Genomic DNA, 72,089 nt, shown 5'->3' with positions numbered 1-72,089 from the left:
GCCGATGATGTGCTGGCCGTGGTTGTGCGCATGTGCAGGGGGGAGGACGTGCGGGCCGCAGAAATGCGCATGTGCAAGGCGGCCTGCCGGCGGATGAGGAGCGAGTGGAGCCCGGCGGCCCGGACACAGATAGCAGGGCGAGATGGAGAGTGAGAGATAGAGAGGGGGGCGGTAGGTGTCCTGCCTTGGCCGGAGGCCCCCCATAAACCTTGAGGCCCTAAGCTTAAGCTTGTCTAGTTTATAGGTAAATCCGGCCCTGGTTGAGTGCCATGTTGGAAGCATTGTGCTAATCGTAAAAATGGTTTCCATTTCTGGACATCACCTGATGCTGGGATCGAGCCGTGATCAGTGCTCGAGGAGTGGGCAGAAACTGGGGTCAGAATGTGCTCAAATATGAAGTGTAGACATTCAAACCAAACCCCGAGGCATGTGTAAACTGTCCCATGTTAAACTCTCCCCTGAAGAAGGGTTCCGAACCAAAATTCAATTCAATTCAATTCAACTTTATTGTCATTGCACAAATACGAGTACAGGTACAACTAAATGCAGTTTAGCATTTGGTCATAGTGCAAGATAGTAGAAATAAAAATACAAAATAAAAATACTGGTTAACAATGTGTGGACTGTGGATGAATGAAACTGGTACATAGGCAAATAAATGTATACAAATGGGAGAGTCTAAAGATACCTAGCGACGGGACTCTGAGTTCAGCAGTGTAATGGTGTTATTGAAAAAGCTGTTCCTTTCATCCCTCCATTCCTCCAGTCATCCCTCCATTCCCTCCACACATGCTGCCTGACCCGCTGTGTTCCTCCAGCACTTCGTGTTTTTTTAAAAACTCAACGTTCCACCATCTGTGGTTTCTGGTGTTCAACGTTTCATTCAAGAGAGGGAACATGCGGTGTCCATGGGGACTCTGGTGACCTTCTGTGAGCGCTGGCCACCACAAGAAGGGTAAGGTGACGTGCCTCAATGACTATCGACCAGTGGCACTAATGCCTGTGGCGATGAAGTGCTTTGAGAGGTTGATCATGGCGCAAATCAACTCCTACCTCGACAAAAACCTGGACCCACTGTAGTTCGCTTACCGCCACAACAGGTCAACAGTGGATGCGATCTCGCTGGCCCTCCACTCCGCTCTGGACCACTTGGACAACAAAAACTCATATGTCAGGCTGTTATTTATTGATTGCAGCTCAGCATTTAATACTATCATCCCCTCCAAGCTGGTTACCAAACTCACAGAAATAGGTCTCTGCGCATCCCTCTGCAATTGGGTCCTCGACTTCCTCATTCACAGACCACAGACTGTTCGAATTGGTGGAAATGTATCAGACTCGATAACAATCAGCACGGGAGCACCTCAAGGCTGCGTGCTCAGCCCCCTGCTGTACTCACTCTATACTCATGACTGCGTAGCCGGTCATAGTGCGAACTCCATCATCAAGTTCGCTGACGACACCACTGTTGTGGGGCGTATCGCTGATGGGGATGAGTCAGAGTATAGAAGAGAGATCGAGCGACTGTCCATATGGAGCCAGCGCAATAACCTGGCCCTCAATACCAGCAAAACCAAGGAACTGATTGTGGACTTTGGAAGGAGTATGATGGGGACCCACTGTCCCGTTTATATAAATGGGTCGATGGTTGAAACGGTCACGAGCTTCAAATTCCTGGGTGTGCACATCTATGAAGATCTTTCCTAGTCCGAGAACACTGATGCAATTATTAAGAAAGCACATCAGCGCCTCTACTTCCTGAGAAGATTACGGAGATTCGATTTGTCAAGGAGGATTCAATATAACTTCTACAGGTGCACAGTAGAGAGCATGCTGATCGGTTGCATCGTCGCTTTGTTATGGCAATTTGTGCGCCCTGGAGAGGAAAATACTATAAAATGTTGTAAACACTGCCCAGTTCATCATTGGCTCTGACCTTCCTTCCATCGAGGGGATTTATCACAGCTGCTGCCTCAAAAAGGCTGGCAGTATCATCAAGGACCCACACCATCCTGGCCACACACTCATCTCCCTGCTACCTTCAGGTAGAAGGTACAGGAGCCTGAAGACGGCAACGACCAGGTTCAGGAATAGCTACTTCCCCACGGCCATCAGGCTATTAAACTTGGCTCGGACAAAACTCTGAACATTAATAGCCCTTTATCTGTTATTTGCACTTCATCAGTTTATTTATTCATGTGTGTATATATTTATATAACGGTATATGGATACACTGATGTGTTTTGTAGTCAATGCCTACTATGTTTTGTTGTGCTGAAGCAAAGCAAGAATTTCATTGTCCTATCAGGGACACATGACAATAAACTCTCTTGAATCTTGAATCTTGAATCTCGTGTCTCTGCCGAAACAGCATCCCCCTCAGCCCACGCTGCAGAACCACACCGCATTTAGCAACCAAAGAACGATTGATAGCTGTAAAAGACTTTTGGATAAAACAGTGTTAAAACAGTGTGAGCAGAAAACTTACATACTTCAAAGGACCAGCTGAGAGCTCTGATACGAGATGTGGTGGCTTACTTCTTGATTGATGTTCTCAGCTGGGTGGTATCAACGTCTTTCTCTGCATTGATTTTGCAATCGGATCAAAATGTTGTTGAAGGTGATAAAAGGCTCTTTCTCTCTCTCTCCCTCTCTCCCTCTCTCCCTCTCTCCCTCTCTCCCTCTCTCCTCTCTCTCTCTCACTCTCTCACTCTCTCACTCTCTCCGTCTCTCTCTCTCTCTCTCTCTCTCTCTCTCTCTACCTTCTCTCAATCTCTCTCTCTCTTCCCCTTGCTCTCTCTGCCAACTTTTTCACTCTGCCTTCTCTCTCTCCCCTTCCTCTCACATCTTTCTCGCTCTCTCTCCCTTTGTCCTCTCTCTGCCCACTCTCTCTCCCCCTCTGCCTTCTCTCCCCACCACTCTCTCTCTCTCCTCTTTCCCGTCTTTGTCCAACACCTCATATATCTCTCTCACTCATTCTGAAGAGCATCAGAGGCCACGGAACTGATTTGACATTAAAAAAAAAAAAAAAAAATATGAGTAGCATCCAGGATAATTCTGCGACTATTAAACAGAAATGAATCACAGGGAAGGTAGACAAAAACACTGGAGGAACTCAGCGGGTGAGGCAGCATCTATGGAGAGGAATAAGCAAAGTTTCTGGTCGAGACACTTCTTAAGACTTGTCTACCTTCAATTTTTCCAGCATCCGCAGTTTTTTCTTAAACATGAATCAGAAGGAAGTGGTTTTCTGAAGATCTAGGATTGAAAAGTCTCACCAATAATGAGGTGAGAATTGACATTGTGAGTAGGATTTTACAGACATTGATGACTGAAGCCCTCTCGGATATTTGTCTCAGCGACTGTTTTGCCAAACACTTGAGCTCTGTTCACCAAGTCCTACTGGATCTCCCGGTTGCTAACCATCTTAACTTCCCTTTCCATTCCCAGATTGACCTCAGATAGACACAAAAAGCTGGAGTAACTCAGCGGGTCAGGCAGCATTTCTGGAGAGAAGGAATGGGTGACTTTTTAGGTCGAGACCCTTCTTCAGATCCGAAACGTCACCCATTCCTTCTCTCCAGATATGCTGCCTGACCCACTGAGTTAATCCTGCTATCTGTGTCTATCTTCAGTTTAAACCAGCATCTGCAGTTCCTTCTTACCCAACCTAACCTTGCTGTCCAGGGCCACATCAATCCAGGGCCACATCAATTGCCATTATCAATCCACGCAAAGCTGCAGGGCCGGACAACATTCCTGGATGCGTTTTAAGAGACTGCGCCGAGCAACTGAAAGATGTTTTCATAGACATTTTTAACATCTCACTCAGCCAGGCAGTAGTGCCCAACTGTCTTAAGAGTGCCACCATCGTCCCTGTCCCGAAGAAACCAAACCCAGCCTGTCATAATGACTTTCGACCAGTGGCTCTAACACCCATAGTAATGAAGTGTTTTGAGCGACTGGTTATGCAGCACATCAAAAATAGTCTACCTGCCGACCTAGACCCACTGCAGTTCGCCTACAGAGCCAACCGATCCACAGAGGACGCAGTCTCAACAACACTGAACCTCGTACTGTCACACCTTGATCGGAAAAGTACTTATGCCAGGATCCTCTTCATAGACTTCAGCTCTGCTTTTAACACAATCATTCTGCAGCAGCTGATGGAGAAGTTGGAGCTATTGGGGGTTGATGCTGGCACATGTAACTGGGTCCTGAACGTTCTGTCGCAACGGCAGCAGACAGTCAGGGTGGGCAGTAGGACATCAAAAACCATAGCTGTGAGCACTGGATCGCCCCAAGGCTGTGTCCTAAGCCCCCTGCTGTTTAGTCTGCTTACACACGACTGTACTGCTAGACTCAACAATAACTTCATCAACAGGTTCGCTGATGACACAACAGTGGTGGGTCTCATCAGTGACAATGATGAGTCGGCGTACAGGATGGAGGTGGAGCTGCTCACAGGATGGTGCAAATCCCACAACCTCATTCTCAACGTGGGAAAAACTAAGGAGATGGTGGTTGACTTCAGGAGGGCGGGAAAACAACACCATACACCTCTGCACATCGATGGAGCTGATGTGGAAAGGGTCAGCAGCGTGAAGTTCCTAGGACTCCACCTGTCAGATGACCTGATGTCCACGACCAACACCACAGCACTGGTCAAGAGAGCCCAGCAGTGACTACACCCTCTCTGAAGACTAGGGAAAGCAGGTCTCCCCATTACACACCTACAAACTTTTTATAGGGGGACAATCGAGAGCACATTAACCTACGGCATCACTTCCTGGTTCGGGAGCTGCAAGGCGTACGAACGGCACCAACTAGACAGGATTGTGAAGACCGCCAGCAGGATTATTGGTGCTCCACTCCCTTTCCTGCTGGACATATACAGGAAGAGATGTATCAGCAGAGCCATCTCCATCATCAAAGACCCCTACCACCCATTGCATCACATATTCTCCATCCTGCCATCTGGGAAGAGGTACAGGAGCATTAGCTGCAAAACCAGCAGGATGCTCCTCAGCTTCTTCCCGCAGGCTATAAGACTGATAAACGGACTTTGCCCCCTGCCAAAGTATCGCGCACCAACCACCAACCTGGACACACTGCAGCAGAGCCACTGTCGTGCCACTGCCGATCGGAACGCCTGTTGATGTTTAGTAGAGAGTAGAGTGTTTAATTTGTTCATGATATATGTATTTTTATTTCTATTTATTTTTTACTGCACACTGAATGGACACTGGTTGAGCAACGTTTTTTTGTTTCCTCTGGGTATGTGAGTGCTCAGGAAAATGCCAATAAAGATATACTAGACTATACTATACTATATACTATACTATTAACAGTCTGAAGAAGAGCCCTAACTCAAAACATCACCAATCCGTGTTCTCCAGAGATGTTTCCGGAGACTGCTAAAGCAAAACTCTGGGCCTAGTGTGTGTAGGATAGTGTACGATAGTGCAGGGATCGCTGGTCGGTGAGGCCTCAGTGGGCTGAATGTCCTGTTTCTGCACTGTATATTAACTAAACTAAACTAAACAAGACTGTGGAAGTAGCTGGGATGTAAAGGAACCCAAGGGTTTAAGAAAGTTAGAAATGGGTTGAGTTGAAGTGAGTTAACAACGAACTCTTCAAAGATGCTAAAGAGACTCTCAGAGATTTTTGGAAACAGCACGTTGGGTATTAACTATTCTTCAAAATCACAGGAAACTTCATAAAATCAATCAAAAAAATGCACCTCATCCATGGGATTCTGAGGAACTCTAGTTATTGGTGTAGAGTTGGCACCATGGACCTTTCATTATTAATATTTCATCGACAGATAAAAATTCAACTCAAATAATGTGTTCGAAACATTTTATCATACACGGCAGGAATGAGGATTCTTTGGTGTGTCTCAAACAAGCACATTTAGGACTAGTTTGGGCCCTTGCATAATTCATAGCTTCTTGCAGAGGTGGGCACACTTACTTTGATCCACACCTCCTCTCGAAATGGTCTACACTCGTACGCTTTGTTACCTAATCCACCCACGCCAATCCCAAAAGCCTAAATACTATTTCTTGGATGTCAAGGAAAGCCTTCGTGTTTCTCAAGCAACCACAGTGAGCCGCAGGGATGTGACGAAGAAGGCACTTGGCGCATGTGTCTTCATCGTGAAGGGGTATTGACAACAAAGTTGGGACATGGTAATACAGCTCTACACGTGAGAGACCTGCCTGGGAGTACCGTGTGCAGTCCTGATCACTTGGCTCCCGGGCGGATGCCATTAAGTCGGAAAGGGTGCGGTAGACATTCACCAGGATATTACCTTGGCTTGCGGGCTTGAGTTATATGGGTGAGGCTGTGACACTCTGCTTTGGAACGTAGGAGGCTGAAGGATGACCTTATTGAGGTGTACAAGATCATGAGAGGCAGGGGTGAAGTGAATGCTCATAATCCTTTCCTCAGGGTGGAAAATTCTAAAGCTAGATGGCATAGGCTTTAGGTGAGAGGGGAGAGACTTAAGAGGGACCTTAGGGGCAACTTTTTCACTCAGAAGGTCACCCATATCTGGAATGAGCTGCCAGAGGAACCTAAAGAAGCATTATGATTTTTAAAAGACATTTGGACGGATTTAGGGATAGGAAGAGGTTAGAGGGCCATGGGGCAAATGCAAGCAAATGGAGCTAGGCCCAGTGTGCCAAAGTGCTGGGCATAGACAAGGTGGGCCGAAGGGCCTGTTTCCATGCTGTACAGCTCTGTGACCATCACCTGAACAACTCCAAAATGTCATCCCTCAACCAACATCAAAGAAGCAGGTTATTGTTGACCCTCTTGTTACTGTCATGTGCAGGCAGATGGGATCAGTTTAACTTGGCAACATGGCCAGCATGAAGATTATGGGCCAAAGGGCCTGTTCATGTGCTGTACTAATCTATGTTCTATGTTTTGTTAACAGCGGCGACCACTTTCCTGACTTTATAGATTTTGGGGCAATCTGAAAGGAATGTCAAAGAGTTGACAAAACCACAAGCCTTGATTGTTATTTCCCGTTGTACCTTACAGGCAATGGGACACTTTCAGAACTGTAGCCAGTGTTGTTCTTTCCATATTTCTCCCCATATCCCTTGATTCCATTAGCCCTAAGAGCTAAATCTAACTCTCTTGAAAACATCTACTGAATTGGCCTCCATTGCCTTCTGTGGCAGAGAATTCCACAGATTCACAACGCTCTGGTGAAATTAAAGTGACGAGTGGAAAGTATTGGGATGTACATGGGGGGGGGGGGGGGGGGGGGGGGGTGGTAGTGTACCCCATGAGAGAAGTGGGAGGAATTTTACAGTTTGACCACTTCTGACCCACATCCCTCTAAACCATCCATAATAGAGCTCTAACCAGAACACAGATCTCACTGTGGATCCTTTTTTGAAATCTATGAATATATTTTCTGCCTGTTAATGGTCTATACTTGCCAGAGGAAATAAAATTCTTGTCTCTTCAGCCAAGCGTTAACTGCTTGACATTTGGCCGCTCACAATCACACCATGACACCCAGTGATTGCCCTCAGTAAATGTGAGGCATTCACTTTGAGATGTTTCTCTGTGCAGGAGCAGATGAATGTGAGAATGAACACTCTGTTATCATTCGCCTTTGGCAGAAGGCCTCTTCAGCATCCACCGGCGTATTATTGGTTGCGTCCGTGAAACCAATGGACAGCTCGTTCCAAAATAGCAGCTGTTATGTCCCTGGGTCGAGCAGTCAATATCGGCACATAAAGTGTCTACCTGACGTCCTGTGTGCTGAAAGATTTACCGACTCGCTGAAAGGTCTTCTTCACCTCTCTCCCGCCTCATTAGAGAAAAGGACAATCCCAGGACTTCAACCCCTGAGGCCACACTGACCCAATGTTCAATTAGCTGCCTTGTTGCACTGACGTCCAAGGTATACAAAACCGCGAGAGGAATAGATCGGGTAGACATAGACAGTCTTTTGCCCAGAGTCGGGGAATCGAGAACCAGAGTACATAGGTTTAATGTGAGGGGGGAAAGATTCTCACACTATATTACAGAGGAGAAGTAGGCTATTCGACCCAACTAGTCCATGCCAGCATCTATGCTCCAGCATATAAATTCATGAGGGGAATAGATCGGGTGAATGCACAGAGTCTTTTACTCAGAGTAGGGGAGTTGAGAAGCAGATGTCATTGGTTTAACATGAGGGGGGGGGGGGGGGAGATTTAATAGGAACCAGAGGGGTAACCTTTTCCGCAAAGATTGGTGGGTGCATGGAACAAGCTCCCAGATGGGGTAGTTGAAGCAGGTACATTTAACTCAACATTTAAGAATAATTTGGATAGGTACATGGATAAGATAGGTTAAAGAGGGATATGGGCCAAATGCAGGCAAGTGGGACGAGTATAGATAGTTGGTTGACATTGGGCAAGCTGTGCATAAAAGCCTGTTCCCACGTTGCATCAATCTATAACTCTCTGACTCTCCAGAGTGAGACGTCATTAATTTAACCTCAATTAATAAATGCCATCTTCCAGAGCATTGGTGAATGTAGATAGACCAGTTTTCATTTCTAGATGAACTTTTGAGCTCAATTAACAGTGGACTCCAAAATGTCTGTCACCTTTTGGGTAAAATCACTGGTGTCTGAAGGCTGTAACACGTGAAGCATGCATGGTGTGATTAATGTTCCCGATGCTGATGTAATGAAGTTAGGTGTGAAAGTTCCAGCCAGGCTTCATCTCTGAAAGAAAACCGGAGCACCAAAGCTCCCCGACACTGCAGGCCTATCTTTTATGTGATGAAATACTCAAGATTTAATGAGAATTATTGATAACCTTCCAGAACCTTGCAGAGTGAAGGAAAAAGATACTAAAACACGAATAAATATTTTAAACTTAATTGGTGCTAATATTTTCAAACTGGTTTAATAAAGGCACATTAGTGTCTGTTTTCATTAGGTATGATTGTTACTTAGCGGTTTAATGAGTCTCTAGGTGATATAAAAATATTTTAATTCTGTTATAAAATTATTGGGCAAATCTTGGCACTTGGACAGGTCCTGATGGAGGGTCATTGCTTGAAACATCATCCATCGCTTTACTTCAGGAACTGCTTCTTCCTCGCTGTTATCAGACTACTGAATGGTCCTCCCGTGAGCTAGGATGTCTTCCAACCTACCTCATTGCAGATGCTGGACTTTTCCTCTGTAACTAACATGATAATGCAGTAACATTATATATATTACTAAAAGTAAGATCTTGACCACTTCCTGTTTTTCTGTTTCGTGATTTTAGAAAAAACGCTGCCACCTAGGGCTGTGATTTTTGGCCATCTTACTTAGAGTCCCCCTCCGCTGTGCAGGACAAGAGGGTTTTTACCATCAATGAAAAATAATTGAGGTTTAAAAAATGTTGAGATTCTCTCTGTTGCCCCTGCTGGTGGTAGGGGGGAGGGACTATAAAACCCAGAAGTGTTGTGCCTCACTCAGTCTCTGCAAGATGGAGGAAGTGAGAGGATCACGTCGCTCTGAGCTGCGAATAACACTGAACATATTGGTGAACACACTCAACTGTGAGTGCCCTTAATGTGGTTTGAAAATGAAAATGTGCTTGCTTTGAAATGCTGCACCACAAAAGGTTGTTAGTGGGGGGGGGGGGAGTTGCTTTGAAATGTTGCACTGCACTGCAAATGGTTGTTGGTTTAAACTTGACAACTTCCTGTTTGCACTGTATATTGATTTTAGATAAAACGCTACCATTTACGGTTCTGATTTTTGGCCATCTTACTCAGTCCCCCTCAGCTCACCAGGTGCATAAAGTGTTATTAGTGTTTAAAAATCAAAAAAAAATCAGTGATCGTTCTGTACACACTCGCTATCCTACACGCTAGGGATGGTTCACAATTTTACCAAAGACTATTAACCTACAAACCTGCACGTCCTTGGAATGTGGGAGGAAACTGGAGCGCCCACATGGGCACACGGGGAGAACGTAAAGCTCCGTGCAGACAACACCCGTAGTTAGGAGCGAACCCGGGTCTCTGGTGCTGTAAGGCAGCAACTCTACCGCTGTGCCGCCATGCCGCCCAGCTTTTCACTGAGTCCCGGTACACATGCCAACAACAAACCAATGCGTCTACCACAGATGCTGCCTGACTCACTGAGTTCCTGCAGCAATCTGTTTCGTGCTCCAGATTCCAGCGTCTGCGGTCTTTCAACTTGGCAAACCTTTTCCCTTTCACGCTTGAGAAAGCAGCATCCCATGTGAGTTGCGGCTTTTATTGTAAGACCAATATTGCTGTATCCAGTTCTAGCACATTGTGAGGCATTGCATGTCACTAAACTGCATCTGTTATTTAACAAAGAAGATTTATTGACCCATTAAACATTGATGAGAAGTTTGTTGCTTTACCAGGCAAATTATTCAAAATACACACAGTTTATACATCAGAATGAGCAATTTCTAATGTCAATTTCTAATGCCACTTTGAGAGTGTAATTAATTTTGTAGTAGATTTGGTATTTGAGGTCCAGATATGTTGGCGTTTTGTTTGGAAATATTAACATTTATTTGCGCAGTAAAAAATAGCTAAAAAAAAGTTACTGCATAGAGAATATGTTATGTAATACATTGTAGTATAACCACATTCTGGAAATCATCAAACTCACGTTTACCTAATGTATACCAGCCTGCATCTTGTTCGATATTCTATAAAGACCCACAGCGCCCTGGCCACGCTCTCATCTCGCTGCTACCATCGGGAAGAAGGTACAGGAGTCTGAAAACCGTGACCTCCAGGTTCAAGAGCAGCTCCTTCCCAGCAACCATCAGGCTCTTGAACATTCACCTCTGCAACTATGATCTTCTATGAACTGTGTTTAGTTTAGTTTTGTTTGAAGATATAGCGTGGAAACAGTCCACTGAGTTTGCGTTGACCAGACCCTGACTCTTTCCTACACACAACAGAGACCATTTACATTTACACCAAGCCAATTAACCTACAAACCTGTACGTATTTGGAGTGTGGGAGGAAACCGAAGATCCTGGGGAAAACCCACGCAGGTCACGGGGAGAACGTACAAACTCTGTACAGACAGTACCCGTAGTCAGAATCCAACCCGGGTCTAAGGCCCTGTTATGCCCCTGTCCCACTTAGGAAACCTGAACGGAAACCACTGGAGACTTTGCGCCCCACCCAAGGTTTCCGTGCGGTTCCCAGAGGTTGCAGGTGGTTGCTGGAGGTTGCAGGTAGTGGAAGCAGGTAGGGAGACTGACAAAAACCTCCGGGAACCGCACGGAAATCTTGGATGGGTCACAAAGTCTCTAGAGGTTTCCGTTCTGATTTCCTAAGTGGGACGGGCGCATAAGGCAGCAACTCTACCGCTGTGCCACCATGCCACGTGTCTTTGTTGCACCATGGACCTTGGTTTTGCACTGTTATCTAGTATTACATTTAATTATTCATTGTGTTATTAATTATTAAATATTTTTGTATGTTATTGTATTTAAGGGCACGTTAGGCTGCAGTAAGTAAGAATTTTGCTTTTCCATTACCAGAGTGACAATAGAACACTCTTGACTTTTGTCCCTTGACTCTTTGATTCTATCTTGCATATGAAAAGGCTTACAATTTGATCTTGAACTGTACAGAACACAGACCGGAGATTTGGAGAGAATGTATGAACTGATTTGAGGTAAAATCCATGTCTGAAGAAAATGGAATCAGATCGAGAAGGGTCTTCACAATGTTGGTTCTCTCAGTCAAGTTCTCCAGAGATATTGCCTGACCTGCTGAAGGTTTCAGAATGATAATGGATAATTTTGCTATTCAACATGATCATGGCTGATCTGCAAGGAGGATGTTTCCTTTGGAATCTCAGCCTCCAGAAAATAAAAATTGGATCAACCATTGAGATCTAAGGTGAGGAGAGATTTCACCATCCAGAGGAGTAAGTGTTTGGAATTGTTCATGTTGGAGGCAGTGGAAGCTCAGTTACTGAGTGATTGATCGACTGAAAGATATCAGTCAATGTCTTTGTGATATTGACTAATAATATCAATATGGAAGCAGGCCCTTCGGCCCACCGAGTCCATGCCGACCATCGATCACCCGTTCACTAGCTCTACAGTATGTTATTCTACTTTATCATCCGACCCCGACCCATAATGAAGGAAGCCAGGGATCCCGATGGAAAGCCATGTGGACAAAGGGAGAAACGTGCAGACTCCATGCAGACAGCAGCTGAGGCCCAGGATCAAACCTAAGTTGCAGGAGCTGTGAGTCAGCGACAGCAAGATAATAAAATTAAATTAATTGCTTTTTATTTTTGAGGGCGAAGGAATCATTTGGAAAAATTATACAATTGGTAATGACAAGAAAGTCCTGTGATTCACAGTATTTAAATAATGACATCTACTCGAGTTAGGTCACCATGACTACAGAATGAAATGAAAGCTAATCAGTTAACCTCAAATTAGAAGATAATTTATACTCTGTTATAAGTGGCACACCTGACCTTAAAGCAGTTTACATCGTCAAGCCGTTGAGAAAAAACATGAGTCAATATTTCACCACGCGCTCGGATAAAGTTGGGAGCTGCTAATATTCACAGGGAATCTCCTTGATAATCTGAGTGTAACTCTGTGAGGAAAGCAGCATTGCAAGAGTCGGCACAGCCTTAACCTGAGAGGACACATTAACAGCAATAACAAGAGGCGGTTTTGTGAACTCCAGGGGACATCATGTACTGTACAAAATAACTGAGCTGTGGAGCATGGAAACAGGCCCTTTGACCCAACTCCATGCCGACCAGCATGCCCCCTCTAGGCTAGTCTCTCCTGCCTGCATTTGGCCCATATCCCTCTAAACCTTCCCTATCCATGTACCTGTCCAAATGCTGTTATGGTACCTGCCTCAACTAAATACTCTGGCAGCTCGTTCCATATACCCACCACACTCTGTGTGGAAAATGTGGGCCCACAGGTTCCTATTAAATCTTTCCCCTCTCACCTTAATTCCTGTACTTAATTTCCTAACTCTGGGGAAAAAAAAGTCTATGCATTTACTGTCTGTGATTTTATACACCTCTAAAATGCCATAAGATATAGGACCAGAATTAGGCCATTCAGCCCACCAAGGCTGTTCCACCATTCGATTATGAATGATCTATTTCTCTCTCTCAACCCCATTCTGCTGCCTTCTCCCCACAATCTTTGATGACCTTACCATCAATCTCGGCTTTAAACATATTCAACAGCCATAGCTCCATTGCTGGCTGGGGGAATGAATTCCACAGATTCACCACCCTCTGGCTAAAGAACTTCCTCCTCACACCTCACATATTATTACCTTTTGCCTTTCAGACTACGAGGAATAATGCCCTCGCCTGCCAAGCAATCTTCCTATAACTCAAGGTCACGATTCCTGGCAACATCCTCGCAAATCATCTCTGCACTCTTTTCACCTTAATGGCTTGCTTCCGGGAATGTCGTGGAAGTGATGGGTGTCTGGTCACCAGGAGGTCAACAAGTTAATGGTGTTGCAATGTGGTCAGACCCTTCTCCCAGCCATCCTGGACTCAATGAGGCAACCACTGCTGGAAACTACGGCACCATCTGTGATTTTAAAGGTCTCCAATTGATTTGATGTCTCGGGCTTCGGAAAGGTGAGTGACAATGGATGGGCTGATTTTACGAAAGTGCACAAAAAGATTTAAAAATGGATGAGCAATGGCATTAAAGTGATGGATGGACAGATACACTGTCTAATCCCGGGCACATTACCTCAGCATGAGCCTCGAGAGTGTGGGAGAATGGCTTGAATGATATGGTGGATGAGTGTTGAGTCGGAGGCCGGGATGCTTTTTGTGGAGCAGGGAAAGCAAGGACAACGACATGAATAGACAACAGATATTAGGTGTGGGAATAAGCCATTAGGCCCTTTAAGCCAGCACCACCATTCAATGTGATCATGGCTGATCATCCCCAATCAGTACCCCGTTCCTGCCTTCTCCCCATATCCCCTGACTCCACTATCCTTAAGATCCCTATCTAGCTCTCTTTAGCTAGAAGGCCAAATTAAGATTATTTTGTTATGCCCCTGTCCCATTTAGGAAACCTGAACGGAAACCTCTGGAGAGTTTGTGCCCCACCCAAGGTTTCCGTGCAGTTCCCGGAGGTTGCAGGTGGTTGCCGGAGGTTGCAGGTAGTGGAAGCAGGTAGGGAGACTGACAAAACCCTCCGGGAACCACACGGAAACCTTGGGTGGGGTGCAAAGTCTCCAGAGGTTTCCGTTCAGGTTTCCTAAGTGGGACAGGGGCATTATTGTCTTGAAACCCGAAATTCCATCTATCCATCCCCGCCACAGATGCTGCCTGACTTGCTGAGTTCTTCCAGCGCTTTGTGTCTTGGTCAAGATTGCAGCATCTTTGGGTTTTTTTGTGTCTCCATATTTAATTTTCCATTTTGGGGGGAAGGATTGGGAACCTCATTGAGACCCTCCGGAATTTTCCACCTAGAAGGTCCTGTGGAAGAAGGTTCAGTTGCGACCTTGGAAAGGAATTAGATGAGCAAGACTCAAAGGATTCCCGCAAATACAGGAGACCTGAAACAAAACCGGAAAATGCTGGAAACACTCAGCAGGTCAGTCAGCATCTGTGAAGAAATGAACATTGTTGTTGAAGAAGACACAAGGAACTGCAGGTGTTGGAATCCTTTGCAAAGCACAAATTACTGGAGTTACTCTGGGGGTCAGGCGGCATCTGTGGAGGAAATGGATAGGTGATGTTTCGGGCCTGAACTGGATGCATCTTAAAACTGATTAATTTCTATTATTAGCACAGTTCTGATGTAAGGTCTTTCCCTGAAATGTTGTGCAAACAGAATATTCTGGAAACACCTGGCAGGTCAGGTGGTAACTGTGGAAAGAAATACAAACATGAAATGTTTCAGGTAATAGATCCTTCATCAGAACATAGCCTGAAACGTTAATTCAGACTCTAAAGCAAGGGATGGTTCCCTTGCAAGAGGCAGGGTGAGAGGGGGTGGACTCATGGTAACAGTGGGAGTCCATGGATTTATAGCAGACGTCAGTCGGTCTGAAGAAGGGTCTCGACCCGAATCATCACCTATTCCTTGTAGAAGTCTGAGTCTGAAGAAGGGTTTCGGCCCAAAACGTTGCCTATCTCCTTCACTCCATAGATGCTGCTGCACCCGCTGAGTTTCTCCAGCATTTATATGTGTATCTTCGATTTTCCAGCATCTGCAGTTCTTTCTTAAACACCTATTCCTTTTCTCTGGAGATGCTGTCTGACCCGCTGAGTTACTCCAGCTTTTTGTGTTCATCTTCAGTCGATAGACTGTTCCCTGCTTTGGAGTCAACGATGCAGTTCGAAGGTGTACGCTACTGACAATCTGAGTGTAGGGAGGAACAGCAGACGCTTGTTTAAACCAAAGACAGACACCAAATGCAGAAGAAACTCAACAGGTCAGACGGCCTCTCAGGAGAAAAGGAATAGGTGACGTTTCACCAAACGAGGGTCTCAACCTCAAACGTCACCTATTCCTTTTCTCCAGAGGCGTTGTCTGACCCTCTGAGTTACTCCAGCGTTTTGTGTCTGTCTTCGAAACTGACAAAGAGTCTTCGACTTGAAATTTTTACTCTGTTTCTCTGTCCACGGTTACTTCCAGCATTTGATGTGAGTTTATAATGGAGGTTTAAATGTGAACGGGATCCCTGCTCCGTTAATGACTGAAAAAAAACCCGGTGCACTCTGAAGGTCAGGAACCATACACAACACTGTCTGTGGCTGACTGCATTATAGATGGCAGCAGCATAGATGCAGGGCTTTGAGTGGAGTGACCTATTTATACTTAAGCAGAGATAAAGGGAAAAAGGAGAGACAGAGATCAAATGAGCAGCAGTACTCTTCTTGCTGGCATGCTGGTGTTGTGGTACATTCACTTAATTACCAAGAGAAGAGCGAGGTTGGATAATGACAGCAACCCTTTGTCAAGAAAAGTAATTGTATGTGTTCCATATATTCCCAGAAAACTAGAGATGAGGGGAACTTATTCAGTGGAGAAACTGATTTTTTGAGATCATCAACCTTCAATAACAAGCAATCAGCTTTATTATCGGTTGTATACAGTTGAAAGAAGTGTCAGTAGGTTATTGGTTATAGAGTCATTGAGCATGGAAACAGGCCCTTCAGTTAACCTGGCATGGTATGGCATGGTAACTTTATTTGTCTCAGAAGATTGAGGGGGAATCTTATAGAAACTTACAAAATTCTTAAGGGGTTGGACAGGCTAGATGCAGGAAGATTATTCCCGATGTTGGGGAAGCCCAGAACTAGGGGTCACAGTTTAAGGATAAGAGGGAAGTCTTTTAGGACCTAGATGATAAAAATCATTTTTTACACAGAGAGTGGTGAATCTGTGGAATTCTCTGCCACAGAAGGTAGTTGAGGCCAGTTCATTGGCTATATTTAAGAGGGAGTTAGATGTGGCCCTTGTAGCTAAAGGGATCAGGGGGTATGGAGAGAAGGCAGGTACAGGATACTGAGTTGGATGATCAGCCATGATCATATTGAATGGCGGTGCAGGCTCGAAGGGCCGAATGGCCTACTCCTGCACCTATTTTCTATGTTTCTATGTTATGTACTGAGGTACAGTGAAAATGATTTTTGTATACAGTTCAGTACAAGTATCACTAGACATAAGCACTTAGATACATATTAGATAAGCATAAGATAGACACAAAATGCTGCAGTAACTCAGCGAGACACGCAGCATCTCTGGAGAGAAGGAAAGTGCGACGTTTCGGGTCTTGACCCTTCTTCAGTCTCGACCCGAAACGTCACCCATTCCTTCTCTCCAGAGATGCTGCCCTGTCCCGCTGAGTTACTCCAGCATTTTGTGTCAATGTTAGCTTTAAACCGGCATCTGCAGTTCCTTCCTATATATTAGATGAGCATATCAGATACAGTACACATGTATAGCAGTCCTACATCAGTCTGAAGAAGGGTTTTGGCCTGAAACGTTGCCTATTTCCTTCGCTCCATAGATGCTGCTGCACCCGCTGAGTTTCTCCAGCACTTTTGTCTACCACTGAGACAATATGCAGAGTCGCCACTTTGGCGCCATTTTCAAGTCCCAGTTGTTGTAAGTGTGGGGTTCTTGATCTGACCATGAAGGTCGTTGCAGGGTCGGCTTGGCCATTCGTAGCCGTCGGTGTTCTCTGCCGGTGCTCCACCGCTGTCGGCCGCATCCGGTCCACGTGCAAGATCTTGTCCACGCTGACCAGAGGAAGCCAGATTTTGATGTGAAACTTGACGTTCTCCCTGCCCCCACTGTAATGCTGCCTCCACCTTTGCCGATAATCTCCATTGACGAAGGACTTGTAATCTGAAGCTGCTGGTGATCTTATGAGAAGGTTTGAAGGGGGAGTTGGCTGTGGTTCTTAGGCACGACTCATCGGAAGCTGCGACGGTGGACAGGCAATGGTTAACATTTTAAAGAAATGATCCATAAATTGCCAAGACAATAATTCCGTCCGGGTACAAAAGCCAAGAAGGAAAGTGATTCATCCGTGTCTGACAAGAGATAATAAAGATAGTTTTAAATCCTGGAAAGAAGCTTGTAAAATTGACAGAAATAGCAGTCGGCCAGAGGATTGGGAGCAATTTAGAACTCAGCAGAGTACCAAAAATGGATAAAGCCAGAACATGAGGATAAACTACAGTAAACATATAGATGGATGGGAGAGTCTTTATAGATATGTACAAAGATATCCAGGCCAACTATCATTCCCTTAGAAACACAGACCAGACCATGTTTTTTATAATGTGCTAAAATGATAAGAACTATATACTGCACTCACTAGCTTCACCAATGCTCCCTCTATTGTGTTTGAGTTTGACTTGATTGTATTTATGTATGGTATTATCTGATTTGTTCGAATAACAGGCAAAACAAAGCTTTTCTCTGTACCTCGGTACGCGTGACAATAATAAACCTAAACCTATAAGAGGGAATTAGGAAATGGTCGTTGGGGCTGCAACGTGGAGCGGCCTCCAACAGGAACGACCTGGGGCTCCAGTTGCGGAGCTGCGGATCTACTCACCATCACGGAGCTGGCCGAGTCCGGAGCGGGTGGAGGAGCGCTGCTGTGACCCGACACCCGGAGATTCGGAAGCTCCTACCGCAGGTCTGTGGACAGTAATACCGGGAGCCCGCGGGTCCCTGGTTGGAGACCGCTTTTCGGGGCTTCCGCAATGGCGACTTCTCCCGCCCGAGTTGCGGGGTTGAAGAGCACCTGGAGCGGGGCCTTACAGCACCGCCCCGCGCGGCTTGGAATGGCCGCGGGACTTTGTGAGCGCCCGCTGGGGGCTCCAACACCAAGACCCAGTGCTTGGCCTTGCATCACCCGGCGTGGCTTTAATGGCTGCGGGACAATTAACATCGCCCGCCGGGGGCTTTTGACTCTGCCTTTGACTCTGACATGGGGGGAGAGGGAAGTGCAGGGGAGAGATATGTTTTTTTTTTGCCTTCCTTCACAGCGAGGAGAAGATGCGCTGTGAAGGATGTTTGTGTAAATTGTGTTGGGTCTTGGGTTTTTTTTGTTTTGTATGTATGGCTGCAGAAACGGCATTTCGTTTGGACTTCAACGGGGTCCAAATGACAAATAAATGTATTGTATTGTATTGTATTGTATGTATTGTATTAAACTGTTAGTTTAATTCTGTCTTAGTTTAGTTTAGTTTAGAGATTTGCAACCTCTAGCAAATCTAGAAAAAGGCGTTAACAGGCTCTTCAGGCCACCGAATCCGCACCGACTAGCGATCCCCGCACATTAACACTATCCTACACACACTAGGGACAATTTACATTGATGTCAAGCCAATTAACCTACAAACCTGCATGTCTTTGGAGTGTGGGAGGAAACCGAAGATCTCGGTGAAAACCCACACAGGTCACTCACAGGGGGAACGTACAAACTCCGTACAGACAGCAGCTGTAGTTGGAATGGAACCTGTGTCCCTGGCGCTGTGGCGGCAACTCGGCCTCTGCGCCACCGTGCCGCCCACGGCATACAAAATCTGTCAGGAAAATTAAAGACACAAGAATGAGGAACCCTAGGAACTATGAGTGAAAACGCAAGAGGTTGGTGAGCTGGAAAACAGATGCATCTTAAGGAGTTGCTGGTTTACATCACAGAGTTTGGAATGAGGTGATGGTGCAGATGATGGATACCCTGGTTTTCATTTTGTCTCTATCGTCTAAGCTCATAGTGTAAACCAGCATCTGTAGTTACTTCCTACACTGAAAAAGCCCCCATTTGTGCCTACTCCATTTCCTGGGAGCTGGCTAATCTGTCAAGGAAATCCACGCTGTCACAGGAAGAACATGCAAACTCCTCACAGGCAGCAGCCGAGGATTGAAGCCTAGTTTCTGGCACTGTGAGGCAGCAGCTCTACTAGTGGTGCCACCTTCCTAATTGACTCGAAGAAACAGTTAGACAGGTACATGGCTAGGGCAGGTTTGGAGGGATATGGGCTAAATGCAGGCGGTTGGGACTAGTGTAGCTGGAGTGAGCAATTTGGGCCGAAGGGACTATTTCCTCGCTGTATGACTCTATGACGCTATGACTTTCAATCACCCAGTTTAAACAGGAAGCAGGTATCTCTTGGAGTCTTCCGTTGCTATTGTCGTCACTACAGGGGATGTAGTACACAGAAACTGGCATTAAGCCCAGGCACCTTGCTGGTATTTATGCTGCACAGAAACAGCCACTCTCTTCTCCCATCTAAATCCTTCAGCGTGATCCTTCCTCTAATCCCTCCTCCCTCACATGCTTCTACAGGCTTACCTTAATTATTCAATGTCATTCATCCCAACCATTCCCTGTTGGAATGAGCTCCACATTCCCACTACTCTATGAACAAAGAAGGCACCTCTTGGATTTCTTGGCAACCATCTGATATTGGTAGTGTTTTTACCCAGAGATGAACATCATCCACACATCTATTCTCTCAGAAAGTGGTTTTACGAGGCTTTTAGATAGGCACATGGATATGCAGGGGATGGAGGCATATGGGTCACCTACAGGCAAAGCAGTTTAGATTAACTTGGCATCATATTCAGCACAGATAATGTGGGCCGAAGGGACTGCTCCCGTGTTGTGCTCTTCAATGTTCTATGTTCTAAAATATGGGATAAATTGTAAGAAAATTAAACTGCAGATGCTGTGCTAGAGGAACTCTGCGTTCAGGCCGTATCTGCAGAGGAAAATGGACTGATGACGTTTCAGGTCAGTGCCCAACCCAAACCGTCATCAATCCATTCCCTCCACAAATGCTGTCTGACACTCTGAGTTCCTCCAGCACTTTGCCTTTTTTACTCAACAATTCTAAGTAACCTCAACCAGAAGGTCGGGTATTAAGGACCATATATCCTCTGTAAATCCACACTTGCTTCATGTCTGCTCAATAATGGGTTCCTACGGATGTGCCTTTGGTTTTTTTTTGTCAAACTTTGCTGGTTCAACATGTGTTGCATTGGTTGAAGTTTAATGGGACCTTGTCTCAAGACAGTACAGCACCATGCAACTCTTATCGGCTCAGGGTTTGCCTTGTTTGCCAGCTTCTGCTGTTTGATGGATGACATCTGCTAATGCTTCTGTTCTCCGCTCTCAGTTGCGTGCGCTCCATCCATCATTAACGTTTCGGTCTGATGTCTTTTCCAGGTTTCCAGTCTCCGTGGCGTTTCGCGCATGCATTACATTTTTTTCTTTTCGGTTAATGATGTTCAAGGCATATTTTTCCCTCCGCGTGGGCTATGAAAGCTGCCCTTACTCTTGGCATCCACGTCTCATGAATGAATATAAAAAGAAAACAAATTAATGGACGCCCATATTCTAAACCAACGATACACAGGGCGACCTTTATTTCTTTGTCTATATGCATAGATGTCGTTAGCAACCGGTAACTAGCAAGAGGCGATGCTTACGCATTTAGAATTCAATCCAGTTATCCTATCACATTATACAGATCGAAATAACAAGAAACAAATTGGAATTTCAAGTGTTGTGTTGACAGTAATTTAGTTCTTGGCTTTTCATTAAATGTGACTTCAAATAGCTAACTACAAAGAGGCTTGTGGATCCCTATCTGTAATAATGTTGAATAACAAGTTCTTCAAATGCAGAATTGACTTGAGCACTTATCTCGGTTTGTACAGTGCAAAAAATAAATAAAAGTTGTCGGTGCCTGTTTACCAATATGCTTAAATATGAAGGACACAGTTGTAATTCTGTGTAAAACAGGCGACCAGCAGCAGCTGTTAATGCAATGTCACGAGGAGTTGGCAAAGATTGCAGTAATGTGGATGGATGGGTTTTGGCAGGCTGGTCACCAAATGGAGAGTGTGTTATTTGGCACGCGGGCACAGTATCAGTGAAGGGAGCCATGATTGGAGTCCACGCACGTGCTGAATTGAACGAGCAATTCTGCAGAATTTCAGCAAGACAGAGCAAGGCAGGAGGCATGTAATTGCAAGAGAGGGAGACCGTGGTCGAGAGCATGTTAATCGAGCTTTACAGAGCCTTTCCTTATTGTATCAGGACTATTGGTTGCTAAGTCAGTAAAATCTGACGGGAGGCAAACTGACAAGTCTGTCCTATTCTTTCCTCTCGTTCTTTTATGATGACCATGCTTGGATTAGCACGTTTCAGATCAGGCCAGATTAGTTTACTGTCATTTACACAAGGCTGCAGTGAAATTCCTTGTTCACAGAGTAAACAGTATACTGTACGTACCATAATAATAAACTCAACAATAACCGCAGTGACGATTCTGAATCGTTGGAGGTTGCGGGGAGACTTGATGGAAGTATGTATAATTATCAGAGGCATAGATAGGGTAGACAGCCAGAACCTTTCTCCCAGGATGGAAATGTTCAACATGGGGCGTCATGGTGGTGCAGCTGTAGAGTTGTTTCCTTGTAGCACCAGAGACCCGGGTTCGATCCTGACTATAGGTTCTGTCTGTAAATAATTTACAACTTCTCCACGTGACCTGTGTGGGTTTTCCCCAGGTGCTCTGGTTTCCTCCAACACTCCAAAGACATAGAGGCTTGTAGGTTATTTGGCTTTGGTAAAGATTGTAAATTGTGCCTAGTGTGTAGGATGGTGCTAGTGTACGTTAGTCGCTGATCGCTGGTCGGCACGTACACGGTGGGCTGAAGGGCCTGTTCTGCGCTGTATGTGTGGGAGCCGCTCTCTAACAACCGCGCCGCCGCCAACCGTAGCAAAGACTGACGACTGGAACAAGCTCCAGTAGGCCCGACTCCCCCCACAGGCCTCCCAGGGGACTGCAGAGAAGCCTGGTGGTTAGGCCTACCTGGGTCGAAGGAGCCTCAGTGGTGGCGGTGATGGGAGCCTTGGCTCATTTTTCCTGAATGGTTAACACAGCGATTTTGCAATGAACAATTGTTCAGCAATATGTAAGTCCATCATAAATTCAAGGCCTGTTCTCACATTTCGCTGGAATTCTTCATTTTTATTTTATCATCCCTGAATCTAATCTCTATAATCATTGGCAGCTGCTTCTTCAGTTACAGTGACCTTAAATTGCCGAATTCTTTCTCTGATCCTCTCTGCCTCTCTCTTCCTTTAAAATTCTCCTTTGAACGATGTTGAAAAGGCATTTAGGCAGTGAAATTGATAGGAAACATTTAAAGGGATACGAGCCAAACTGATAATTGAGACTCTCAGACAACTTGATCGACAGAGCAGTTGGGTTGAAAGGCCTATAGCCATGCTGAATAAGTCTATGAATCTCTGACCTGCATCTGTCTTGTATTTTGGAAAGTCAAACCAAGGCAGGACCTTTCCAATGAATGGCAGGGCTCTGGGGAGTGTTGTAGAGCAGTGGTATATAGAGGTGCAGGTGCATAGTTCCTTGAAATTGGCGACACAGGTTGATAGTAGATAGTGTGGTCAAGATGGCTTTCAGCACATTGGCACCCATCAGTCAGGGTATTGAGTAGAGAGGTTGGGCTGTTATGTTACAGTTGTACAAGACTTTGTTGAAGTCACATTTGGAGTATTGTGTTCTGTACTTGACAGCTAGATGGATAGAAAAGGTTTGGATTGAAATGGGCAGGTGGGACAAGCTTTGATGGGGCATCCTTGTTGGCAAGGTGGGCTGAAGGTGCCTGTTTCTGTCCTGTATGACTCTGTGAGAAACGAACATGTCCTCAACAATGACAAGACGTCCAGTGAGTTAGGATGGAGGCTGCCTCAGCTCCTGCCCTTGGGCAGAATAGCCAGGCCAGTGCAGAATCTATTTTGATGATGTTTTTGGTCCAATTTAATTGGCGTTTCTCATTACACTCAGAACTGCGGGAGCTTCACCCTGTACGTGGAGGACGTTGAACTCCAGGAGGGAGTGGGGAAAGGCTGACTATGAGGAGAATATTAACGACACCAGCTCGGAGAACAGATCAAGGCTGCCCTGAGGATATTTTGCATGCACGCACTCCTCAGCTTGGCAGATTGAAAGGGATGAGTTGCATTAAGCTGCTCTGTATCGGAGACAGGGAACAAGGCTCGGAAGGTTGTTAAGTTCTCGCTGTTAAAATAGTTGCAAAACACAATGAGCCTGAGAACTAGTGTGTATTTTATTCCGGTCTATCATCAACCAACAAAAGCTACGGTGCACATGATGCCTTGAAATAACAATCTCAGCCCAGTAGCCCTATTTACATGTGGTGTCATAAATACACAACACAGATACTTCTTCCCCCATGATAATTTTATGGCCCATTGTAGCTCTCTCCATCTCAAACAACCCCAGATTGAAGGTAGACACAAAATGCTGGAGTAACTCAGCGGGTGAGACAGCATCTCTGGAGAAAAGGAATTGGTGGCGTTTCGGGTCGAGAACCCCAGATTGAAATCATCTTCTGCTTCTGTGGGCGGAAGAGCCTCAGCTTTCTGTGGCGCTGCTCAACTTAATATGTGAAATGCTTCAGCGCTGATTTCTCCAATGGTTCCTTTATTGCCACGTAAATAAGTAAGTAAGTAATTTTTATTTATATAGCACGTTTAAATCAACTCGCGTTGAAACCAAAGCTCTTTACATAGAAGAAATTAGGTTTCCATACATCCATACATTTGATCTAGTATTTTGTTGGTTCACGTGCTTGATCAATGGTGTTTTATCATTAATGTTTTATTATTATTAATGTTTAGTGTTTTCTGAGTCATTCGTAACTGTCACTGTATGTCATGTTGTTACTTGTGGGCAGAGCACCAAGGCAAATTCCTTGTATGTGAACAATTGGCCAATAAACTTACTTACTTACATAAAAGATAAAAAAAAAGAAAAATGACACAACACACTATAGAATTGAACATGAACTGATAATTGAGACTAACTCAGATAGACAACTTAATAATCTTATTTATATAGCACATTTTTAGTCAACTTGCATTGACCCCAAAGTGCTTCACATAATTACATTACATTTACACACAGGCAAAGGTGGGTGAAGTGTCTTGCCCCAAGGACACAACGACAGTATGCACTCCAAGCGGGATTCGAACCGACTACCTTCCGGTCGCCAGCCGAACACTTAGCCCATTGTGCCATCTGTCGTCCCACTTAATCGACATAGAGCAGTTGGGTCCCCCCCCCCCCCACAGCAGAATCACCATTTTCCACTGTGAGGAAAGGCACTATAAAGGTTCAGTCCTCTTCCTAGGTACCTTCTACAGAAAAATTATTTTTTTGCAAACAGATCAGTAAGATTATTGCTATACACAAGGATGAACCAGGATTAAGTACCAACTACATAGAAACAACACCCCATTGAGTCCATAATAAGTTTATTTTGTTTATTGTCACGTGTACTGAGGTACAGTGAAAAGCTTTTGTTCCGTGCTATCCAGTCAGCGGAAAGCCAATACCTGATTACAATCGAGCCATTTACACTGATAAGGGAATAATGTTTAGGACAAGGCAAAGCAAGCAAAATTCGATCAAGGATAGTATGAGGGTCACCAAAGAGGTAGATGGTAGTGCAGCACTGCTCTTTGGCTGTGGTAGGATGATTCCACGTATGTAAGAGTCGCCATGTTGTGACGCCATCTTCACAGTCCCGGCCTCAGCTGGCCATAAAGGCCCATTGCAGCCGTCAACTCCATCCAGATCGCCAGCGAAATGTTCTCCCCTCTCCTAGCCTTCAGCCTTCGTGTCTACGTGCCCCAGGGGTACCTGCAGCCAACCTTAAGGGCACGGAAGGCAAGATGTCCCAACTAGATATCCCTCCATTCCCTGCAATCCCATGTACCTATCCAAAGCCTCCACAGACACACAGACATAGATACACATGCACACACCCTATGCCCCCCTCCCCACCCCGCTCCCTCCTTGAGCCCCATTCTCCACCCTAGTCATGTTGCCAGTTCCACAATTCTCCACCTAGTTTCTCTCGAGATCACACCTTCCCGAGGCAACAACGGGCCTACCAGGGCACCACCCTGTCTGAGGTCATTTGTGGCCAGCATTGAATGATCCTAGTCTTTTCTCGCCTTCAGCTCTTCACCTCTGACCCCCCCCCCCCCCCCCCCCCCCCAACTTTCAGTCTGAAGAAGGGTCTCGACCCGAAACCTACCACCATCCTTTTGCTCCAGAGATGCTGCCAGACCTGCTGAGTTACTCCAACACTTTGCATCTATCTTTGGTTTATACCAGCACCTGCAGTTCCTTTCTACACAAGGGAGTTCTCCCTGATGTCCTCGTCGGCACCTGCGATAGAACGGCGACATTGTCATAGTGTTGTTCCTGGGAGCCAAGGCCACATGAAATTGCAGAGAGTTGTGGATGTAGCCCAGTCCACTACGCAGACCAGACTCCCCACCATCTACACTTCACACTGCCTCGGGAAGCAGCCAACATAATCAAGGACCACTCACACCCTGGTCATTCCCTCTTCAACATTATTCTATCAGGCAGAAGATACAAAAGCTTGAAAGCAAGTACCACCAGATTACTTTGTGCCTATCTTTGGTATGAACCAGCAGCTGCAGTTCTTTGTTTCTACCAATGGAAACCTGAATTATTATTTGATGAGGGTTGGATTTATTTACACGCCCTGGCTCTCTCTGCAGGCCGCCCCGTCTTTCATTCCGCAGACAGACACAAAATGCTGGAGTAACTCAGCGGGACTGGCAGCATCTCTGGAGAGAAGGAATGGGTGACGTTTCGGGACGAGACCCTTCTTCAGACTTCAGACTTAATTTTGCATCCCAGCGCCTGTGAAGCTCTTCAGATGCCTTCGCCCCTGCCCACCCTCGCGGCCTCATGGGAGATCCAGCTGCTGCAGTTATGAACCTCTGGGAAGGAAGGCAATTGTGAGAGAGAGGAGAAACCCATGTAGAGAACTCAATGAAGATTGAGAATGCAGCGTGCATGAGAGAGATGATCGCAAGATATGAACGCAATGACCTAATGGCCCTGTTCCACTGTATGAGTTCATTCAAGAGCTCTCCCGAGTTTAAATAAAAAATCAAACTCGTGGTAAGCACGGAGAATGAACGTAGCAGGTACATCGGATCTCGGGGACGTCTCTTAGCGGCTCGTAACGCTAACGGCAGGTACTCGGGAAGACTCGCTAACGGCAGGTAAGCTCGGGAACACTCGTGAAGATTTTTCAACATGTTGAAAAATGTCCACGAGAGCCCCGAGTACTTACGAGTGGCCATTACTGTAAATCTCTGAGTTCGAATTAGGGCAAACTCGGGGAGAACTCTTGAATGAACTCGTACAGTGGGACAGGGCTTTAACTGTGTGAGACATTGATGCAAGCTGCTTGCATGGTTAAACTTTCATGCATTTTCTTTTAATGTGAGGTAAAATAGTTAATTTTGTGAAGAAAAAATATTGAGAAGTTAGTGACCAAACCAGACACACAATAAACCACATTTTCCTCCCACCATCTCTCACTACCATGGTCACCCCACTCTTTCAACCTTCTCTGTAAACTCATCTCCCATCCTCAAGTTCCATATTTCCTTTTTATCCCCCTCCTTTCCCTCCCCCCTGTCCCATTCCACACATATTCCTCCCTCTGGCTTTACATTTCACTTATTTCCTTATCTTTTCTGTCTTGACACATTTCTATCCCCTTTTCACCTCAAGCCTTTGTCACCACCCACTCGCCCATCACCCTCTCTCCTCCTCACCTGTATCCATCCTTGCCTCTCTTTTCCAGCCTCCTTCTTCCTACTATAATCAGTCTGAAGAAGGGTCACACAGTCATAGTGTCATACGGCCTAGAGACAGGTCCCAAAACCTGGTGTAACTCAGTGGGTCAGGCAGCATCCCTGGAGAACATGCCCTATGACAAGAAACGTCACCTATCCATGTTCTCCAGAGATGCTCCCTGACCTGCTGTGTTACTCCAGCACTTTTTGTCTTTCCTTGGTAAACCAGCCTCTGCAGTTCCTTGTTTCTATAGAAACAGGCACTTTACCCCAACTCGTCCAAGTCAACCAAAATGCCCCAACAAAATACCGACCTGAATCGTCGACTGGCCATTTCACTCCACAGATGCTGTCTGACCCATCGAGTCCTTCCGGGACTTTGTGAGGACCTCGCTCTGCCTCTGATACTCAGTGGAATACTTGAGATCTTGGATGTTTTGAGTTCATTTCACTCTGGGGAATCAACCGGCTCCCTCCAGAGACTCTCGCTGTAAAAGGCTCAGCCAAACTCTGACAGTTGTATTGCTAGACTTGGAAATGTCAGGACATATAACCACTGGGGCTTCAGTGCCCAACTGGGTCCTTCATGGCTGGGGAATATTGCCTCCTTCACTCAAAGTAGCACTAATGCCGGATGCTCTTTCTTTTAGTTCAGTTCAGGGATACAGTGCAGAAGAGAAGCAGGCCCTTTAACCCCCACCAAGTACCCGCACATTAAACACTATCCTACACACTGGGATAGTGTGGCCTATAAACCTGTAGGTCTTTGTAGTGTGGGTGGAAACCGCAGCTCCCTGGGAAAACTCATGCAGGTCACGGGGAGAATGTACAAATCCCATACAGACAGCGCCCAGGATTGAACCCAGGTCTCTGGCAACCGTGCCACTTTACTTGAAGTAAGTTTGACAGGTGAGACAGCCAGTTTTGAAGGACAATACATGGTTTAGATTTATCAATAATCAGCCTTGCAGGATTAAGGTAAGGTTCCCTTTGTTTAAAACATTGTTCTCCGACATTTGTTGCAAAGGTCGTTCTTTGACCTTTTCATCTGCGGATAGTGGAAACCGATTTCCATTTCCCCCTGCATCATTCTCCCTTAATAAAAGGTTACTGCAGCCATTAAGCCAGTGCTAAAGACCATATTTTAGGATGTCCTACTGAGGTGCCTGACCCCTCCTGAACCTTCCATAGTGCTGGAAGCACTGATTGCTTCTCACCTTCCCCATGGGATGCAGAAAAAATGCCTTAATTGCACAATAACTGTGGTTTTAAAGAACGTTCACAACGATCAGGTTTCAAGGATTTTACTGTGTCATCTTTCTTTGTAAAGCACACTATCCGCCACAATGACCCAAAGAGACATTCGCGTTTACGGTGTGACTTCCTTGAATTCACACCACCTCAAAGTGGTTCAGAGGGCAAAAGGTAGAGGGCTCGCAGTGGTGCAGATAACAGCACGGCCAATTTGTTCAGTACACCGCAGCCCGAGAACGATCAGATAATACGCTTCTTTGCTTATGTTGAATGGAAGATGTCGACCAGGTGAACCTCGCGCTGCCCCTCCTCACAATAGTCCGGCAACGATCACCTTGGGGGTTCGGAGAGTCCACGGCTTAGTATTCCATCCCAGGATGTGACCTCTGACAGTGCACCCTTCCTCCCCGCAACGCCAATGAGTCAGCCCGAGAATGAAACATAGAAACATAGAAAATAGGAGCAGGAGGAGGCCATTCGGCCCTTCGAGCCAGCACCGCCATTCATTGTAATCATGGTTGATCGTCCCCAATGAATAACCCGTGCCTGCCTTCTCCCCATATCCCTTGACTCCACCAGCCCCTAGAGCTCTATCTAACTCTCTCTTAAATCCATCCAGTGACTTGGCCTCCACTGCCCTCTGTGGCAGGGAATTCCATAAATTCACAACTCTCTGGGTGAAAAGTTTTTTTCTCACCTCAGTCTTAAATGACCTCCCCTTTATTCTAAGACTGTGGCCTCTGGTTCTGGACTCGCCCAACATTGGGAACATTTTTCCTGCATCTAGCTTGTCCAGTCCTTTTATAATTTTACATGTTTCTATAAAATCCCCCCTCATCCTTCTAAACTCCCATGAATACAAGCCTAGTCTTTTCAATCTTTCATCATATGACAGTCCCGCCATCCCAGGGCTCAATCTCGTGAACCTACGCTGCACTGCCTCAATCAGTGATGGGGGAATTCAGCGGGGGGGGGGGGGGGGGGGGGGGGCGTTGGGAGGGTTGGCAACCGAGAATGAGGGGGTCCCTATGGGGGCAAGGGACCACCGAAACAAACAGAATAAAGGGGAGCCCGGCCGTGGGGGGAGACCTGATGCCAAGTACTGTGGCAGACAGGCAGTAGATAGTACTGTTCAGTACTTTTGTAACAGTCAGAGCGAAAACGTGATAGAACTTGTGTACTGCTTGGGTTGTATGCAGCATGAAGCATTTAATTGTACCGAGGTACATGTGACAATAGAGTTCTATTCATTCATTCATACATTCATTCATTCATACATGCATCATTCATTCATTCAAACATGCAGTCAATCATTCATTCATTCATTCATCATTGACTTCTGTGTTAACCTCCCTGGTGTGAGACATGATAAAACCATTCGAAAATAAAATAAATTAAAAAAAAGAAACATATTGTCCCCTAGATAGACACAAAAAGCTGGAGTAACTCAGCGGGAAAGGCAGCATCTCTGGAGAGAAGGAATGGTTGACGTTTCGGGTCGAGACCCTTCTTCGGTCTGACCCCTACCCCTACAATCAGTCTGAAGAAGGGACTCGACCCGAAACGTCACCCATTTCTTCTCTCCGGAGATGCCGCCTGTCCCGCTGAGTTACTCCAGGATTTTGTGTCTATCTGCAGTTCCTTCCTACACATTTCTCCCGCCCCTCCTCTCTTTTAGCTTTTGTTCCCCACTACCCCTACAATCAGTCTGAAGAAGGGTCCCAACACAAATCATCACCTACCCGTGTCCTCCAGAGATGCTTTCTGACCCGCTGAGTTACCCCAGCACCTCGTGTCTTTCAGTGTGTTCATAACCCATCAAATTCAGACTCAGACAAAATTTCCGAGTGAGTCTTGGCTGAAGGTTGCTGTTTATTGAGTCATAGTCTTTAATTTCATTCACAGATGTTAGTCTCATTTTCGCAGGTGAAGTGTCACTGGCTGTTTGCTGAGCAGCAGATTGATATAGCATTAATGGGGGCCAACAATTTAATTATTCTGTTTGTTTAATCTTGCAGTGGCAGTAACAGCCTGAGCTTCCATTAACCAACAGACATCCTGCTAACATGAAGCTGTTCTGACCCCGGATGTGTCCCCTGACAGGAACGTCGTCCACTAAGCTAGATCTGAGCTTCTGAGCTCCGGGAAGGCATGGTGGCGCAGTGGTAGAGTTGCTGCCTTACAGCGCCGGAGACCCTGGTTCGATCCTGACTACGGGTGATATCTGTATGGAGTTTGTACGCTCTCCCCGTAACAACTTGGCTTTTCCCCAGGCGCTCCGGTTTCCTCCCGCACTCCAAAGACCTGCATGTTTTGTAGGTTAATTGGCTTCGGTAAAAATTGTAAATTGTCACTAGTGTGTGTTTGTAGGATAGAGCTAGTGAATGGGGCGATCACTGATCAGTGCGGACTCGCTGGGCCAAAGGGCCTGTTTCCACTCTGTATCTCTAAAGACTAAAGTCACCGAGGCAGAAGAGATTGCAGATCCTGAAACCTTGAGTGGAACACTAGAGGCCTGAAGGAACTCAGTAGGCCAGGCAGCATCTGTGGAGGAAAGGTGCAGATTACATTTCAGGTCACGCCCCTTCTTCAGACTAGGTGTAGTAGGGGGAAGAACACTGGGAAAAAGCCTGGTATATGATAGGTTCAAGTTCAACTTCAAGGTCACATTTATTGTCACATGCACCAATTAAGGTACAGTGATATTTGAGTTACCATGCAGCAATATAAGTAAAAATAAGAACACAATACACAATAATTTTAACATAAACATCCACCACAGTGGGATCAACATTCTGTGATGTTCAGTCATCTTCCTCCTTTGTTCACCCGTGGTGGTCGGGGCCTTGAACCCTCGGCACTGCCCCTGCTGATGGCCCGAGGTTAAAGCCTTCTCGTCGGGATGATGGAGACTCCGGCGTCGGGACGGAACGGAAACACTCCGCGGCATGGAGCTCCCAAGTGAAAAGCCTGGATAGAATACATGCGGGGAGGAAGCTTCTACTAGTGGGAGAGTCTAGGACCAGAGGGCATTGACACAGAATAAAATGGTGTACCTTTAGAAAGGAAATGAGGAGGAATTTCTTTAGTCAGAGGGTGGTGAATCTGTCGGGCATGGATCGGCAGGTCATTCCATTCACATTCAGTTTACATCTGGTATTTGTATCAGTTTCTGGCATTCCACAGTGCCTTAGACACACGGGAGGGGTGTCATTAGCGGGCCACGGGTCTATTGTCGTTTCATTATCACTTGACCTCCATTGCTTCAGAAAGACGGATAATCCAGAAAGGTTCTGAAACATTGGGTGTCGGAATATGTGTTCAACCTGTAAAAGGTTTTAAAACTATCTGATCTCACCCGACTAAGCTCAGTGAGGTGACTGGGTGAAAATTCACAGGTGGAATTGCTCAGTACGGGTTCTGGGGAGAAGGAAGGAACCTATTGCCACTGAGGGTTGTAAAGGCCAAGTCAGTGGATATTTTTTAAGGCAGAGATAGATAGATTTTTGATTAGTACAGATGTCAGAGGATATGGGGAGAAAGCAGGAGAATGGGGTTAGGGGGGAGAGTTAGATCAGCCATGACTGAATGGCGGAGTAGACTTGATGGGCCGAATGGCCTAACTCTGCTAATATCACTTATGACCTTATTATGAACACTATAACGTATTCCCACCACAACCCTGACACTACTGACACCATCTTGTTTTCCATTCAATGACACCGATTTTATATACTTAAGTCACTAATTGCTATTTATTGTTAAAATATTGTAAAAAATATAAAATGATAACCTGACATAGTGTGATACGGTGAATAATTTCCATAAATGATATTAAATATTTCACCAAAGGGCTTATTTTATCACTTATACCTCAGGGAGCCGTAAAAACAAAATCTATTCCTTTGTTTATTGGTTAGGCACAAAAACTGAGGTTGTTTTATAAAATAAAAATAAACCTGTCAGATACCACCAGTAAACTTCGACAATGCATTAACATTGATAGCAGGAAAATCCCTACAAACTCTGGGTGATTGTGGGGCGTTGTGAATGCAGCGTATTGCTCTGACATTGAGGACGGAGTGGGGTTTGGACACAATCAGTGACTGGAACAAACTTAATTAACCGCATTAAATACTTGCATATCTGCTTGTAAAGTCGGGTGTGAATCAAAGAGCTGTGTTACAGTACGGAGTGGTACAGCACTGAAACTGGCCCTTCAGCTTATCTATTTGCCCATTCACATTCATCCTCTTTCACCACAGTAGAACCGTGCGGCACAGTGCCCCAGCGGTAAAATTGCTGCCTCACAGCGCCAGAGACCCGGGTTCAATCCTGACCACGGGTGCTGTCTCTACGGAGTTTGAACATTCTCCCTGTGACCGTGTGGGTTTTCCCAGTTTCCTTCTACATTCCTAAAACGTGGATGTTTCCACCAGTGGGAGAGTCTAGGATTAGAGGTCATAGCCTCAGAATTAAAGGACATTCTTTTAGGAAGGAGATGAGGAGAAATGTATTTAGCCAGAGGTTGGTGAATCTGTGGAATTCTTTGCCACAGAATGCTGTGGAGGCCAAGTCAGTGGATATTTTTAAGGCAGAGATAGATGGATTCTTGATTAGTACAGGTGTCAGAGGTTATAGGGAGAAAGCAGGAGAATGGGGTTAGGAGGGAGAGATAGATCAGCCATGATTGAAAGGCAGAGTAGACTTGAAGGGCCGAATGGCCTAATTATACTCCTATTCCTTATGACCTTATCACGTGCAGGTTTATAGGTAAATTTGCATCTGTAAATTCTCCCAGTGGTAGAATATATAATAATAATAATAAAGAAACATCGGCTATTGAACACTTTACTTAAATGAGGGGAGCCAAGGACACAGGATTAGGTTACAGAAGAAAAATTAAATAGGATCCTGAGGGGTCATTTTGACACATGGAGGGAGTTTGGTGGGTATATAGAACGAGCTGTCACAGAAAGTAGTTGAGGCAGGTACAATAATCATATTTAAAATACATTTGGACAGGCACGTGGATAGGAAAGGTTGAGGGGACCATGGGTCAAATGCTGGCAAATGATGTAGATCGGGCATCTTGGTTGGTGTGGGCAAGTTGGGCCAAAGAGCCTGTCTCCATGCTGTGCGATTCTATGACTCTAAAAGATATTTGGACAGGAAAGGTTTAAAATGTATAAGAGAAAAATACTGGCAAATGGGACTGGTTTAAATGGGCATCTTGGTCTTCATGGACGAGTTGTGCCGAAGAGCCTGTTTCCGTGCGACTCTCTGACTCTGAAGTCCTTTTACTGGATCATTGAGTCTGTTTAACAACCATGGGTAATGTCTATGTTTAGACTGAACACACAAGATAAAATTCACTGATTTTCTCCTATAACCAACAATAAATCCTGGCCTGCGATGATCCTTTGATCCCATCAAGAAAGCTTCTTGGATTTGCAATGAAAATCATTACACGTTGCTGTTCTTCAAAAAGAAAATCTGTAGTGCAGGTACGGTAATTTGCAGTCACTGTGTCAAAGTGTGGAAGGGTGCAATCTATGGAACTGGATCCCCGGGGGAGATGACGGAAGATGTTTGCATTGATCATTCAAACTCGCTTTAGATCCCTCTCTCCCAGAATATTTGTTTCGTGACTTTGTCTTTGCGAAATTGGGGAGATAACACGGAGTAAGTGCAGGGGGTGGGGGGGGGGTGGGGGTGGAACAATGGGTGTGAAAGTTGGACAAGATTTAGGGCTTCTGCTTAACCTTGCACCGAACACCTCCGCTCGGTCCGCAATAACCAACCTGACCTCCCGGTGGCTCAGCACTTCAACTGCCCCTCCCATTCCGTATCCGACCTCTCTGTCCTGGGTCTCCTCCATGGCCAGAGCGAGCAACACCGGAAATTGGAGGAACAGCACCTTGGGGGGAGTCTGCATCCTGGGGGCATGAACATTGAATTCTCCCAATTTTGTTAACACTTGCTGTCTCCTCCCCTTCCTCAGCCTTCGGCCTCCTCCTCCTCCTCCTTTTTCCTTTCTTCTCCCCGCCCCCCCAACCCCCCATCAGTCTGAAGAAGGGTTTCGGCCCGAAACGTTGCCTATTTCCTTCGCTCCATAGATGCTGTTGCACCCGCTGAGTTTCTCCAGCATTTTTGTGTACCTTTGATTTTCCAGCATCTGCAGTTCCTTCTTAAACACTTCTGCTTTGGCTAATGGCCAGAGCTTGTGGCAGGACTGAAATGCGATGAAAGAATGGATCGACTGGACTTGTATTCACTGGAATTTAGAAGGATGAGAGGAGATCTTATAGAAACATATAAAAATCTTAAGGGATTGGACAGGCAAGATGCAGGAAAAATATTCCCCATGTTGGGGGACCCCAGAAGCTGGGGTCACAGTTTAAGAATAAGGGGTAGGCCATTCAGGACTGAGATGAGAAAAAACTTTTTCCACGAGAGAGTTGTGAATCTGTGGAATTCTCTGTCACAGAAGACACTGGAGGCCAAATCACTGGATTTTCTAAAGAGAGAGTTAGATTTAGCTCTTAGGGCTAATGGATCAAGGGATATGGGTAGAAAGCAGGAACGGGGTACTGATTTTGGATGATCAGCCATGATCATATTGAATGGCAGTGCTGGCTCGAAGGGGCCGAATGGCCTACTCCTGCACCTAGTTTCTATGTTTCTATGAATCACCAACTCCGATTATCACTCCTACTAAGATTAAGATTAAGATTAGATCTTTAGCTGCAGATCCACTTCCCTACCTGATCTCCACACTATTCACAAACAATGGGGTGGTACATTGGCAAAGTGGTAGAATGATTTCCTAACAGCGCCCAAGACTAATATTTTCTCCAAGTGCTCCGGTTTCCGCCCACATTCCAAAGACATGCAGGTTTGCAGGTAAATTGAGTTCTTAAATTTTGTAAATAGGGTCAGAGAGTTCTACAGCATGGAAATGACCCTTCTGCCCATCTTATTCATGCCGACTAAGTTGGCATACTTGCTAGACCTGTTTGCCTACATTTGGCCCATGGTCCTCTAAAGCCTTCCTGTTAACTGTTATCAGGCAACTGAACCATCCTACCAACGACTAGAAAGAGTCCTGAGATACTATCTACCTCATTGTAGACCCTCGGACTCTTTTTGATCGGACTTTACAGAACTTTATCCTGCACTAAACATTATTCACGGATTCCCTTTATCCTGCGTCTGTCCTCTGGGGATGGCTCGATTGTAATTATGTATTCTCTTTCCCGTGACTGGTTAGCACGCAACAAAAGCTTTTCACTGTACATGTGACAATAAACTAAACTCAAACACACACTCAAAACTCATCCATATATCTGGCGAAATGTCCACAGTTCTCCCTGTTCCAGATCTCAGCCAAAACACAATAGCAGAAAGAAAAATGTCCAAATAAGTTTCAGTTCCGTTTGTTAGTTTATTGTCACGTTATTGGCATGTTGGCTTTCATAGCAAGAGGATTTGAGTATAGGAGCAGGGAGGTTCTACTGCAGTTGTATAGGGTCTTGGTGAGACCACACCTGGAGTATTGCGTGCAGTTTTGGTCTCCAACTCTGAGGAAGGACATTATTGCCATAGAGGGAGTGCAGAGAAGGTTCACCAGACTGATTCCTGGGATGTCAGGACTGTCTTATGAAGAAAGACTGGATAGCCTTGGTTTATACTCTCTAGAGTTTAGGAGATTGAGAGGGGATCTTATAGAAACTTACAAAATTCTTAAGGGGTGGACAGGCTAGATGCAGGAAGATTGTTCCCGATGTTGGGGAAGTCCAGGACAAGGGGTCACAGCTTAAGGATAAGGGGGAAATCCTTTAAAACCGAGATGAGGAGAACTTTTTTCACACAGAGAGTGGTGAATCTCTGGAACTCTCTGCCACAGAGGGTAGTTGAGGCCAGTTCATTGGCTATATTTAAGAGGGAGTTAGATGTGGCCCTTGTGGCTAAGGGGATCAGAGGGTATGGAGAGAAGGCAGGTACGGGATACTGAGTTGGATGATCAGCCATGATCATATTGAATGGCGGTGCAGGCTCGAAGGGCCGAAATGGCCTACTCCTGCACCTAATTTCTATATTTCTATGTTTCTATGTCACGTGTACCGAGGTACAGTGAAAAGCTTGTGTTGCCTGATAACCAGTCAGCGGAAGGACAATACATGATTACAATCCAGCTTTCGTCAGCGTACAGACACAAATAAGGCAATCTACATCCTCACTGCAAAGAACAGATTGCTTCTCTCTGTAAATCTTTGCACAGTCCAAGAAATATATCCTTGCATGAGGACAATGAAAAAGCACACTGGGGAAAATGAAGATGAAACAGCTTTTAAAATCTGACTTTGCCACTGAATCATTATGTTAGGAAAATAAATGAAAGAAACGTTGAACAAAGTGTTCCGTCAACAATTCTGAGAGGCTCAGGCATGAAAGAGAAAGCATAAAAAGTAATGTCGGAAGACGGGCTCTGATCAGAAAAATCGCCTGTCCATATCCCTCCAGAGAGGGGCAACTTTTATACACAGAGGGTGGTGGGTGTCTGGAACTCGCTGCCAGAGTTGGTGGTTGAAGCGGATAAAATAGTGGCATATTGCATAGTGGTTTTTAATAGGCAAATGGATTTGCATGGAATGGAGGGATGTGGACTGTGTGCAGGTAGATAATAGTCTGAGAAGTCTCTCTGTGTTCTCCAGAGGCGCTGCCTGACCTGCCGAGCTACTCCAGCACTTTGTGCCTTTTTATATATTAACCAGCATCTGCAGTTCTTTGTTCCCAGATAAGATTGGTCTTCGCATCATGTTTGGCCCAGAAATCGTGGGCCAAAGGGCCTGTTCTTGTGAGGGAAGGAACTGCAGATGCTGGTTTAAACCAGAGTTAGAGACAAAATGCTGGAGTAACTCAGCGAGACAGGCGGCATCTCTGGAGAGAAGGAATGGGTGATGTTTCGGGTCGAGACCCTTCTTCAGACCCTGTTCTTGTGCTGTACTGTTCCTCTATATGTTCTATTTTCTAGATGCCGCCTAACCCACTGGGTTCCTCCAGTTCTTTGTGTTTTAGTCACGATCCTGGCATCTGCAGTGTGTTTGTGGCTCCGATTGTGAATTTAGTTGATGCTTATGTGTTTAAACCTGCTACATGTGCATATATATATATATATATAACTTTGCATCGCATATTTGAAGCATCTTTGGCTGACAAGTGCTTCCAGCTGGGGTGTCGCATGTCTCAGGATAATTGTGTTCAGCAATGAGATGGAGGTATGGTTATCTCTGTGGTCTGCTACTCTGCAGTATACGGATTCACCACTGAGTTTTCCATTCAGCTGCAAGGGGCTTGACGTACAATGTCTCTTGTATAATTAGCCAATTTAGCCTGGCGTCTATCTGACTGTTTTGGCCGAATAAATGCTACCTTGTTAGTGCAAGGGCCGCGAATGCAGAAGCTGGCCTTGTGGGAAACAAAGGATTGTGTCTTAAACCTTGCTTTCTGAGATGTCTAACATGTCGTCACAAGAGAATAATTCAAATGAATCCAACGGAGATGCAGGAGGGGGAGGAATTTGCTTTCGTTCACTTGCTGCAAAACCCTGGTAAGGGCTTTGGTCACTGGATCTCCTCAACTCCTCCCCTAAAAGGCCTGTCCCACGAGTATGCGACTCCATGCGGCAAGCGCGATCTAACGTGGTCGCTTGAGCCGTTCGGCCCTGCGGGGCCGGTCCCACTTCGATTGCCGGAGCCGTATCGACTGCCGTGTGCAGCGTCTCGAGGGCGTACGCAGCGTCTTGACGCCGTACGTCACGCACGAACTTCCCGCGGACTTCCCTCGAACTTCACGTCACTCACTCGACCTCCGCACGGCCCCCGCTTCCGGTTTGGTCGCGCTCGCCGCATGCAGGTCGCATGCTGTGGGACAGGCCCTTTAGCTGCACAACGCTGCTGATAACAGTACGAGGTTGAGTAAGCCCGTATTACCTGTGATCAAAGACATCCCCTACCTTCTCCAATTTGAAGTAATATCTCCTACCCACATTCTCTTTTCGTCGCTTCTCCCCAGTATGCACATTTTCTCCCACCATCTCCCACCACTCCAGTCACCCTGCTCCTTTCCCCTCCTACATACACTCAAGTTCCGTCCCCCAGTTCCACATTTCACTTTTACCCCTTCTCTTTGCCTTCCCCTCTGTCCCCGTCCACGTTTGTCCCTCCCTCCAGCTTTACATTCCCCCACATCTCCTTCCTTCCATTGTCCGACACCCTTCTGTCTCCTTTTCACCTCTGGCCTTTGTTGCCTATTCCATCCCATCACCTCCCTCATCTGTATCCACCTATCACTCCCCAGGCTTTGCCCCACCCCCAACCCTTCTGAAGCCCCTCCCCCTACTCCATCACCCTGAAGAAGGAGTCCATCCCGAGAATTCCCTCCTCAGACGTTGCCTGACCCGCTGAATTCATCCAGCACTGTTTTTTTGCACATACTTTAAAACCAGTCCAACAATTCCACATAACAAATCTTCCTTTGTGGAAGTATAATGGGTAAGGGAATGATGCAGACAAAAATGCTTATTTATGTGTGGACGTTGTACGCAGTGCTGAGCCACTAAATGTTGGAATGCCACCACTTTCTTTGTTGGCTTGTGCTTCTGATCCAGGTTTGGGATGAGTGGTGGTCTTTGGTAGATCCACTACCTCACTGAGTATGACCCAGGGTAATGATAGAGCAAATGCATTTTGGTGATGGGTCTATACCACCTCTCACTCCACTGGCAGGAGCCAGAGCTACTAGTCATCTAACACAGTTTTCTAGTATTTCCTCCTAATTCTTCCATAACCTCAGATAACTCATCCCCATTTCAATCTAAGATAAGCACAAAAAGCTGGAGTAACTCAGCGGGACAGGCAACATCTCTGGAGAGAAGGAAAGGGTGACGTTTTGGGGTGAGACCCATCTTCAGACCTGTTCTTTTGCCACTTAAAACCTTGGCACTTTTGTCATTCAAACCTTCCCACCCTCTATCCGATGACTAATCTTCGCTTCTCCCCACTAACTCTGAATCTTCTAATTATTTTCAGTCCTGAAGAAATGTCATCAATGTGGTTTTGGGTCAGATCCCTTCCCCAGACAGCCTGAGAGTGACGACCTGAAGCATTCTCTCTGCAGATGCTGCCTGACCCGCTGAACAAAATATGAGGTGGTGTTCCCCCAATTTGCATGTGGCTTCACTCGGACAGTGCAAGAGGCCCAGGACGGAACAATCAGTATGGGAATGGGAAGGGTTGTTAAAATGTTTGGCATTTTAACTCCATTTAAACCTATCCTATACTATCCATATCCTATTCCCCGAAGAAAGTCAAACCAAGTTCTTAACCCATGTCGTCTCAGGACCGGCTTTGGATCACACCAGTGTACACATCCATTCTCAACAGCGATAGTTCCTCTGATAGATCAGGCCTCTCCCTAAAGAGTTATGCTAAACTGACAACAGTAAACACAAGCCTTCGGGCTGATGCAGTGAGCAAGCATGTGTGTACACTCCAGTGTATGTCTCCCAAATGTGTTATTGTAGATTAGTAAACTCAATTAGAAATGTCAAAGCAAATGCCAACATGAGTAACAAATATGTTCTATCTGTCCCTTGAGTTTAGTCTCCATTTAAAATATATATCTCAAGGTACAACTAGGCTAAGGGAAGATCTTAGAGGCGTATAAAATCAAGATGGGAATAGATGGGTGAATGACTAAATTCTCCAGCGGCCATTTAGACATTCTTTATATCAGAAGATCGGGCATCTGGATGTGAGCCTGGTATCCATGATGTGAAGCATGTAACCAGCCTAGTAACCTAGTAGGCATCAGTCTAGTAATCCCACTATAGTATCACAAATGTGAAGCTGCAACTTTGTTTAGTTTGGTTTAGTTTAGTTTAGTTAGTTTAATACTGACACCACAGAAGGTTCGACCAGCCCCGACACGAGGTTCGATCGCACGGCGCGGGGGAGCTGACATCCCCCCCGATTCAGGAGTGAACACCTCGACGTGGAAGGTCCGAACGCCTCTGGCTACGGGAATTAAGAACGTCCTCTCAACGGGGAGCTCGAGGCCCCTGACTGAGGAAGAACAAAAGGAAGGACTTGAACTTTATTTCGCCTTCCATCACAGTGAGGAATGTGTAGCAGTCACTGTGGTGGATGTTCATGTTAAAATGTGTTTTTGAGTTTGTTGCTTTTAATTGTATGACTGACCTGGCCAGTGAAATTCCTCGTATGTTGCAAAACATACTTGGCGAATAAAATCTGATTCTGATTCTGATTCTGATTCTGATATTGTCACCTCTACCGAGGTACAGTGAAAAGCTTTTGTTGCGTGCTATCCAGTCAGCGGAAAGACAATACATGATTACAATCCAGCCATTTACAGTGTATAGATATATGACAATGGAATATCGTTTAGTGCAAGGTAAAGCCAGTAATCTCTGATCAAGGACAGTCCTAGGGTCATGATTGGCTTCAGTGAAGATTGTAAATTGTCCCCAGCATGTCGGATAGTGTTAGTGTACAGGCTGATCACAGGTTGGTATAGACTTGATGGGCCAAAGGGCCTGTTTCTGCTCTGTATCTCCAAACTAAACAAAAGTCTGAAGAAGGGTCTCGACCCGAAATGTCACCCATTCCTTCTCTCCAGAGACGCTGCCTGTCCCGCTGAGTTACTCCAGCATTTTGGGTCTAACTTCAATTTAAACCAGGATCTGCAGTTCTTTCCCACACATAAACTAAATTAGACTTGAAGGTTACACAAAAAAGCTGGAGAAACTCAGCGGGTGCAGCAGCATCTATGGAGCGAAGGAAATAGGCAACGTTTCGGGCCGAAACCCTTCTTCAGACTGATCGGGGACGGGACTTGATTTTGATCTCACTCTCTGGGAGAAGCTACGGCTGCTCTCAGCCCAGTGAGCAGCAGGCAACTGGAGCAACCCCTATCCATGTGGGAGTGTCACACTGTGAAAACGAGTCACTGGTTTTAAGGGAGAAACTCAGAAAAGAACAGGTTCTTCACACTTGGTGATTTCAGCTCCTTTTCACGGGCCATCAACACGGAATTACCAGTGGAAATGCGCAAATCAGCATTTGAACAATGGGGCAGTAGCTACGTGCAATTACTGTCAACGCATCCCGAAGATAGAGACAAAAAGCTGGAGTAACTCAGCAGGTCAGACAGTGTCTCTAGAGAAAAGGAAGAGGCGATGTTTCGGGTCGAGACCCTTCTTCAGACTGAGTCAGGGGAAAGGGAAAGAAAAGATACAGGCAGTCATATGGAGAGATATAGAACAAATGAATGAAAAGTTTCCGATTATCCACCCAATCTATGCCAATGGTGGTTGGTGGAAACTTGATGGGCTGAACAGCCTGTTTCCGCGAAATCACCCAGCAGTAAAGATCTCTCGGTTTTCCTGGTTTCTTGCGGCACTTGAACAATAACTATTTGTGAATCAGCCACTGGGACACACAGATCCCTCTCCACCTCCAGAGATCTGCAATCTCACAAACTTTAGAAAATGGTTCATATATTTTCTACTAAAATGGACAATTCACATTTCTCAACACTTTTTGTACTTTCATTGAATCTATTTATATCACTATTTAGCCTCCTTACGTCCTCTCGCTTTCCTGTCTATTCTTGTGTTGTCACCAAATGTAGCAATCATACAGTAACTTCGGTGCTCTCATCTAAGTTTACATATATCGTATAAAGTTGTGGCCCAAGAACAGTTCCCTGCGTATACCACTCATCACATCTCAACAACCAGAACGACCTATTTATGCACGCACTCAGTTAAGGGCCTGTTCCACTTGGTGATTTTATTGCCGACTGCCGGCATCATATCAGTGCCGGCAAAAGATTTTGAACATTTCAAAATCTAGCGGCGACAAAAAAAATGTTGCGACACTTGGAAAAACACCGCACGCCAATACGTCACCACGCCACGTCATCGCCACATCATACGTCGTCACGCCGCATCACGCCACATCATGCTGCAGATTTTTCGGTGATTTCTTTCGGCAACTGCTGGCCTCATTGACTGATGCCGTCAGTCAATGATGCCGGCAGTTGCCGAAAAAAAATTGCCAAGTTGGACAGAGCCTTTAGCTAGCCATTCTCCTATCCTCAGTCTGAAGGTCCCGACATGAAACATCATCCGTCCATTCCAAGTCAAGTCAAGTCAAGTTTATTTGTCACATACACATATGAGATGTGCAGTGAAATGAAAGTGGCAATGCTCGCGGACGTTTGTGCAAAAGACAAACAACAAAACAACCAAACAAATTATAAACACAATCATAACACACATATTCTTTTACATAATAAATAATGGAAGGACAAACGTTCAGTAGAGTTAGTCCCTGGTGAGATGGGCGTTTACAGTCCGAATTGCCTCTGGGAAAAAACTCCTTCTCAACCTCTCCCTTCACCGATGCTGAGTTCCTCCAGCACTTTGTGTTTTGCTCAAGATTGCAGCATCAAGATTGCAGACACAAGGGTGTCATCAATCCTCTATCCATGCTAGTATGTTACCCCCTGTGCCGTAAACTTATATTTTCCCCAATAACCTTTGATATTTTGCCTTATCAAATGGCTTCTGGAAATCAAAGCATTGTGCATCAATCAGTTTTCCTTATTCCACAGCATGTTACTTCTTCAAAGAACTTTAATACATTGATCAAACACGAATTGCCTTTCATAAAATCTCATTGACTTTGCCTGAGTACTTTGAGTTTTTAGTTACCCTGTTGTAACCTGTTGATAGCAGTGTCTAACATGTTCCCTGTGTCTGACATTAAGCTCACTGGCTTTCTGACTCCCTCACTCTTTGAATAGAGACTCATTTGCCATTTTGCCAATCAAAATGAAACTTGCCCAAATCTAGGGTTTTGGAAAATTAAAACCAATGCATCAACTTCCGCAGCCACTTCATTTAAGATGTGTAGGAATGGGTGATGTCTCAGACTGAGAAGGATCTCAACCTGAAACTGAGTTACTCCGGCATTTACTGTCTATAGATGGCCAGTGTAGATAATCAGTTAGATGGTCAGTATTAATGGTCAGTTAGATAATCTAACAATGGTCGGTGTAGATAATAACTTAATCAGTAACGATGTACAGCGTAGAATGTTAGTGTAGATGGCCATCCATTCTTGTATGTCTGGGATACCCAACCAGTCCTGACAAGGTACAGACAATTATTTTTTCCCCATGAAAGTCATTTTGTGGCCTAGGTGGACTTTTCTTTCAAGAACTATCCATTTGTTCTGTGGTCATCTTGACTAATACCAGCTGCTTTTCTGAAAAGCAAAATCAAGATTTGTAACTGAATTTAAAGTCCACAGTGGACCATGAACCCAGGACACAGTTTGCTGGCCCAGGTATCTGGGTTACTGGCCCAGGCCTCTGGGTTACTCATGCAGAAATGAAACTGTTGCACCTTCATCAAAATCACCTGTAGACATCTAAGAATTTGAAAAGTTCAACATAAACACAGGTGCTTTCTTTCTTGAATGAATTGCTGCCCATATTCTTTTGTATCATTCTCTCCAAAGATAAAGCTCTTCTACGAATTATTTGTCAAAAGCTTCCAGGAGATTTTAAGTGATTCAACAGGATATTACCTGGATTAGTGGTTGGGTCATAGGGAGAGGTTAGATAGGCTGGGACCTCTTTGGAGCACAGGAGGCTGAGGGGTGACCTTATTGAGGTGTACAAGATCATGAGGGGCATGGATAAGGTGAATGCTCGCAGTCTTTTTCCCAGAGTAGAGGATTCTAAAACTATAATAATAATAATACTATAATAATAATAATAGGCTTTATATAGCACACATTTTTAGTCTTGCATTGACCCCAAGGTGCTTACAGTGAGGTGGGTGAAGAGATTTCCAAGCGGGAGGGAACCAGCTACGTTAGGGCCAGCCGAACACTTAGCCCATTGCGCCACTCAGAGGGTAGAGGGCATATCTGTGAAGGGAAGACATTTAGCTTTTCCAGAGGGTAGCCATATCTAGTAGTGGGATATAATTGTGACTGTTAATAAAGTAATTTGGACGGATATGTGGACAGGAAGGGTTTAGGGGGCAATAGGCTAAATGCAGGTAAATGCGACTAGCCTAATATGCCAACTTGGTCAGCATGGACAAGATGGGCCAATGGGCCCGTTTCCATGTTCTACTGCTCTATGACTGACATGATTTTCCTTTCACTGACAAACTAAACATTGCTTAAGCTGGAGCCATATCCCAATTATTAAACACAGATTAAGAGATATCCAATTACACTTGCAGCTTTCAATTCAATATTGCCAATTCCTTAAGTTAAATATGAGAGAGTTTGCAACCACTTCATTATATGAATATCCTACTCATTACACAATGATTATAGTTTTGTTTCAGAATTTGATACTTTTCATTTAGTTTACTTTAGCTTAGTTTAGTTTAGTTTAGTTTATTGTCACGTGTACCGAGGAACAGCAAAAAGCGTTTTTGTTGCCTGCTATCCAGTCAGAGGAAAGACTATACATGATTGCAATCAAGCCGTCCACAGTGTACAGATACAGGATACAGAGGATAACATTTAGTGCAAGATAAAGTCTAGTAAAGTCTGATTAAAGATAGTCCGAGGGTCTCCAATGAGATAGATGGGAGGTCAGGAGCGCTCTCTAATTGGTGAAAGGATGCCTGAAAACAGCTGGGAAGCTATGTCTCTCTGTCTGACATGATTTCCTTACACCTACTAACTAAACATTGCTTAAGCCAGTGCAATATGCCAATTATCGACACACAGATTACGAATCCAATTTCATTTTGGAGTTTTCATTTCAATAATGCCAAATCCTTTAGTTCAACATGAGACACATTGCAACCACATCATTGTATGAATATTTCCCTCATTACATAATGATTATAGCCACAAAATGTTGGAGTAACTCAAGGTCTATCTTTGCAGTTCCTTCCAACGTAATAATTATAGTTCTGTTTCAGAATTTAATAGCTGCCTTCGCTGCTTTTGTGTTATTCCTTCTCATGACACGCAGGGTCTATCTTGGGAATGCTGACAACAGTTGTTGATGATAGTATTGCCGGAAGTGTGCACTTGTAGAATACGACATCTATGGCTACGGCTACACAAACGGGTATAACAGCAAGCAAGCGATGAGCCTAGACTATAGAACAGTACAGGAATGGCCATTTCAGACCACAATCTTTTTGCTGAACATGATGCCGAGCTGAACTGATCTCATCTGCCTGTAGTTGATCCATATCCCTCCATTCCATGCACTTCCATGTGCCGATCTATAAGCCTCTTAAATGCCACTATCGTATCTGCCTCCACCACCACCCCTGGCAATGCGTTCCCTTGCCCCACGCATCTCCATTAATTTCCCCCTCTCATCTTATAGCTACTGTATGCCCTCTAGTATTTGATATTTCTACCCTGGGAAAAGGGTTCTGAATGTCTACCTTATCCATGCTTCTCATAATTTTATATACTTCTATCGAGTCTCCTCTCAAACTCCGACACTCCGGAGAAAACAATCCAAGTCTATCCAACCTCGATCAGGGGCAGCACAGAGACACAGCGGTGAAGTTGCTGCCTTAGAACGCTTGCAACATCGGCGACACGGGTTTGTTCCCGACTACGGGCGCTGTCTGTACGGAGTTTGTACGTTCTCCCCGTGATCACGTGGGTTTTCTCCGAGATCTTCGGTTTCCTCCCACACTCCAAAGACGTAAAGGTTTGTAGGTTATTTGGCTTGTTATAAGTGTAAATTAGCCCTGGTGTGTGTATGGTATTGTTAATCTGTGGGGTTCACTGGTTAGCGGGGACTCGGTGGGCCGAAGGGCCTGTAGCTCTAAAGCTAAACTAAACTCTACCTTGAGACCCTCTAATCCAGCCAGCTTTCAATGGCTGATATTTAAATAATGAACGCATCTTCTATCTATTATATTACTAAAACTCTGTTCTTGACCGGTTTTGGCGATCTGTGCTGCGATTTCCGAGAGAACGCCGCCACCTACGGCTGTCATTTTTGACCACCTCGCTCAGAGCCCCCCTCCGCCACATGTGTGCTGAGGATTTTCCCCGTCGATGAAATATGACAGAGATATTAATGATTTTACAAAATTCCCCATTCTCTCTGCTGCCCCCGCTAGATAGTTAGTGTGTGTGATGCTGCATGCCGCCTCACTCCCCCACAACCGCACGTTGGGGGAACAGACCCAACGGGTCTGCACTTGGTCTAGTTAAGGTATAAAAACTCAACAAGAAAAGTAGCTCAGTCATGGCTAATGTGAAGTTATAGACAATATTAGATCAAAGGAAACGACTTATAATGTGACCAAAAGAAGCGATACGCCCGAGGACTGGGATAATTGCAGAATTCAGCAAAGAAGCATTAAGAAATTGATAAGGAAAAGGAAAGCAGAAACAGAGTAATCTAGCGAGGAACATATAAAATAGGCAGTAAAACCTCCACAGATATGTAAAAAGGAAAAGATTAGCAAAAGTTAATATAGGTCCCTTAAAGACTGATTCAGGAGAAATTATATCAGGGAATAAAAGAAATGAAGCAAATATGCCATCTGTCTTCACACAAGAAGATAGAGAGAAATTCCAGGAAATTGACGCAAAGCAAAAAAAATTAGCATTTGCAAAGGAAAAGTATTGGAGAAATTAATGGAACATAATACTGATAAATGCCCAAGAACTGATGCCCTGTCGCTGAAGTTTTGAATAAAGGGTTATAGATATAATGTCACTGTCCAAGATTCCTGCATCTTTGGAGTGTTTTCTGAAGGATGGAAGGCAACAAGTAAGCCCATGATTTAAGCAAGGACAAAAGTTTAGTTTAGTTTAGAGATACAGTGTAGAAACAGGTCCTTCAGCCCACCGAGTCCATGCCGACCAGCGATCCCCGTACGCTAGCACTGTCCTACACTCTAGGGCCAATTTTACACTTTGTACTGAAGCCAAATAACCTACAAACCTGTGTTTAAGAAGGAACTGCAGATGCTGGAGAATCGAAGGTTACACAAAAAAGCTGGTGAAACTCAGCGGGTGCGAAACGTTGCCTATTTCCTTCGCTCCATAGATGCTGCTGCACCCGCTGAGTTTCTCCAGCTTTTTTGTGTAACCTACAAACCTGTGTGTCTTTGGAGTGTGGGGGGAAACCGGAGCTCCCATAGAAAACCCACGCAGGTCCTGGGGAGAAGGAGAACATACAGACTCCGTACAGACAGCACCGAACCCAGGTCTCTGGCTCTATAAGGCAGCACAGCTTTACCGCCACAGCACTATGCCGCCATGACAGAACGAGAAGAGGGGAAAGAATCTAGGGACCAAGTACCCTGGCATGAGTAGTTAGTCAATTGCCAGCTTCCGTGGTCAAGCAGTGGTTACAGAAAACATGCACGCAATAAATAATTGCATCGGGCAGCGTCAGCATGGATTAGTGGAAGGGACACTATGTTTGATAAATTTGATTTATTTATTATGGTTGTATCCAGCAGGATTAATTGATTAGTTGATTGAAGGAAAGAGAGTGGAAATAGACACTTTGGCCCACCGAGTCCATGGCGACCATCGATTACCAGTTCACACCAGTTGTGTGTCATCCCATTTTGTCATTCACTCCCTACACACCAGGGACAACTTCCAGAGGCCAATGAACTAGAGGCCAAAAGTATGTGCATAGCAATCTGTGGGGTGAATTTGTGGAACGGTCCGGAACAGGAGATAAAACTTAATTCAAACATAATTCAGTTTAAAAAGATGTACAAAAACACTTTTTTTAAAAGGATATTGGGATGAGGATAGGTGATTGTGAGTGGGATATTTGTTATACTGATTGTATAGGGAAGGGTGATTATAAGGGTGATGGGTTGTATATATGACTAAGAGATACTGTATAGTATATGAGGGTTTTTTCTTTTCTTTTTTCTTTTTTTCTCTCTTTTTTTGTATGGCTTTGTAAATATTTGATTAGTGTATAAATGTAAATAATCTGGTGTACATATAGCTGCTGGTGTACATATGGTGTACATATAGCTGATGGTGTACATATGGTGTACATATAGCTGATGGTGTACATATGGTGTACATATAGCTGATGGTGTACATATGGTGTACATATAGCTGCTAAATTTGTATAAGATAATTATAAGCAGTTGAATAAGGAGTGGGAATTAATAAGCTTTGGCTTCTTCCTGCTTCTTTTTGGACACATACGATTTCATTTAATTATAGATATTGTTTGTGCCACTTTATAAATATTCGTGTTTTGTTTTTTGTATGCTGTTTCACACTTGCTTTTTATTCTTTTATTCTGTTCGAAATAAAGAATTAAATAGAAACTTAGAAACCTGCATGTCTTTGGGATGTGGTAGGAAACCGGAGCACCTGGCGGAAAGCCACGCAGTCCCAGGGAAAAAGGTGCAAACTCCATGCAGGCATCAAACCTGGGTGTCTGGCGCTGTGAGGCAGCAGCTCTACCTACTGCGCCACTGTGTGCCCTGAGAATGAGGAATACCAGATGTGATTCAGTTGGACTTTCAGAAAGCTTTTCATAAAAGTGATACTGTGGCACCTTTTCATACTAATATTTGTATTGGTTTAATATTGTCACATGCACCGAGACATAGTGAAAAACATTGTATGCATGCCATCCAATATGTAGAGTTTATACACTAAAGCTTCTGCCTCTCTCCACAATAGATGCTGATCTGTTGAATGCTCCCAGCATTGGTTGCTTCATTTTAAATTTCCAGCATCTGCAGTATTTAGATTTCAACCCCACATGAATAATATTTAGTTTAATTTAGTTTAGAGATACAGCATGGAGACAGGCCCTTCGGCCCACTGAGTCCGTGCCGATCAGCGATCACATTATCCTGCACACTAGGGACAATTTACATTTATACCAAGCCCATTAACCTACGGACCTATACGTCTTTGGAGTGTAGGGAGGAAACCGAAGTTCTCCGAGAAAACCCGTGCAGGTCACGGGGAGAACGTACAAACTCCGTACAGACAGCACCCGTAGACGGAATCGAACCCGAGTCACTGGTGCTGCAAGCTCTGAAAGGCAGCAACTCCACCTCTGTGCCACCCATGCCACACATAAACACATTTCTTTATGTTGCAGCAGTCTGTTTCACAACTGCAGTGCGTCTTAAAATATAACGAGGAATGCCTGTTCTGCTTAGTTTAATGTACGGTGGAAGGAGCAGTCAGAAATGAAATGACACCAATTTGCCACAAACTACAGTGAGATTTTCATTCACATCTTGGGCTGTACGCAAGTTGAATAAACAACTTGAAGCCAGGGAAGGTGATTCAAATTCACTGATCATCACCACATTCCTCTACTCCTTTGTACCAAGCTATGCCAATTATTGTAGGGATTGCACAAAACTTTCAGATTAATCCAACCCTTGGGTAATGGTTGTGCTAATACTTATTCCTTCACTTATTAAGACTTAACCCATCGGCTACCGGAGATAATGTGACTTATTACCATCAGATGGTTACGGAGGTTGTTTTGTGAGGTGCGGGATCTGTTTGCTAGGCATACTTGGCCGGTGACTGAAACTCAATGGGTTGGAGTCAGCGCATCATTCAGATCCTTCCGTGCAAAGGCAACCAAAGTGCCCATCTATGCTGGTCCCATTTGCCCATGTTTGGCCCATATTCCTCTAAATCTTTCCTATCCATGTATCGAGCCAAGTGGCTTTTAACTGCTGTTTAGTTTAGTTCAGGGGTGGGGAACCTGCGGCCTTAAGTGCACATGCGGCCTGTTAGGCCATTAAGTAAGTGCGGCCTTTTGAATGAATCCAAATTTTGTTGAAATCCAAATCCTTTTAGTCTTATTCAGATTTTGTTTGTCTTTTATTATTTTGATTTTAATCTTAAAATGAACGTATTTAAAATACCAAAGAGCAAAAGAAGATTTAACGAAATAATCCTCCCCGACTGACGGCCACAATTAAAACATTAGTAAGTCACGAGCTCTATTTTAACAATATAATGTCCATTTTGAAGTATATCTGAAGGGCCTGTCCCATGAGCATGCGACTCCATGCGGCAAGCGCGACCTAAAGGGCCGGTCGCACCAGCATGCACCTGCAGGCGGCAAGCACGGCCTAACGTGGTCGCTTGAGCCGTACGGCCTCGCGGGGCCGGTCCCACTTCGATCGCCGAAGCCGTATGGAGTTGTGCGGAGCTGGTCCCGACATAGCGCGGGGCTCCGAAAAACTGACCGTGTTCAAAAATTCCGCGCGGCAACGATCTGCCGGCCCGCAGCCACCTCGACGCCGTGTCATTCACTCGACCTCCATGCGGCTCCTGCTTCTGGTTAAGTCACACTTGCCTCATGCAGGCACATGCTGGTGGGACCGGCCTTTTAGGTTGCGCTTGCCGCATGGAGTCACATGCTCGTGGGACAGGCCCTTAATTGACGTTTCTTGGATGCGGCCTTATTAGATTACAACTAACTTAATGTGGCATTCCAACATGAAAAGGTTCCCCGCCCCTGGTTTAGTTTAGTTTAGTTTAGTTTAGAGATACAGCATGGCAACAGGCCCTTCGGCACTTTGTGTCTATCCTCACAGGGTGGTTTGCTACTCAGGGGGGTTTAAACCAGTGAGGCGGGGCGGTGGGACCCAGGACGACAGTGCAGCAGGTGGGGCGGCTGACTCACGTGAAGAAAATAGAACAGGCAAGTCCAGTGGGAAGAGTAGGGAGAGGCAGAGGGGGAAACATCAGAGGGTTGGTTGGCTTAATTGCATTTACTTTAATACCCCAGAGTCTCAGAGGTGAGACAGATGTGCTGAGAGTGTGAATCATGACACAGGATTGGAATATTGTCCCAGTCACAGAAACATGAGTGAGGGAAGGGGCAGGAATGGTGGCTCTGTGAGGAAGGGGTTACACTGCACATCAGAGAGAGCATTACCATAGCACTCAGGGAGGGTGGCCTGGGGCGATCGGCTGTGAGGGTGTACGGGTAGAATTTAGGAATAAGAATAGGGCGATTACTATGATGTGGATAACCTACAGGTCTCCCAATAGTCAATGAGACAGAACAGATGTGTAGCCAGATCTCAGAAGCCGGGGTAGCACGATGGCAGAGCGATGGACTTGCTACCTTACAGCTCCGGAGACCCGGGTTCAATCCTGACTACGGGTGCTGTCTGTACGGAGTTTGTACATTTTCCCTGTGACCACGTGCGTTTTCTCTGGGTGCTCCTGTTTCCTCCCACACGCCAAAGAGTTTTGGTAAAATTGTAAAAAATTGCCCCTAGTGAGTAGGATGGCGCTAGTATAGGGGGCGATCGCTGGTCGGTGCGGACTCGGTGAGTCAAAGGTCCTGTTTCCATGTTGTATCTCTGAAGACTAAAGTCTAAATCTCAGAAGGTTGTACAATCAATAGGACCCTAGTCGGAATCACTGTCTCAAAAAGACAGCAAGCATAATCAGAGACCCACAGCACCCTGGCCACACACTCATTTCACCCTTGTCATTGGGATAAAGGTACAGGAGCTGGTAAACTGTAACATCCAGGTTCAGGAACAACTTCTTCCCTATAGCCATTTGGTTAATAAACACTACAACCTCAAATAAGCTCTGAACTACATAGACTGTTGTTGTTAGTGTTGCACTATCATTGTACCACCAGGGGGCGCTGACGATGGCAGCCTCGCCAACGGTCTGTCCGTCTTTACGTCGCTATTTTGTTATTTTTAGTGTGTTTTCAAAGTTGATTTTAATGTTCTCTGGTTTGTTTTATGTGGGGGGTGGGGGAAACTTTTTTCAATCTATTTCCTGGCCAGAGATACGATTGTTCTACGGATCGTATCTCAGGTCTCTCTGCGGCCTAACCGTGAAGCTGGAGGCCTTGCTCGGGACTGACTTTGAGCCCCACCGTGAGGACGTGGGCTTACCGTCGGTGCCGATCCCTTGCCTGGGACTTCACCATCGAGGAGCTCGCAGTCTCGGGTAGAGACCGTAGATGCCATAGACGCAGAAGCTTCGACCAGCCCCGACGCGGGGTCTGATCGCTCGACACGGGGGAGCTGAGATTCACCCCCCCCCCCCCAATGCAGGACTTTGAATGCCCAGACGTGAGGGCCAAAACGCCTCCGGCTACGGGAGCCAAGATCGTCCCGTCAACGGAAGGCCCGAGGCCCCCGACCGCGGGAGAACAAAGAAGGGAAGAGATTGAACTTTTTTTCGCCTTCCATCATAGTGAGGAATGTGGAGGAGTCACTGTGGTGGATGATTATGGTAAAATGCATTTTGTGTGTTCTGTTACTTTTTATTGATGTGACTGTACGGCAAATCAAATTCCTAGTATATTGCGAAACATACTTGGCTAATAAAGTGTTATTATGATTATGATTATGATTATGATTGTTTTTTTGTCTGCGTGTATGTGTGCATGTGTGTGTTAATATATTTTTTTATGATCTATATATATGAGTATTTGTATGTGTACATATACACACACTGAACTTTCTTTTTTGCTACACTTGTCGCTTTACCTCCCCCCTCGATTACATTCAAGGACCCAAGCAGTCGTTCCAGGTGCGACAGAGGTTCACCTGCACCTCCTCCAACTTCATCTATTGCATCCGCTGCTCTAGATGTCAGCTGATCTACATCGGTGAGACCAAGCGTAGGCTTGGCGATCGATTCGCCGAACACCTCCGCTCGGTCCGCATTAACCAAGCTGATCTCCCTGTGGCTCAGCACTTCAACTCCCCCTCCCATTCCGAATCGGACCTTTCTGTCCTGGACCTCCTCCATGGCCGGAGTGAGCACCACCGGAAATTGGAGGAGCAGCACCTCATATTCCGCTGTGGCAGTCTGCACCCTAGCGGCATAAACATCGACTTCTCCAATATCCGGTAGCCCTTGCTGTCTCCACCCCTTCCCAGCTCTCCCTCAGCCCTCTGGCTCCTCCTCTTCCTCCTTTCTTCCCCACACTCCCCCCCCCCCCCCCCCCCCCCGCATTAGTCTGAAGAAAGGGTTTCGGCCCGAAACGTTGCCTATTTCCTTCGCTCCATAGATGCTGCTGCACCCGCTGAGTTTCTCCAGCATTTTTGTCTACCTATGGAAAATGGTAAAGTCAGTCATTGCACTGGGGGAAAGGAGGCTTCCACAGCGAGAGGCAGGACCTGGTGAAGGTCATTAGGAGAAGCTGGTGGAAGGGAAGCAAGATCCAAAAAGTGGAAGACACAAAGAACTGCAGATGCTGGTTTACAGGGGGGAAAAAAGACACAAAGTGCTGGAGTAACTCAGCGGGTTAAGCAGCATCTCTTAGATTCTAACCATGTTCTCCAGAGATGATGCCTGACCCACTGTGTTAGTTTAGTCTAGTTTAGTTTATTGTCACCTGCACCAGGAAAAGCTTTTTGTTGCGTGCTAACCAGTCAGCGGAAAGACAATACGTAACAGTACTCCAGCACTTTGTGTCTTTGTCCAATATGTGGGAGGTGTTTACAAGGAATAAAGTCACTTTTATTCCTGCCTCGATGACAGGCAATTTGCAGAATGTGTGACCACGGCCCATTAAGGTACGGGGTAGGTGCATATTAAAGATAGCTCACAGCTTGCCTCAGGTCTGCACTTTAACTGTGCATTTGGTGAGCTGTCGACTTTAAATTGCACTGTAAAGATGTTAATGCACCTGCAATACTTCAGTGCTCACTCTTTGGCATCTATTGATACGCATGGAGCCAGGTTCAAAGGGAGCTGGGGCGTACAGCAAACCCAGTGCTTGATGTTGCTTCTGTGAGTTTACAGTATCAAGACATCTGTAGAACAAAAACAAGCTTCCTATTTACTTATCTTTAGTCCAGGGCTTTCTGTAGATGTACTAGTTGGCGTCTGAGCCTGTTCCTGCTGTTGATGAGGGATAACAGGGTCTATCTATCAGCACAGGAGAGAGAAAGGGGGGGGGGGGGGAGAGAGGGAGGTAGGGGGGAGGTAGGGGGGGAGAGGGGATGAGAGGGGGAGGGAGGAGGGGGGAGAGAGAGAGGGGGAGAGAGGGGAGAGGAGGGGGAGAGAGAGAGAGAGAGTTAGTGTGGGGGAGAGAGAGAGAGAGAGAGGAGAGGAGAGAGAGAGAGGAGGGGAGAGAATGAGAGAGAGAGAGAGGGGAGAGAGAGAGAGGGAGAGGGAGAGGGAGGGAGGGAGAGGAGAGAGAGAGGGAGAGGAGAGAGAGGAGAGGAGAGGGGGAGAGGGGAGAGGGGGGGAGAGGGAGGGGGGAGAGAGGGAGAGGGGGAGAGGGAGAGGAGAGAGAGTGAAGAGAAGGAATGTGATAGAGAGGGGGAGAGAGGGAGGGAGAGAGGGAGAGAGGGAGACGGAGAGAGGAGATAGACAGAGAGAGAGAGAGTGAGGGAGAGAGAGAGAGAGAGAGACTCAGAGAGAGATTACCCAGGCAGCAGGAGACTCAGGATAATGAAAAACGACAACAGAGGCGGAGTGAAAGCAGAAAAATTAGAACAACATGAATTAACATCAAATAGAGAAATTAGATGACAGGTACTTGGATTTAAGTAGCAGCAGTCACTGCTGGAAAAGCTCAGCAGGTCAGGCAGCACAAGTTAATTTTTCAGGTCTTTTGTGCTTTTGGATTTATCTGCAGGCTTTGATGTGCAGTCCAAGTGTACATCTTGTCCAAAGGTGTTTCACAGATGCATTTTCACAGGGATATTAACACCAGCAGCAAAGGAGTTGAGTTTAGTTTAGAGATACAGCACGGAAACAGACCCTTCAGCCCATTGAGTCGGCGCCAACCAGCGATCACCCCGTAAACCAGAACTATCCAACACACGAGGGACAATTTACAATTTCTACCGAAGACAATTAACCTACAAGCTTGGATGTCTTTGGTGTGTGGATGGAAACTGGAGCACCCGGGGAAAACCATTGCAGTCACAGGGAGAACGTACAAACTCTGTATAGACAGCACCCGTATTCAGGATGGTACCCGGGTCTCTGGTGCTGAAAGGCAGCAACTCTACCGCTGCACCACCGTGCTGTGGGGTGTTTTCATGGAAGAACAGGCGATAAGTTATTGGGGGGGTGAGGGGGAGAGAGAACAGCTTCAAATTACTGGGCATGAATATCTATGATGACCTGTTGGGGCTTAGCATGTAGATACAATCACCAACACCTCTTCTTTCTTGGACGTTTAAAGAGATTCGCCATGTCACAAAATACTCTCAGAAGCCACCACAGTTATACTGTGGGACATACCCTAACTTGTTATCACACAGCCATTCCAACGCACAGGAACACAAGAGGCTTCGGAGAGTGGTGGCCACAGCTCAGTCCATCATGGCCACAGCTCTCCCCACCATCGAAAGCATCTACAGCAAGCGCTGGCTTGAGAAGGCGGTATCTATCATCTAGGATGCCCAGCATCTGGACCTTGCCCACTTCCCACTACTAACATCAGGCAGGAGACAGAAGCCTGAAGTCCCACACCACCAGATTCGGGAACAACTACTGTATTTTCCTGCAATTACCAGTTTCTTAAACCAAACTACACATCCCTAAACCTACCTTGACTATGGGACACCACAGACCATCCACTTGCATTGCCAGTTACTTGCATTTTATTCTCTAATTATGTTTCTGCACTAATATCTTCACCAGGCAGTCACGGTGGTGCAGCGGTAGAGTTCTTGCCTTACAGCGAATGCAGCACTGGAGACCCGGGTTCGATCCCGACTGCGGGTCCTGTCTGTACGGAGTTTGTACGTTCTCCCCATGACCTGTGTGGGTTTTCTCCGAGATCTTCTGTTTCCTCCCACAGTCCAAAGACGTACAGGTTTGTAGGTTAATTGTCTTGGTAAATGTAAAAATTGTCCCTAGTGGGTGTAGGATAGTGTTAATGTGCGGGGATCGCTGGTCGGCGCGGACCCAGTGGGCTGAAGGGCCTGTTTCCGAGCTGTATCTCTAAAACTGTATCTTATTTTATGCACAGTCTTCTGTCTTTTAGACATTCTATGTGTAATTTATGTATAGTGTATGTATCATTTATTTTTGTGTGCTGACTGATTCTATGTGCCTGTGATGCTGCTGTATGCAAGATTTTCATTGTACCTGGACCTTATCACACCTGTGCATGTAACAGTGAACCTGAACTGGATGTTATCATCAGCGGGTTATCACAGGCAGGTTACCGGAGCAGTGTTGGGGAATGTAACGGGCAGTCGTTAGATTGGTCTTTTCCAGCTTTCTCCCTCCCACTTCACTCACTCTGAAGAAGGGTCCTGACCCGAACATCACCTGTCCATTTCCTTCCAGAGATGCTGCCTGGCCTGCTGAATTATTTTCTCATTCTTAATATCTTCTGCAGTCTGATACAATCGCAACGGAATCATCCCGTCACAACCAGAGAGCAGTGCTGCAGTGGTACAGTAAAGTTTCGGATTATCACAGACTTTGCTAGCTTTACCTTGCACTGAACGTTATTCCCTTATCATGTATCTGTACACTGTAAATGGGTCGATTGCAATCAAGTATTGTCTTTCTGTTGACTGGTTAGCACGCACAAAAGCTTTTCACTGTACCTCGGTACACGTGACAATAAACTAAACTGAACTTCTTCTAGCAATATGGTGGCTGGCCTGTACTGGCATGACTAACTGCAACATAATTAGTGTGTTTTACTGTTCTAACATAATTTCCTGCTCTTGAATTCTAAATCTAAATATATGCTTTAATGAAGCCGTATAGATTTGAAGGTTGCAATTTTCTCTAAAAATGTTCTGATTTAAGTAACAACAGGAATGATGCATTTAGCCTTGGTGGCTACTCAGAGAACCCACATCCTCTGCCCACCCACCTCCCCCTCTCTCCCAAACTTAGGACACAATGGTGTTAAAGTCTTGCATCTTTCCAGTTACCATACCATGGTATGTTTATCAGAGATTGGTTGTAATTGGTTTTGCCAAAGTCATTTGTATCCAAGTCACGAGTGTTTAATTGTCATATGAACCAGCAACGGAACAATGAAATTCTTACTTGCTATCAGCATAACAGGCCCATAAATACAATACTGCAGAAATAATATATAATAGACAATATTACAATAAATCAATTACAATAATATCCTGCAAATAGGTTAAAAGGTTTGATGATCTATACAAAATGCTGGAGTAACTCAACGGGACAGGCAGCATCCCTGGAGAAAGGGAATAGATGAGGTTTTGGGTCAGGTCCTTCTTCAGACTGAGTGTCAGGGGAAAGGTATCGAGATAGACAATAGACAATAGGTGTAGGACCTTGATCGGACTTTACCTTGCACTAAATGTTATTCTCTTATCATATACTGGATCTATACACTGCAAATTGATTGATTGCAATCATAGAAACATAGAAAATTGGTGGAGGAGGAGGCCATTCGGGCCTTCGAGCCTGCACCGTCATTCAATATGATCATGGCTGATCATTCAACTCAGCATCCTGTACCTGCCTTCTCTCCATACCCCCTGATCCCTTTAGCCACAAGGACCACATCCAACTCCCTCTTAAATATAGCCAATGAACTGCATTGTGTGGCAGAGAATTCCAGAGATTCACCACTCTCTGTGTGAAAAATGTTTTTCTCATCTCGGCCCTAAAAGATTTCCCCCTTATCCTTAAACTGTATCATGTATTGTCTTTCTGTTGATTGGTTAGCATGCATCAAAAAAGCTTTTAACTGTACCTTGGTATACGTGACAATAAACTAAACTGAATTGAATAACGACTTGGACGGCCATGACAATTTATGTAACGTCCTCCTAGATTTTAATCGTTCGTTTGCTCGTGTGTCAGCTGACGTGTAGCTCGCTGTTGGCTTCTGTCATCGTCCAACATGTTGACAGAATTGGTCGCCCAATGTGTCACAGAGTGCATCGTGTTGTCGTTTCGGGGGATCGACACGAGGAGGCTTCTGTCCTGGTCCCCTGGATTTTAATAAAATAATTAGATCAATGAGTCCTTTCAGTTGGCAGAGATTGGAGCATTTAGTTGAGGAAGGTGCAGACCATGGTCAGTGAGTAAATGATCCAATGTGTGGTACGCTCTGTCTGTATGCGTGGGGTGCCCTTCCTCATTGTCTCCTGACAAGGCGAGAAGTAGATGAGAGTTTAGTGGGAGAGGAGGCGAACAGTCTGAAAACCTTTCAGTGTTGAAATAATGATTGTCACAGTGGCTGCTCCAGGTTCAGTATCGGGTGCCTGCGGTGGTTATACATCTGTGAGAATCATTAGCTGCCCTGATTTTGGACATCCTTAACACTGATTGCTCTTAGACTTATACAATCAGGCAAATTGAAATTAATGATACAAAATTAGACTGTCTCCTTTCGTCTCTTACTTAATTTTCTTGGGTCGGCTGGGGATCAGACACACGCACTGCTTGACAATACACTGTTTTTTTTCTCCACTGTTTGTTGACCACGATGAGACATTTAGTTTCAGCTTAGCTTTGCATAGATAAATGGTGCAGAAACAGGCCCTTCGGCCCATCGAGTCCGCGCCGACCAGCCATCACCCCGTACACTAGCACTATCCTCCACGCAAGGGACAATTTACTATTTATACCAAAGCCAACTAACTTACAACCTTGTACGTCTTTGGAATGTGGGAGGAAACCGGAGCACCCGGTCAAAACCCACGCTAGTTACAGGGAGAATGTGCAAACTCCATGCAAACAGCACCTGCAATCAGGATTGAACCTGGGACTGGCGCTGTGAGGCAGCAACTCTACCGCTGCGCCTCAGTGCCGCCCACTGTAGCTACTCGTGTGGCAGTATTCCTGGCAATGGGGCAAGCAAACATAGACTGGTGATAATGTACTGCAGAAACAGGGAGCTGCAGATGCTGGTTCAAGTCAAGTCAAGTCTATCCGTCACATACACGTACAAGATGTGCAGTGAAATGAAAAGTGGCAATGCTCGTGGACATTATGCAAAAAGACAAACAAACAAACAACCAAACAAACTACAAACAGAATGGAACAGAATCACATATTCTTTTACATATTAAATATTGTGGGCGGGAGGAAAAAGGGAAAAAACAGCAATTTAAAAAAAAAGCTGTCAAGTGGTACAGTAAAGTTAGACTTACTACGTGAAAGTGGAGAGGTGTCAGAGATGGTCCAGGTGAATTTGAGTGCATGGTCGACATTTGTGGCAAAGATAACAAAGAAGAATTCTCTCTGCCTCTCTGTCCTCCCTGTTGCTATTATATTCCAGGGATCATCATGATAAGACTCTACAGTGTTTAATTGTCAGATACAGCAACAACAGAACTATGGAATTCATACTTGCTGCATCACAACTGGTCCATTGAAGCAATAACACACAGATAACTACGTGATAATCAACAATACAATAAATTAATAATCAGTAATACCGGGTGACCATAAGTGTGTAAAACTGAAGTCTGTAGAGCTATCTAAGGTACAGTCCACAGTTGCTGAGGCTAGTGTCGTGCAGTGTTCAAAAGCTTGATCTTTGCAAGGAAGAAGCTGTTCTTGTCTGAAGAAGGGTCTCGACACAAAACGTCACCCAATCCTTCTATCCAGAGATGCTGCCTGTCCCGATGAGTTACTCCAGCATTTTGTGTCTATCTTAGCTGTTCTTGAACCTGGTTGTCACAGTTTCCTGATGGTAGTAGCAAGATGAGATCATGGCCAGCGAGGTTTAGTCTTTCAATTCTAAGACAATTTTCTTTAGTTAGTAGATGTGGTTTCTTCCCTGTTATTATAAATGTCTCCCCCTGTCCTGTAGTTTCTCTCTCGCTCCCCCCTCCTCCAGATGGAACAAGGGGAGAATTCACCTGATCCTCACCTCTCTCCCCACCAGCCTCCGCATCCAATATATCATCCTCCAAAAATTATAGTCCTTATAAGCTGCTGAAGCTGTTTATCTAAGGTAGACACAACAAGCTGGAGTAACTCAGTGGGAGGCTTCAATCCTGGATAGAAGGAATGGGTGACTTTTTGAGTCGAGACCCTTCTTCAGACTGCAGTCTTCAGATAGTAGTCTGAAGAAGGGTCTCGACCCAAAACGTCACACATTCCTGCTCTCCAGAAATTCTGCCTGCCCCGCTGAGTTACTCCAGCTTTTTGTGTCTATCTTTGGTGTAAACCAGCATCTCCAGTTCCTTCCTACACTCAAAGCTGTTTATCTAAACTGTTTCATGGCCTGATCTCCTAATTTAATTATCACGTTTTATTTTTTGAACTTCAGTTATATTTTTTGTTTCATTAGAAACAAAATTAGATTTGAAAATCTAATTTTTTTGCATTTTAGAAGTGCTGTGCTGGCATGTAGCATGGTCTCCAAATCTGAGGAAGGACATTATTGCCATAGAGGGTTCACCAGACTGATTCCTGGGATGTCAGGACTGTCTTATGAAGAAAGACTGGATAGACTTGGTTTATATTCTCTAGAATTTAGGAGATTGAGAGGGGATCTTATAGAAACTTACAAAATTCTTAAGGGGTTGGACAGGCTAGATGCAGGAAGATTGTTCCCGATGTTAGGGAAGTCCAGGACAAGGGGTCACAGCTTAAGGATAAGGGGGAAATCCTTTAAAACCGAGATGAGAAGAACTTTTTTCACACAGAGAGTGGTGAATCTCTGGAACTCTCTGCCACAGAGGGTAGTTGAGGCCAGTTCATTGGCTATATTTAAGAGGGAGTTAGATGTGGCCCTTGTGGCTAAGGGGATCAGGGGGTACGGGATACTGAGTTGGATGATCAGCCATGATCATATTGAATGGCGGTGCAGGCTCGAAGGGCCGAATGGCCTACTCCTGCACCTAATTTCAATGTTTCTATGTTTCTATGTACTGTCGTGAATAAAGCACCATCTTTATGCCCTAGCTAAGACCCTGCATTTCCAACAACTTTGGACATGAACTTGACAAAAAGGCATGACGCCACTTGTGTGTTGTCTCCATCCCCACTACCATTCATACATTCATAAGTTCAGAAGTGATAGGATCAAAATTAGGCCAGTCGGCCCATCAAGTCTACACCATTCAACCATGGCTGATCTCTCTCTCCCTCCTAACCACATTCACCTGTCTTCTCCCCAGAACCCTTGACACCAGTAATAATCAAAAAAATATCTATCTCTGCCTTAAAAATACTCATTGGCTTGGCCTCCACAGCCTTCTTTGGCAACGAATTCCCCAGATTCACCACCCTCTGACTAAAGAAATGCTTCCTCATCTCCTTCCTAAAGGAACATCCTTTAATTCTGAGGCTATGACCTCGGGACCTAGACTCTCCCATTAATAGAAACATCTTCTCCACATCCACTCTATCCAGGCCTACACTCTTGCACATATGATTGTGCCTATATATAGTAAGGTTTCCACTGCATGGTACACAAAGGGATTTCACTTTACATAGCTATGTGATGAGATATTACCAATGAACCATTGAACTGTTCCTATCTCTCCTTGACTTCACTTTGCCTCAATAAAGGCCTGGGGATTTTGTTTTGTTCAGCAATTTCAGATAACTGTTGTACTTCCACCGGTAAGACTTTTTCCAAACCCATTCTCGTTTAGTTATGCCACAGCTTTCTGCCCAGAGCGGAATAGAGAACGGTTTAAGTTATTGAACGAGCAGCCAGTGTTCTGGGCTAATGATTTTGAGCAATGAGTTCAAATCCCACAAATGCAACTGGGGAATTTAAATCCAGTGAATATATCCAAAGTTAAAAAAAGGAAATCTCATCTCAGATATTATAATCGCGTTGTTGCCAATTAGCCGTGAAAACCCATCTCATTCACCGAGGTCCTCCAGGGTAGAAAGCTGCCGTCCTCACAGATGGAGAAAAGGCAGGAGGAGTTTAATCCGTGCAAGTGTGAGTGGTTGCACTGTGAAAGGTCAAATGTAGTTTAGTTTAGTGTAGCTAATTTTAGAGATACCAAGTCCATGCCGACCAACGATCTCCGCACATGAACACTACCCTACACACTTGAGGGACATTTTTTTACTTAGAATCAGACAGCACACAAAAAACCCCACAATAACATACATTATACATAAATCACAGAATGTCTAAAAGATAGAAGACTGTGCAAAAATTAAGATACAATTTTAGAGATACAGTGCAGAAACAGGCCCTTCAGCCCACCGGGTCCGTGCCGACTGGCGATCCCCGCACATTAACACTATCCTACACACACTCGGGACAATTTTTACATTTACCAAGCCAATTAACCTACATACCTGTCCGTCTTTGGAGTGTGGGAGGAAACTGAAGATCTCGGAGAAAACCCACGCAGGTCACGGGGAGAACGTACAAACTCTGTACAGACAGCACCTGTAGTCGGGATCGAACCTGGGAAATTATACAATTAATGACAAGCCTCTATGTTTGACAAGCCTCTATGTAATGACAAGTTTCTATGTTTCTTTAACAGCATTGATGTACAGTGGGATCTTGGGATCCAAGTCTGTATCTAAGTGACAACACAAGCACTGTAGATAGTGGTAAAGAAGGCATATGGTATGCTTGCCTTCATTGCTCCGGGTATCGAGTATAAGAGTCAGGAAGGCATGATACAACTTTATAGGACTTTGGTTCAGCCATGTTTGAGCAGTTCTGGTCGCCTATTACAGGAAGGGATTTGAAAGGGTGTAAAAGAGGTTTACCAGAATGCTAGGTAGACAAAATTGCTGGAGAAACTCAGCGGGTGCGGCAGCATCTATGGAGCGAAGGAAATATGCAAAGTTTTGGGCCGAAACCTTTCTTCTGACCAGAATGTTACTTAGATCAGATGGTATCAGCAGACTTGGGCTAAATAAAATTCCTCCTCATGTCCTTTCTAAAGGTAAATCCTTTGGAATCTTCTAAAGCACTGTCCAAAAATATTTTTAAATTTTATTTTATCTGCTGACACAACTTTGTGCCAACGACACATGTTAACCTTCATTGGCAAGGATGAGGGTTACAAAGGTTTGGACGCCAAGGTGTGGCGGTACTAGTCAGTGGTGAGACCACACTTCGGCAACCTGAAGCTCAGTTCTTGCTGGCTATCTCATATTTGGCACCTTTACCTTGCTCTTCCCCTCAAATGGAAACATTAATAAAACCTTCCCTAGTTTTAATCACTAGATTTAATGAGCAGCTTCATTCAGTGTCAGAGCGGCTGATTCAAACCCCCTCAGAGGTGGAGAGGCACCACTGTCTCTGATTAAGCAATACTTCCAAAACAATTAAGTCTTGAAAGAACCAGACATATACATGAGAGATTACAGTTGCTGGAATCTTGAGCACAGTGGCGCAGTGGTAGAGTATCTGCCTTCCTGCCCCAGAGACCCGGGTTTGATACTGGCTCATGGGAGAGTCTAGGACTAGAGGTCATAGCCTCAGAATTAAAGGACGTTCTTTTAGGAAGATGAGGAGGAATTTCTATAGTCAGAGGGTGGAGAATCTGTGGAATTATTTGTCACAGACGGCTGAGGAGGCAAAGTCAGTGGATATATTTAAGGCAGAGATAGATAGGTTCTTGATTAGTATGGGTGTCAGAGGTTATGGGGTGAAGGCAGGAGAATGGGGTTAGGAGGGAGAGATAGATCAGCCATGATTGAATGGTGGAGTAGACTTGAAGGGCCGAATGGCCTAATTCTACTCCTATTCCTTATGACCTTATGATCTTATGACTGAGTGTGTTTTCTCCGGGATCTCCAGTTTCCTCCTACACTCCAAAGACGTACATGTTTGTAGGTTAATTGGCTTGCTGAAAATGTAAAATTCCCGTGTATGTGTAAGATAGTGTAAGTGTGCTGACATCACTGGTTGGCGTGGACTCAGTGGTTTCCGTGCTGTATCTCTAAGCTAAACTAAACTAAACTAAATTATTACTGATCTGTCACTTTTGATTCTGATAGCTTGCGACCATTGAATTTGCCACCCTCAGGAGTTAAGTTATAATCTGCCAATGGGATATGGAAGTAGGGATCCTCTTTATCGGAAGTTCCTTGACAAATGTTATGGGGTGTCTTTAATAATGAGAATTGAAAGATTTCCACACATCTTTCGGGACGGGACCCTTCTTCAGACTGATGGTGGTGGTGGGGGGGTGGGAGAGAAGCTGGAAGAGAGGATGGGGCAGGACAAAGCCTGGCAGGTAACAGGTTGAGATACACCAAATGCTGGAGTAACTCAGCGGGTCAGGCAGCATCTCTGAGGAAAAGGAATTGGTGACATTTAGCATGTGATGAGCGTTTGATGACACTGGGCCTCTACTCGCTGGAGTTTAGATGGTTTAGGGGGGACCTCACTGAAACTTACAGAATAATGAAAGGCATAGATAGAGTGGAGGTGGAAAGGATGGGAGAGTCTAGGACCAGAGGTCACAGCCTCAGAATTAAAGGGCGATCTTTTAGAAAGGAGGTGAGGAGAAAGTTATTTAGTCAGAGGGTAGTTAATCTGTGGAACTCATTGCCAGTGAGAGAAGTGGAGGCAAAGTCAGTGGATACTTTTAAGGCAGAGATGGACAAGTTCAAGATTAGAATGGGTGTCAAGGGTTATGGGACAAAGGCAGGAAAATGGGGTTAGAAGGCAGAGATCAGCCATGATTGAATGGCGGTGTAGACTCGATGGGCCGAATGGCCTAATTCTACTTCTATAGCTTGGGAACTTGTGACCCTTCATCACATTGCAAGGGTCTGACGAAGGGCCTCGACCCAAAACGTCACCTATTCCTTTTCTCCAGAGATGCTGCCTGACTTGCTGAGTTATGCCAGCATTTTGTGTCTATCTTGTGTCAGATGTAAACCGGCATCTGTAGTTCCTTCTTGCACAGGTAATAGGTGGATACAGGTGAGGGGCAGTTCCGCACATCCCCCAAATGCAGACAAGTGGAGTTTCATTTCTGCACGTTAATGAGATGCACACTGCATTAGTACAAGATCCCTATTGTGTTGTTGACAACAGTATGTTCACTGAGGCACAGCTAATCCCATTGTGGAGCGCCGTTAGTGTGACATCTCTATAAACACACACATGGGACCAGCCATTTGATCTTGCATGCAAAATGAAGGATCGGCTCTCAGTGCTCAGTTCCATTGCTTCCCGATCCCACCACAACCAGAGAGCAGGGCTGAACGATCTTTCAACTGACTTTACTGGCTTTACCTTGCACTAAACGTTATTCCCTTGGTCATGCATCTGCACACCATGAACGGCTCGATTGTGATCATGGATTGTCTTTCTGCAGGCTGGTTAGCACGCAGCAAAAAGCTTTTCACCGCACCACGGTACACATGACAAAACGCTAGACTCAAAAAGCTGGAGTCACTCAATGGGACAGGCAGCATCTCTGGAGAGAAGGAATGGGTGATTTGACTGATTTGACTGAAGACACCTGTTTGACTTTGAGGAAAGAATAATATACATTTCGACATGCCGTTTTGAGGGCAGGTTTATAAATGCATCATGTTTTGCCATCTCATGACACTTCAAGAATCCATTTCAACTTAATAAGTTAAGGAATAGTTTTGATGTCTTAATTATCTTTTAAATGTCATTAACGTCATTTAAATGTTAACCATAATCATAGACTACAAGAAGAGTTTATTTGCATAGAGCATTCTTAATTATTAAACTGCTTGTTAAACATACTGAGTGAGTCAATAATTGTTTTCACTAATAAGCGCGTCCTGTGTAAGCATTTGCCTGATTCATCCACCCATTGGAAGATTCTCGTGCTGAACCTGTTTCTCCTTCAGTATGAACAAGAGCATTTTCCACGCTAAATCTGTTCCAGTGAAGTGTCTTAAATTCAGAGTCTCTTTCCAGCATTGGGGAGCAGAGAGCTTCACTCAGAGGATGAGACAGGTTTCAGGAGAAGAGGACAAGATTTGATAGGAATCTGAGGGGTAACTTTTTCACACAAAGGGTGGCGGGTGCATGGAACGAGCTGCCAGATGAGGTAGTGGAGGCAGGGACTATACCAACGTTTAAGAAACAGTTAGACGGGCACATGGATAGGACAGAAGATGAGACACAAAAAGCTGGAGTAACTCAGCGAGACAGCATCACCCGTGCCTTCTCTCCAGAGATGCTGCCTGTCCCGCTGAGTTACTCCAGATTTTTGTGTCTATCTTCAGTTTAAACCAGCATCTGCAGTTCCTTCCTACACATGGAGAGGACAGGTTTGGAGGTGAAAGGATCAAATGCAGGCAGGTGGGACCGGTATAGGTGGGGACATGTTGGCCGGTGTGGGCAAGTTGGGCTGAAGGGCTTGTATCACCCTATGACGATGACTCTATGAGAGGAAAATGCATCCTCAACCTGTGAAATATCCTGACGTGCTGAAAGATGGAAATCGATTCAAGTTCCTAATTCACGGATATCAAGAAATACAGGAGAAACGAAGGTGAAGATAGACTCAGTGAATGGTGGAACAGGTTCATGAACTAAATGGAGACACAAGTAGATGGCACGGTGGCACAACGGTAGAGTTGCAGCTTCACAGCTCCAGGTATCTGGGTTCGATTCTGACTACAGGTGCCTGTCTGGATGGATTTTGTACGTTCTCCCTGTGACCGGGTGGGTTTTCCTCTGTGTGCTCCTGTTTCCTCCCACACTCCAGAGAATGTTTGTCGGTTAATTGGCTTCTGTACATTGTAAGTTGTCTCCAGTGTGTAGGATAGTGCTAGTATACAGGGTGCTGGCTGGATGGGCCGAATGGCCTGTTTCCGCCCTGTATCTCTAAAGTCTAAAAGAAGCTGGTGGAAATCCAGGAATTTTTCTCCCTAAAAGATGAAGGCTGCCACACATCAGGACCTGAGCTTGGCAGGAAAGTGGGAAGACCAACAGATCAGTCAGTCTCAGACGGAAGGCAGTCTCTCCTCAAAGGCCTGAAAGTCCTTTTCATGTTCCTACCAGCTCCAGCTCCAAGGAGGATAATTTTCTTTTAAGTAGATTTCCATTAAATATTTTCCTTCAGGCTTTGATCAAGGTGATTGTCAGATGGATTCAGACTTGGTTTCAAGTTACAGTAATGAAAGGGCATCTAAGATCTCCTGCTCCATTCGCCCTGCGGTAGTTCCTCCCTGATTCTTAACCAGTCTCAGCCTCAAAATCCTAAAACTTTTAACGGTGCAGTCAGTGTGAGTTGAGGGTGAACTTATTCCCCTCCACCAGACATTGCATGAGGTATGCACCAGGCAGCATCTTGTCAGGGACACAGAGCTGTGCAGTAAATAGTTATTCCCCCCTCGCTCACTCTCTCTCGCCCTCTCTCCGCTCTCCCTCTTTCCCCCCCTCTCTCTCTCCCTCTGCCTCTCCCCCTCCCTCTTTTTCCCTCTCCTTCTTTCCCCCTCTGACTCTCTCTGCATCTGCCTCTCTCTGCCCCTACCTTTCTCACTCTCTCTCCCTCTGCCTCTCCCCCTCTTTCTCTCTTTGTTTCTCTCCCTCTTTTTCCTTATCTCTCCCTCCCTCACTCCCTCTCTCTCTCTTTTCTCTGCCTCTCCCCCTCTCTCCCTCTCTCTTTGTTTCTCTCCCTCTTTTCCCTCTCTCTCCCACCCTCTCGCTCTCTCTCTCTGTTCTCTCTCTTTCTCCCTCCCTCTTTCCCCCATCTCTCTCTCTCTCTCTCTTTCTATCTTTCACTCTCTCTCTCTCTCTCTCTCTCTCTCCCACCCTCTCGCTCCCTCTCTCTCTCCACAAATAATGAATGTATAATTGCTGATGAAAGTAGGGCAATGTCAGGTCAGATGGGTGGGTGTGGAGGAGGGTGTTGATGGGAGGTGTGGCAGTAAGATGGTGAGAGTGGAGTGTGTTGGGGATGTCGGTGAATAATGGGCTTCGGATGTGAAGGAGACAGAGGCTGAGCTTCTGAACATGAAGTTCGTCTCAAATCTTTCTTCAACCTCAGGTTATGAAACACCGGGAACAAATGCAAAATAAAAAAAATCAATTCAATGTTTCAGATACAGATGAAAAATACCACCCAAATTAAATGTCATGCAAATGCCTCTGGGGTTCAAAATTTCAAATATTTTTACATGAAGAAATTTGAGCTTGGAAGAATCCAAATCATCTAAACTAATATTACAAGCACCAGCAGGGTAAAAGCATTCCTTAGTTCTCCGATTAAAAGATAAATGTTATCAGCTATCAATGAGAATCCGTTGTTCCATTGAAAAGCTGCAGTATTATTTTTCACATCAAATTACTTCCAGACAGGTTGCTTCATGTTTCCTGGCAGCGAGATCTGAGAGTGCAGGTTTGAATCGAGCAGGTGACTTGGCACACAATCTAAGATCCATTCCATCGTGCAGACTGGGCGATCGTTTCGCTGAACACCTCCGCTCAGCCCGCCTTGGCCGATACCATCTCCCGGTTGCCGAACACCTTAACCCCCCCATCCCATTCCCAAACTGACCTTTCCGTCCTGGGCCTCCTCCATTGTCAGAGTGAGGCCCAATGCAAATTGGAGGAACAGCACCTCATATTTCGCTTGGGCAGTTTACAACCCAGCAGTGTGAATATCGAATTCTCTAACTCTTCCCCTCTCTCTCCGTCCCTCTCCCCACCCTAGATGTCATACTAGTTTCACTATTGTCCTGTTGAGTATCACTCTGCGTAACTCGATATCACCTACCCCACAGCCAACAATGGACCATTGTGGGTTCCACCTCTCATTGATCATTGTTGCTTTTGGGATATCTTGCATTTATTTGTTCTGTGTGCCTGCTATATCTCTCGTCTCCCTTTCCCCCGACTCACAGTCTGAAGAAAGGCTTCGACTGGTTGGAGTCAGGGTCATTATTTGTCCCAATTGGTCACTATCTTTCAGCTCGAAGCAGGAGAATAAATCTGAGCATGCGTTCTTGGAAGAGACGGTCTTGTGTCTCAGTAATGAGATGAGCTTGTTGATGACCAATGGATGGGGAATCGGAGAGTGGGCGGAGGGAGACAGCACCTTCAGGAATAAAACCTAATGCATAAATCTTCACACTCAGCGTGCCATACGGAGCCTGAATGTACTGTTTAGTTTGGTTTAGTTTAGGGACATGGTGCGGAGACAGGCCCTTCGGCCCGTCGAGTCCATGCCAACCAGCTATCCCCGTACACTTGCACCATCTTACACACCAGGGCCAATTTACAATTTTTACCAAAGAAATTCAACCTACAAAATTGTACGTCTTTGGAGTGTGGGAGGAAACCGGAGCTCCCGGGCAAAACTCACGTAGAAAACCCACACGGTCATAAGATCTTAAGTGATGGGAGTAGAATTAGGCCATTTGGCCCATCAAGTCTACTCCACTATAGGTCACGGGGAGAACGGACAAACTCCGTACCGACAGCTCCCAATGCCAGGATTGAACCTGGGTCTCTGGCGCTGTATGGCAGCAACTCCACCTCTGCGCCACCGTGCCGCCCTGCCTTACTGCAACGAGATAAAACTTTGGTGTGGGTATGTTCCCCGACCAGAGGCGAGTGCTACTAAATTCAAATCTCCTCTCTCTGACGTTCTGCAATCTCTCCAGGCTCCTTAATGGGAGCTGCAAGCCCTCTCTCTGTATTTTAGTCACTCACCGGGTGTGAGACTGTTTGCTTCGATAAGGACACGAACAAAATTACCAAAGACAGCAGAGCAGAAGACAAGTCACTAATACATTTGCAGATTATCATCTGTTGATAACTGCCAGCAGGATATTGCAGAGGGGAAGGAACGCGTGCTTTGAAACGGCACTAAATGGGAGCTGTAGATAACGAGTGTACGATCAACTGACACGGTCATCAATGGAAATGTCAGTGCTCCTTGCAAGAGTGAGATCCTAACATAGAATGTGGTAGACCGCCTCCGATATTGGATACCTCCAATATTCTGCTTGTAAGTCATGCCGCCACTAGTTATCACTTGGATTTACACCAGAGGCTGTCTACCGTGCAAGGTGTTTTTTGAACATTGATTTTTTTTCCTGAAATAACCTCTTTGGTGGCTGTGTGTGATTTGTTCAGGCGGAGCGTAGCAGTATTAGAAACCAGGTCAGTTTGCCTTCTATCTGAGCTTCAGAATGATCTAATTTGGGTTAGGACCACTAAATCTTAGCCTAAAACCACAGACAGCACTTTGTAAATCAAATTATGTTGTGTCTCTGCATCTTCTCAAAGGTTTCCTGATTTTCTTTTTGATGAGAAAGCCTTTAGTTTTCAGTAGCTCACATGCTTACATTTATTTTAGTTTAGTTAAGTTTGGTTTAGTTTATTATCTTATGTACTGAGGTCCAGTGAAAAGCTTTTGTTGCGTGCTAACCAGTTAGTGGAAAGACTGTACATCCAATCCAATCCAATCCAACTTTATTTGTTAAGCACTTTAAAACAGCCAATGTTGACCAAAGTGCTGTACAGAAGAATAAACAAGACATCATAAACAGACACCATAACAGCTCACATGAGGCGCAAAAATTACATATGAAATACAACAATAAATTAAAAGACATAAAACATGAGTAAAAATAATAGCCACGGAATAAAAGCAATCAAAAAATAAGAAATTAAATCAAGTAAATAAATAAAGTCGACATCTTACTGGGTATTAAAGGCCACGGAGAAGAGATGGGTTTTAAGAAGTGATTTAAAAACAGACAGAGAAGAGGCCTGTTTAATGTGGAGAGGCAGATCGTTCCATAATTTGGGTGCCGACACAGCAAAGGCACGGTCCCCTCTGAGCTTCAGCTTAGTTTTAGGCCCACTCAGGAGCAGCTGATTATCTGACCTGAGAGAGCGGGCGGGTGTATAAGGGTGTAGAAGCTCAGATAGGTAGGGCGGGGCAAGACCATTCAGGGATTTAAAAGCAAATAAAATAATTTAAAAATGGATCCTAAACTGAATAGGCAACCAGTGGAGTGAGGCTAAAATGTGTGAAATGTGCTCATGTTTACAATTACATGATTACAATCGAGTTATTCACAGGGTGCAGATACATATTAAAGGGAATAACGTTATTCAAGAATCACATTGATTCTTTGCTTAAAGTACATCTTAATTGAATTAATTACATTTTTTGAAGCACATGATGTCAGCTAAAGAATCTTTGGAAGAGCTGAATCAATCCAAGTGTATTACTTAAATGTGAAGATGGGTCTCGACCCAAAACGTCACCCATTCTTTCTCTCCAGAGATGCTGCCTGTCCCGCTGAGTTACTCCAGCATTTTTCAGATTCAGATTCAGATTCAGGTTTGGATTCAACTTTATTGTCATTGTGCAGTGTACAGTACAGAGACAACGAAATGCAGTTAAGCATCTCCCTAGAAAAGCAACAAAAATATGAGCAATAAATAAATCTATTTACATGCAAACAGTCATAGTTTTTTTTTCTTTTTCCTGGAGGAAGGTGTGTCCGGGTGGGGGGGGGAACTGGCAATCACTGAGGTACAGTGTTGAGTAGTGTAACAGCTGCAGGGAAGAAGCTGTTCCTGGACCTGCTGGTCCGGCAACGGAGAGACCTGTA

This window comes from Leucoraja erinacea, chromosome 32, assembly GCF_028641065.1.
Source record: "Leucoraja erinacea ecotype New England chromosome 32, Leri_hhj_1, whole genome shotgun sequence".
Classification (NCBI taxonomy): Eukaryota; Metazoa; Chordata; class Chondrichthyes; order Rajiformes; family Rajidae; genus Leucoraja; species Leucoraja erinaceus.
This window is presented reverse-complemented; position numbering follows the sequence as displayed.